At 35.7% G+C, this 72,089-nt stretch overlaps 4 protein-coding genes across 4 annotated transcripts; 3 read left to right on the top strand and 1 right to left on the bottom strand.

Moving 5' to 3' along the window:
- Positions 1-14,758: 14,758 nt before the first annotated feature.
- Positions 14,759-22,475, top strand: LOC143532261 (uncharacterized). The gene is made up of 2 exons (XM_077027356.1): positions 14,759-15,251; positions 22,295-22,475. Exons 1-2 carry the CDS (start codon positions 14,958-14,960, stop codon positions 22,388-22,390), a joined length of 390 nt encoding a protein of 129 aa, XP_076883471.1. The 5' UTR covers positions 14,759-14,957; the 3' UTR covers positions 22,391-22,475.
- Positions 22,476-36,291: 13,816 nt separating this feature from the next.
- On the bottom strand, positions 36,292-43,878 carry LOC143532275 (lipoyl synthase, mitochondrial-like). The gene is made up of 4 exons (XM_077027365.1): positions 43,432-43,878; positions 41,471-41,682; positions 39,950-40,329; positions 36,292-36,549 (listed from the first exon to the last, which is right to left on the bottom strand). Exons 1-4 carry the CDS (start codon positions 43,845-43,847, stop codon positions 36,445-36,447), a joined length of 1,113 nt encoding a protein of 370 aa, XP_076883480.1. The 5' UTR covers positions 43,848-43,878; the 3' UTR covers positions 36,292-36,444.
- Positions 43,879-44,204: 326 nt separating this feature from the next.
- LOC143532243 (secretory carrier-associated membrane protein 1-like) lies at positions 44,205-52,395 on the top strand. Its single transcript, XM_077027347.1, has 11 exons — positions 44,205-44,267; positions 45,327-45,389; positions 50,501-50,534; positions 50,650-50,764; positions 51,212-51,282; positions 51,360-51,453; positions 51,573-51,620; positions 51,691-51,756; positions 51,866-51,914; positions 52,025-52,090; positions 52,195-52,395. Exons 1-11 carry the CDS (start codon positions 44,205-44,207, stop codon positions 52,288-52,290), a joined length of 765 nt encoding a protein of 254 aa, XP_076883462.1. The 3' UTR covers positions 52,291-52,395.
- A 6,098-nt stretch (positions 52,396-58,493) lies between these two features.
- Positions 58,494-63,235, top strand: LOC143532242 (uncharacterized). The gene is made up of 5 exons (XM_077027345.1): positions 58,494-58,515; positions 59,665-59,897; positions 59,983-60,330; positions 62,203-62,434; positions 62,503-63,235. Exons 1-5 carry the CDS (start codon positions 58,494-58,496, stop codon positions 63,153-63,155), a joined length of 1,488 nt encoding a protein of 495 aa, XP_076883460.1. The 3' UTR covers positions 63,156-63,235.
- Positions 63,236-72,089: the final 8,854 nt, after the last annotated feature.

Below are 72,089 nucleotides of genomic sequence, written 5' to 3'. Positions count from 1 at the left end.
CATATATTTAACAATTTTTTTATTGTTATGCCTTACTTATCTACTAAAAAAATGATAAGATTTGAATCGATGACTTAAGCCCTTGCGGTATTCCCCCATGATCGCATTGTAGATAAAAGTCAGAGTCAATACCAGCAAGTGGGAAACTTCTCTTATGAGTAGAAAACTATGTTGTCCCTATGGGCGAGAGCAAAGGGTGCCCTGCTAGCAGAAATTGCGGGAAAGATTACATGAAGGAGATAGGAGAGACTTGCATGATTGTGCCAAATATAACAAGTTTCGGGTGTGTTAACCAACCACCTACTTGAACATAAAATCTTCATTTTGGACTCTTTTCCCTGGGACAGCTAATAAAAACTAATACGGCCTATCGATTCAATTTTGGCAATAAATGGAGCTGAATGAGGAATTGAATTCAAGCACTTTAATTTATCAAAATTTTTGGTTTACACGAACTGGCCTAATGTAAAATGTTGACTAAATAAATGATCTCAAGTGATGATATAAATTTGTGGTGCTATTTCAGAGACAAAGGTTTAGCATTCTATATACTAACTATATCTATAAGTAAAGACAAATGCAAATGGGAGTGAAATATTATTATTACCTGGGTGAAACATATAGATTAGAGGGTGAACAAATTGGGGAGAATGTAGGCGAGGAAACAGAGGAATATGAGGAGGAAAGCGTAATCTACCAACACGAAGAATCGATTTTGCAGACTGACTTTCTGCTGCTTGGTTGATTGGATCTGTGCCATTTCAACGTGTATTCCAATCCAAATCAAGGGTTCCTCTAATGCACACTCACACACCACGCGCTTTGGGTTAATCACTTGTGTTTCCCTATGATATTTAATAAATTTAACTATTTTTTTTAAACGTCTACCGTACTCTTCAAGTTTAGAGATACTCGATGCCCTATTCTGGCCAGACTATGTTGTATTAACCGCTCCCACGCTGACTCGAGAATTTGGCTTGAGCATTCCCCCGGAAAACAATACCGTCGACTGCCACTTGACAGACAGTTATTGTGTCATCACAAGAGTAAAACTCTCTAATTAGATTGTCCATTTCAAACAAAGATTATTATAAATCTTATTTTTCCTACTTTCAGTTTTCTTTTATTAAAAAACTTTACACAATTCTTTTTTTTTTTTCAAAATCTTTCCACTTCTGAAGTGAATCGATACAACTAATAATCAATCACAATATCTATAAAGTAATCGGTTCATATCATTGAATCTTAAGAACAAGATACAAGAAAGGGATGAGAAAACAAAATCCTATAACAGAGAGAATGGAGATGGGAAATCAGACGGGTTAACACATTCAAGTTCATTCTTGCCTACATCGTCTTCTACCCGTGCTTATAACATGCTTCTATCAATTTTCCTTGTTGGGCTTTTACTAACATTTGAATTGGGCCCGCTTGGTTGGTTTGTTGTGGTCTCATAGATGGTAACCGGGCTTGGACCGACAACGTTCATAATATTACTCCCCCCTTTCAAATACACCTTGTCCTCAAGATGTAGGTTAGAAATTTGGTGTATGCAACGGGTTTTGGTTAGCGGCTTATGTCCATATAGGGCCTCGAATGATGTTATTTCCGGTTCCATAAAGGAATCACTTTTCGGGCTCAGGTAAGTAAATAAGGTACGTGCATTACCACCTGGTGAACTTTGATGAAGTAGTAGAAACTTGTTTCTGTATGGGTACAAATGCAAGAAAGTTGTGACTGCCTCTCCAAACCAAGAAAACATGTTTACATAAAGAGTTCCGTTAAGCCCTTTTCCAATCACTTTTGCCTTAACTACCTGTTCGCTTTCAATTAACTCCACCAAGTAACGACAACGACTAGTTGACCCTCCATGTACATCCTTTTCACGCATATGCACCATTACTATAAGGTAGAACCGCTTGCTTTGGTCATTTAAAGCTTTTGAAAAATCTTCATTAAGGGTTGGCGCGTGTGACACGCCATCATCGCCTTTTGTGTCTAAATCTTTTAAAACTGTAGCTGTGTTAGTTTGATTATGTTGCTTCACTTGTGTATTCACCCATCTTCTCTGGCCAAAAGGATTGGTGAATTTGGAGATCGCGTTTCCGAACTCACGCCCATAATTGAATAGTCCATATATCTTTGTTAAACTTGCCTGCCTCTGACGGAGCTTAGCCAACGGAGATAACTCAACAGGGTAGCCAAACACAATAGTCAGTTCCACTAGTGTTGGTACTACCACCCTCTCAAAAAACTCATTGCACACGCGTCCGAATGAAGAACATCCTTTAATTAGATGCCGTTCTCGATAATCGAGACCCAAATTAAACTTGTTAAAAGTTGCTTTTTTAAAAGCCTTATGATCATTTACCAATCCACTAAAGTCAATCTATGTAGTTTTGTTGACTAGATTGTGCATTGTTTCCATCTTCCAAAGTCTTTCTAGATTAATTTCCACTACTTTTCTTGCATCGGACATACAATCAGTCAATGCATTGGAAAGCAACAAGCCATGCTCGTCCATGTTCTGCACTCCATGAACCCAATTTCCTTTCGTAAAAACTCGATTATGCGCCTGGTCAGAATGCTTTAGAACTGAAAAATATGTCATCTTTAGCGTAATAACTCTTGCCTATAGTGTCTAAACGAACTAGAGTGCATTCGATACGATGTTTGCTGGTATCCTAGAAAATTCATGGTTGATTTGATAAAGCTATTACTGATAAGATTAAATAAGTTTGACAATATAACCTTCACTTCAAACACTAAAATTCTTGGATTTGTTCAGCACCACATCCCCCAAAACCCAGCATTTTGTACATTAATTAATAATAAACTATATTGGTTGATTCCATATCTGATATCTACACCAAATAATGGTAGAATTCTACATATAATATAACATACAAATAATCATACACAAAATACAAGCCAGTAACTTGGTATATCTTAAATGCATAACTTATTGTTTCTTTGATGGAGCGTTTGGGTCTACTTCTGAGCTTGTATCTGAAATCCGTGCTTCTGCTTTCTCATTCGAGTACCTACAAAAACAAATAATTTAAGGTTCTGTTTGCATCACCTGTTTGTACCGACAAGTATACGAACTAATAAAAATCAAAGATTCTTGTACTTACATGGAGAGTATAGTTACCCATACGAGCTCCACACAATCCACCCAAAGAAGCCTTTGCTCAACCGGAATCAAACCGTAGGTTACCAAGTGTGCAAATGGCCATAGTTTCCATCCAGCCTATCAAACACCATATTAATCATAAAATATTTATAAAATATACGCGTGTATCACAAAAAAATTTAAAAAAGTATTTATGTAATTAAGCGGTTTCTTACCGTCAACAAAGGCACGAATGTTGTTTTGAGTTCATCAAATATATTTGCAGGGGACTCAAACCGCATTAACCCCAAGACCACGAAATAGATGCTGTTCCACACTGCTGACCACACGGTTTGGTCAAATGCGATCTTTGCAGGAACGACCCACCAATCTTTAAACGGAATAAGAGCCTAAACAAACATGAAAAACAAAAAAGTGATAAATACACATCTTCCATAATTTACCAAATTTAATAAAACGTGTAACTGAATGCGCGTTTACTTACCTCACATAATTGGTAATAAAAATGGGAAAGGGATCCATGGAGAGCGAACCCAACGAGTCCCGACCGAAACAGGCGGGTCCGATCAAACTCAAACAGTGGCTTCCCTTCGTAGCACTACATATTTATTAAAAAACCATTCATAAGGAACTGAAACAGGGAAAAACATGTTGAAAACACAAGGTTTCCAGGAATTGAAGAACTTGCTTGTGCAATCCAATCGCCCAACGAATAAACGATCCCACTGATCATCATCTTAGCCAAAACAGGATTTTCTTTAAGAGCTTCTTCATATGCAATCCAATTGTGCTCTGGAGCATATCTAAGTATTTCATAAAGAGTCCATCCCTATACGACAAGTGCAAACAAGATGATTAGTTAATTACACTTGGTCAACCATCTAATAACCTTTGGCCCAGATCTTGATAAAGACGGGACATTTGAACACGACTAGTTCCACTCTTTTCACTATTATTATTAAGAACAAAAACCACACAAATAATAAAATAATCTCTATATTTTATCTCTAACTCGTTATCTCCTAAATAACCAAATAATTTATACTCTTAAGTTTTATGTTCAAAAATCTTTATTCGATTCATCCCTTGTACTTCTTGGTGTTTCATGCTAAACCCTTGTTCATATGTGAAATCAAGATTATATCCTTCAATAATCTGGTCTTTTTTACCCTATATGAATACATTACTGTATTGTTATCATTTGTCCTCCATACTTGTGACAGGTTTGAAGTCAAGAAATTATGAAAGTTGACTCTTGAAGTCAAATGTGAACACGAACACTTAAACAAACGGATTTGGTTGTTCGTGCTTGTTAGCTAAGAAAATCAGCCTTTTTGTGTTCGTTAGTTAGTATGTTAATAAAAAACAGCTCACAAGCATAAACTAACATAAATCAATACAACCATAGATGAACTAAAAGTACACGTGAATATCTAAACTAAATTTGCTGCTAATGGGCTAGATTGATTAAGAGTTAAGAGTTCTTAAAATTGAGCTTGTCGCACATGGGCTAAAGTGCTAAACAATGGGTTTTAATTAGAAAATAAAATTAATTTTAAATGAAGATTAGTAATATATAAATCTGAATGAATATTTATACAAATGTAACTGAACGAATATAAGCGAAAATAAATGAGCATAAACGAAAAGACATAAACAAATGTAAATGAACGAACGAGACTTGTGTTCGTTTAATTAATTGCACAAAATAATTGTTGCATTAATCGCTAATTACCTAACCGTGCCACCTAATTTTAAGTTGCAATTAACCCCAAATTGAAATCATGTGTGATCAAATTGCACAAGAAACAGGGCAATTTCACATAATAAATAAACCCAAAATTAGAAGGTGAATTGAAAGTGACTCACATGCCAATCCTCATGATCAATGGTGAGCAACCTGGTGACAGCAAGCGTACCAAACCCAAGAACAATGGAAGCATTAATGGCTTTACCCGCAAACATCTCTATTCCGACAACATATTCCTTCGATTCACTTCCATCTTCTTCTTCATCTGGTTTGATATCGGAGACGCTAATCTTCTCAGTCACCGCCTCTTTGTCCTTTGCGATTGGTTTTCGATTGAGAAAATAATAATTTAGTTGAAAGGATTGAATATGTGATGGGTTTTGTGGGTGGAGAAGAAGACATGATGATGATTGCTCAGGGTAGCCATGGATGATGAGTGTGTACGATCATAGGACGTTTTTGCTCTACAAGAGTGTTAGTTATGTTATTGGTTAACTGCAAAACAATAATAAATAGTACTGGATTGGATTGTGTTTGGGGATCACAACATCGCAACGTGGGATTTAAGTTTATCTTTACATTTTCATTTCATTCGTACGCAAACCTAAACATTTGACTTTTTAGATGAATTAGTTATGTAGATAGAATACAAATTTGATTTGTTTTCTTCTTTCTTTTCACATGATAAATTTAAGATGGTCGGTTGAGTTTTTTGCTATATTTTTGATCATAAAACAAGTATGTTAAAAGGGGATGTTGGAAGAGTGAATAACCTGACTTAAATGAGGTCGTTAGTGTATATATTATGAATTCTACTTCGATATGATTGCTGATTACTAGATATAACTCCATGCACTTTGACACTTGGACGAAGTCATGGGTAGACCTAGCATAGTCTGAATCCTCCCTAGTGCGTTAAATCCAACCTGGGTGAGTCGAGTTAGTACCATAACTCTTCAATATCTACTGACTTTCTTAAATTATAGTCGGTATATAATAGTTGAAGCAAATATAAAATAAAAACGTAAGGTAACTATATAGTTGACATGTTTTGAGTCAAACAATCATTTTGCAAAGAAATTTGATGGTTTCCGAGGCGAGTTCTTTGCATGGATATCTTTATTTAGAAATTAAAAACAACTTGATCCCTTGTTTTTTTTTGATAAAATGTTATTGGTTTATATAGTTATCCAATAAAGAGTTCATAGTTAGATGATGATAGAGGATTCACTCTTCAAGTTAAATTTTTAATACTAGATCAGAAATATTCAAAATAAACATTTAACATGTATTTGGCGACCCTTTAAAAAAATAAAAACACACACACGCACATGTTTTAGTGACAATGCCCTTTGACATGGTGAATGGTGATATACACCAACCCGATGAAATACAGAGAAATTTTTCTTTCTCAACATGTAACTATGAAAATGAAATAAAAGAAACAATCTAAATATTTTGCTAAATGAATCAAATCCGTCGCTATATATAATTAGCAATGGACATAGCCGCAAAATCATAGTATCCAACTGTCCATATGTATATTTATCTTTTGTGTAATACCATAAAAAAGGTCGTTATCTACCTTTTTAACCTCTAGCTTTTCGGAAGTTATATTATATGAATAACTTTTATAACTAATCATGTAAATATATAGTTAACAAGATAAATATACATGCTAAAGTGAAAGTACGTGCAAAATTTTGTGTGCAATAAAAGTAAATTTGAAGTATGGGCTTTTAAATTAAAAAATTCGGGTAGACTTTATATGATGGTGTATAACATAGGGATGAATATAAAATTGTTGAAAATAAAAAGTGTATTAAGTGAATACAATGCAACCCAACCCAACCCATATCAAAGTATCAGTTCACTACCGAACTACAACTTTCATGGACGATGTCAATTGTCATGGTTGGTTTATCTGTATTTTGTACGGGTTTTAGCTTGCACACAATGTTTTTGTGAGTGGTAGACTAGTAGATCTATGAGTGTTTGTTTGATTTTACTGTTGTAGATCATTCCTAGCAAGCTGTTGAAGTGTGTAACACGATATAAAATAATCAGACCATATCTTTTAGTGTTAAGATGTTTAATACACACAAATTTAATCATAGCATTGCCATTCTATTGGTAAGAAAGTACATGAACATGGAATGTCTAAAAAACACACCTATCAAGCCTTCCCAATACTGTTCATGTTATAAATGAAATCACACTATACAACTAAAAACCAATAGGAGTATAGGACATGTAATTCACATTTAAGAGAGGCTCTTATTTATAGTTTGAAGAGCATGCATGTGTTGGTCCATCTTAACTTTCCATGTTACCAGTCATATGACATGTTTTTAACAATTACGCATTTCAAGCATATTTTGGTCTGGTGAATTTAGTCCTTGATGTTCAAAGTGGTCCATCGGTCATATACCAAAAGGTATATGTTGAAGCATCAGGTGGCTTACCGGTTAAACCACAAAGGAGACTAAAGGAATTGATCTTGAATGATTATTTTCATTAACTAGATAAATAATATATACAGAAGGATAGCAACTATTGTGGAGTAAATTTCTCCTTTACAAAAATAAGTTACAACAACCAAAGACTAGTCAATTGAGTTTGAATTTTGAATTAATCATGATCGGCTATTACCCCCCCTTCAAGCGAACAGGTAGGGGTCCAACGCGAAGCTTCGTGCGGAAACGTGCGAACAGAGGTCGAGGTAGACTCTTTGTGAAGATATCAACTACCTGGAGCGTGGTAGGAACAAATTTTGTTTGTAGACGACCTGCAGCAACTAGTTCCCGAATAAAATGATAATCGATATCAATATGTTTTGCTCGTTTGTGTGCCACGAGATTTTGACTTTAAAATAATGCACTTTTGTTATCACACAATAAGGTAGGGCGGTCTGGTGGAAGAGCATATAGTTCACGTAACAGGTAGGTTAGCCAAATGATCTCGGCGGCAGTGTTTGCCATAGCTCTATACTCAGACTCACAACTTGAACGAGATACAGTTGGTTGCTTCTTTGCGCTCCAAGAGACTAAGTTGCCACCAAGATAGATGGAGTAACCATATGTGGATCTTCTTGTTTCAATGCACCTTGCCCAATCAGCATCCGAGTATCCTACTAAGGAAGTTTTGATGGGTCGGTCGAAAGTTAAGCCAAAAGAGAGAGTGCCTTTAACGTACCGAAGGATTCGTTTAACGAGTTGAAAATGAGCGGTGGTTGGGTTTTGGAGATATTGACTGGCTTGATTAACGGCATAAGATAGGTCTGGTCTCGTTATAGTGAGGTATTGAAGAGCACCAACTAAGGAACGATAAAAAGTTGGATCGTGAAACGGGGAGCCGGTGGTGGTAAGTGGAGTTGCCACGGGTTTGGCATCAAGTAAACCAGCTCTAGAAAGAATATCAAATGCATATTTAGTTTGACTTAGAAAGAGACCGGATGAATTTTGAGTGACTTCAAGACCAAGAAAATAGTTTAATTTACCAAGGTCTTTGATTTTGAACTCCTTGTGTAAACGAACAGTGAAGTCATTGATAACTTGAGCATTATTACCGGTAATTACGATATCATCGACATAAACAAGGAAGTAAATTAGGACGTTATCGGTTTTATAAATGAAAAGTGATGGGTCAGCTCTACTACATTTAAAACCGAGAGACATAAGAAAGGTGCTCAAACGTTGAAACCAAGCGCGTGGGGCTTGTTTTAGGCCATATAAAGCACGTTTGTGTCGACATACATGATTAGGGAATTTTGGATCGATGAAACCCGGTGGTTGCTCCATGTAAACAGTTTCTGTTAAATGCCCGTTTAAGAACGCATTGTTTACATCTAGTTGACGAAGTTGCCAACCGTAGATGGTGGCAAGACTTAGCACGACACGAATGGTAGATGCCTTTACAACGGGACTGAATGTGTGAGAGAAATCAAGTCCGGGTACTTGAGTAAAACCTTGAGCAACCAAGCGGGCTTTGTAACGATCAAGAGAACCATCCACTTTATATTTGATACGATATATCCATTTTGAGCCAACGACATTAGAGTTGGCGGGACGGTTGACAAGTTCCCATGTATGATTATTTTTTAAGGCATCAAGTTCATCATGCATGGCACTCACCCAGTGTTGACTTTTGGAGGCTGTTTTGACTTCTTTTGGAATGTTGGTAGCAAATAGAGCATGATGAAGGTTATTTGTGGAAAAAATCGTAAGATCGGCAAAATATTTTGTCTTGGAGATTCCAGATTTGGAACGGGTGTTCATAGGGTGAATGGAGGTTGTTGGAGGGTCTATGGGTGGTGTATTTGTTGTTTATGTGGGAATTGAGAAAGGTTGAGTGGGTGGGGTAGGAATGGTGGTAGTAGACATAATGGAAGAGTTGAGTTGAGATGTAGGTGTAGTGTTTGATGGAGAAGATGAACTGATGGGGGCTGGAGTGATTTGGTCAATTATGATCTGGTCATCTTGGGTTGTGGATTGGGTGGGGTTTGGTGTTATGGTTGGAGTGGGATGATGTGGACAAATAGTGCACATGGGTTTTGTTTGAGTGGAAATATTGTTTTGAGTGTTATGAGACATGGGTTTGGTAATGTCAGTAATTGGTTGAGGTATGTTGTCATCAAAGTTTGATAATAAAAGCTTTTCTTCATCAACCATGGGAATAATCCCAGTAAATGGAAACGTGTCTTCATCAAACTTTGCATGTCGTGTTATATATACCCGCGAAGTGGATGGTTCAAGGCATCGATAGCCTTTATATTTAGGACTATAACCAATAAAGATGAACGGGGCACTTCGTGGAAGAAGCTTGTGCTTGGCGTAGTCTCTTAGATACGGATACACACGACAACCAAACACCCGAAAAGTAGCAAAAGAAGGTGGTTGTTTGAAAAGTACCTCAAATGGGGATTTGTTATCAAGAACAGGGGTCGGGAGACGGTTAATAATGTATGTGGCGGAAGAGAAAGCATCAAGCCAAAGTTTAGCTGGTGCATGAGAGTTGAACATCATGGCTAATCCTGTTTCGGTTATATGACGGTGTTTGCGTTCGGCTCGTCTGTTTTGTTGTGGTGAATGTGGACATGAAAGCCTATGATGAATACCGTGTTGGTGAAAAAGATTTTGAACCCTTTGATTTGTGAATTCGATACCACCGTCACTTTGAAAAACTTTGACACTGCATGCAAATTGGTTTTGCACAAAGTTTAGAAATGTGGTGAGAATATTATATAAATCAGAATTGTATTTTAGCGGATAAAGCCAAGTGAAACGAGAATAATCATCCACAAATATACATAATACAAGTAGCCATCCATGGATGAAATGGGTGCGGGACCCCAAAGATCACAATGAACTAAATCCAAAACATGCGATGATCGTTTGTTATTCTCAACAAAAGGTAAACGATGAGCCTTAGATAATTGGCAAGATGAACATAAACCCGGTTTGGGCAACAAAGAAGTGACAAAAACATGTCCAAGTTTACTTAAAACAGAAATAACCTCAAACGAAACATGGCCTAAATGGCTATGCCATTTATTGAAAGATGCTCGAAGATGAGGAGCAGCAAGAGCAGCAACAAACGACTTGTGATTTTGAGAGAGAACATAAAATCCGTTTTCACATGTGCCCCTGGCGAGGACCACCGTTGTTTTTCTGTCCTGAATGTGAAAAAAATTATTAGAAAAGAAAACATCAACAGGGGAATCATTTGTTAATCTACTAATAGAAAGTAGATTTTTTGTCAGATTTGGAACAACAAGTACGTTATGAAGAGGTATGTCATTTATTTTAGTGTTACCGATTTGGGTAACAGGTAAAGATTGCCCATTACCGAATGTGACAAGCGTATTACCCGAATCAGCATGGGATTGGACCATCAGTGGATCGAGTCATATGAGCGGTTGCTTCGGAGTCGACGGTCTAGTAAGGGGTGTTCTGAGCCATGTTGCATTGAGCATGGAAAGCTTGAGCAAGGTTTGCATCAAGTGGGATGGCTCGTTGTGCATAACTTGAGAGATTAGGGCATGCACTCGCATAATGGCCATCGGTTCTGCACAGTTGACAGTGTGGTGGTCACCTAGGATTAGTTGAACGACCACGGTGGGAAGAAGAGGATCCCCGAAACCAACCTCGGGATGCGGAATCACGAGATGATTTGGAGTGACACGGGAATTGTTGGGTTTGAGCAGAGAAAGCGGCTTATGGGGTGGAAGGACCAGCTAGGGTCTGGATAAAAAGCTCATGATTTTCAGCTTGAGCGAGTAGTTCACGAAACGATGGAGGGGGTTTGACGTTTCGTTGAGAGGTTGAAAATTTTTCAAATGAGGAGCCAAGACCACAAAGAAACCAATGTCGTTTATCTTCGTCGTCACTGGATAACCGATTGCGGCTAACTGGTCACATAGAGATTTGAATTTGCGACCAGACTCAGCAACAGGTGATGTCCCTTTTTGTAACTGACAAAGGGTATCACGTAGTTTGTGCATCCGTTCAACAGATTGATGATTGTAGGCGTGCTCAAGTGCCTGCCAAACATGGTAGGCAGAGGTATGGCCAATGGCCTCTGCCATGGCTTCTTCGGTTAAGGTGGAGTGAAGGAGGAGGAGAACTCGCTGGTCAGCCTCCTTCCAAGTGATAAAGGCGGGATTGGGGATGGTTATATTATCGGTGAGGGTTGCGGGAGGGGCAACGGAAGAGCCGTCAACATGATTGAGGAGGTTAAGGAAAGAGAGCACTGGTTCAACTTGATTTTTCCACAGAAGGAAGTTTGTGGAAGAGAGTTTGATGGTTATTAGGTGTAAAAGAGTATGCAACGGGGTGGTTGTTGGATCAGAGGAGGAGTTTGAGGAAGAGCCAGTCATGGTGAAGAAGAAAGAGGAAGGTAGGATGCTCGATGGTTGCTAGACAAGGTATACCTAGTATGATACCATGAAAGGAATTGATCTTGAATGATTATTTTCATTAACTAGATAAATAATATATACAGAAGGATAGCAACTATTGTGGAGTAAATTTCTCCTTTACAAAAATAAGTTACAACAACAAAAGACTAGTCAATTGAGTTTGAATTTTGAATTAATCATGATCTTAGAGACACATAATTAGCATAAATATAGAGCTTCAAAAAAGAAGTAAGCTCAACATTATGCAAGCATGAAACCAAGATTAACCAAAGGTTTGTAACTCATACCAACAATAGTATCAACAAAGACCCACAAAGCAATACCACGCACAACATATAAATGTTTTAACAAAACAATACAAGCTTAAAAGTTAGCACAAAGAATTCCGAATGAGGAGCAGTAATGGATCAAAATTAACTAAACAAAAAATCACAATGCATCATGTATGTGAGTATGTCACCTATTATCAACTATTAAATTAAAATGGTATAACATATTATTGTTGACTTTTTCAAGTTTCCATATTACTTTAAATGAATTATCTCATATAATAGTCATCAACTTTAAGAATTGTCAATCCTTTTTTCAAACACTACAACTTTTTATATGACATTAGTTTTTAAAAAACAAATTACATCATAAAATCAAACATTTAATTTGAGTACCTTATTATTATACTTTTCTTTTCTTAAAAAGATAATCATTTTTTTTAAATTTGCATGTACAATGTGTATAACGTGCGTGATTATGTACATGCGTAATAATAAAAATAATTTGCGTAGTTATCTTATAAGTTGCGTAATTATATATACATGTGTTTTTCATATAAGTTGCATGATTATTTAGATTTATGTGTGTAAGATGCAAACGAAGTTCCCTCTTACCCCAAGGACACGTGTTACCTCCTAATAACTTCATACGCTTTATACAATAAATCCTTTTATACATTAACCTACTCCTACATGTACATTGTATTGTATGAAAACATATATTGAAGATGCTCCTAGAGTCAACAGTCATGGGTGCACTGCTTAACCCCTTTTTTTACCATTATTTTGTATCTAGCTAGGAACAAAAATAATTTTACCCTTTCCATACTCACTCTCTTTCTTCTCTCATACAACACCTTCAAAACAACATTTCCTTCACCAAACCTCATCAAACAAAACACAAAACAACAATCTTAAAACCACTTCAGAATCTTGGTTCCATCATATTTCTCCATTTAAATCTCTTCTTTTGTGTTCAACCCATTGGTGATGAGAGAGAAACATAATGAGAACAACACCTCCAAGTGTAGCTCCACTAAGCAGCTCATGTAGTACCAACAGCATTACAAGTTGTACTCTTGCAAGCACTGGTGTTGGTAATGGTGGTGATGATGAACATTGGAGGAATTTTGATAACTCAGTCAGTGCGGTGTCGTTTGGACTAGTTGCAACTGCTATACTCATTTCCATGTTTCTTTTCATGGCTCTTTTTGAAAGGTTTCTCCGGCCACCGTCCTCCGCCGCACCCGCCGGAGATCTTGAGTCACAACATGGAAAGCTAGAACACCCATCTACCAAAGTACGTCATCTACTTTTTTCTCATTTTAATATTTTATTTTTAGTTTTTTATTCTTTGCTAAAATTACCAATTTATCCTTTTTATTGTTCTTATTTTAACATATAACTATAAGTTGCTACATAATATTTTGTAATAAAACATTCTATTAGGTGACCATTTTTGTAAGTTATTCCAATTAATAGTTGAAAATGTTTGTCTGCTTTCAACTTAAATATTTTTGGTCAAAGACGATAAAAAGTTATCTTATTCACAAAAGGGCAAAAGTGTCAACTTGAGTAATCTACACTTCTTCAGGGTATTGAAGGAATAAATGAAGGTAGCATGAAATATAGTTCTTGAATTATGGATCGTAGAATAGAGGGGTCATATAAATTATAGATAATATTTCTTTTCTGACCATTAATTTAGATGCTAAATAAATGGACCATTTTTAGTTTAAATTTCAAAGAATACTTTGACATGTTTGATTAGAAAATTCGTAAGATGGTAAATAGTTTTGTTTTAGTTCACTCACTTTGTTAAAGAGCTTTGATCGATTCAGTATTGAGTTAACTTTTAAGATAATTTGTAAAATGGTATTAACTTTCCTTATTAGTGGACTCAAACCTTTATTAATTTTCTTGTACTTATGAGTTATACTATATCAATAGTCGACTATACATATAATAAAATACTAGTTTCCTAATTGTGTTAGATATTTTAATGTATTTTTGCAATGGCAATAATTTCGAATTCCTATTATTTATCCTCTTTATTTGTTTATCATTACATTTTTTTCTCTTGTACTAATGAGTTATACAACATAGTTTAATGTAGTGAAGCAAAAGTACAGGAAGTTACCATGTCAAGTGCAATTTTCAACCACAACCTTCATAATCATTTACTACATTAAAATATTTGATTTTTTTCAAACACTACAACTTTTTATATGACATTAGTTTTTAAAAAACAAATTACATCATAAAATCAAACATTTAATTTGAGTACCTTATTATTATACTTTTCTTTTCTTAAAAAGATAATCATTTTTTTTAAATTTGCATGTACAATGTGTATAACGTGCGTGATTATGTACATACGTAATAATAAAAATAATTTGCGTAGTTATCTTATAAGTTGCGTAATTATATATACATGTGTTTTTCATATAAGTTGCATGATTATTTAGATTTATGTGTGTAAGATGCAAACGAAGTTCCCTCTTACCCCAAGGACAATAACTTCATACGCTTTATACAATAAATCCTTTTATACATTAACCTACTCCTACATGTACATTGTATTGTATGAAAACATATATTGAAGATGCTCCTAGAGTCAACAGTCATGGGTGCACTGCTTAACCCCTTTTTTTACCATTATTTTGTATCTAGCTAGGAACAAAAATAATTTTACCCTTTCCATACTCACTCTCTTTCTTCTCTCATACAACACCTTCAAAACAACATTTCCTTCACCAAACCTCATCAAACAAAACACAAAACAACAATCTTAAAACCACTTCAGAATCTTGGTTCCATCATATTTCTCCATTTAAATCTCTTCTTTTGTGTTCAACCCATTGGTGATGAGAGAGAAACATAATGAGAACAACACCTCCAAGTGTAGCTCCACTAAGCAGCTCATGTAGTACCAACAGCATTACAAGTTGTACTCTTGCAAGCACTGGTGTTGGTAATGGTGGTGATGATGAACATTGGAGGAATTTTGATAACTCAGTCAGTGCGGTGTCGTTTGGACTAGTTGCAACTGCTATACTCATTTCCATGTTTCTTTTCATGGCTCTTTTTGAAAGGTTTCTCCGGCCACCGTCCTCCGCCGCACCCGCCGGAGATCTTGAGTCACAACATGGAAAGCTAGAACACCCATCTACCAAAGTACGTCATCTACTTTTTTCTCATTTTAATATTTTATTTTTAGTTTTTTATTCTTTGCTAAAATTACCAATTTATCCTTTTTATTGTTCTTATTTTAACATATAACTATAAGTTGCTACATAATATTTTGTAATAAAACATTCTATTAGGTGACCATTTTTGTAAGTTATTCCAATTAATAGTTGAAAATGTTTGTCTGCTTTCAACTTAAATATTTTTGGTCAAAGACGATAAAAAGTTATCTTATTCACAAAAGGGCAAAAGTGTCAACTTGAGTAATCTACACTTCTTCAGGGTATTGAAGGAATAAATGAAGGTAGCATGAAATATAGTTCTTGAATTATGGATCGTAGAATAGAGGGGTCATATAAATTATAGATAATATTTCTTTTCTGACCATTAATTTAGATGCTAAATAAATGGACCATTTTTAGTTTAAATTTCAAAGAATACTTTGACATGTTTGATTAGAAAATTCGTAAGATGGTAAATAGTTTTGTTTTAGTTCACTCACTTTGTTAAAGAGCTTTGATCGATTCAGTATTGAGTTAACTTTTAAGATAATTTGTAAAATGGTATTAACTTTCCTTATTAGTGGACTCAAACCTTTATTAATTTTCTTGTACTTATGAGTTATACTATATCAATAGTCGACTATACATATAATAAAATACTAGTTTCCTAATTGTGTTAGATATTTTAATGTATTTTTGCAATGGCAATAATTTCGAATTCCTATTATTTATCCTCTTTATTTGTTTATCATTACATTTTTTTCTCTTGTACTAATGAGTTATACAACATAGTTTAATGTAGTGAAGCAAAAGTACAGGAAGTTACCATGTCAAGTGCAATTTTCAACCACAACCTTCATAATCATTTACTACATTAAAATATTTGATTTTTTTCGTTCTTTTATGACAATTATTTTGATCAATTATTTTAATTCTTTAATGCACCGTTGGAGAGACAATAACAAACCTATGAGACCAACGTGTGGCATGCCAACATTGTCAGACCAGACGACCACTTTGACACCACCAGTTGGGCTTTTGTACGATTTTAATTTACGATTTCCACATTGTGTTTTAGGTCATTCTTTCCTTGTTTCAATTTAGAGCATTTTGCCCGTACACTACAAGATCATTTCTTATGGTTTAAATTTATAATATGTATTTAACTACTAATATATAGCTTGTTGGCAAGAATTGTTTATTACAATTTTTTTTCAGTAAAACAGGAAATAAGACATTTATTATTAATGCGGGTGTTTTAAAGTGAATAATGACTTTATTTACCCTTTTCGTCAATTTTATTTGTTCAGTGGATCTGAAAGTAGATTTTCGGTATTTTCTCTATAATTTTGTCCAAAAAGGATATGAGATTAGACAAGAGATGACATTTCTTTAAAAGGAAAAAAAGTTAATTAAGTGATTAATATAACTAACGATTATTTTTATTTCTATTGCTAATTATATTCATTATTTGTCAGGTGAAAGCAAGTAATTAAAGGTGTTTGGATCTGTTTATTAACCTGATTTATCGGTTTAGGCCTTTATTGAAATTTTTAACAGTTTCTTATAATTACACAATCTGTTCAAAATAAGTTTTAATAGTTTTTTTAGACCATGTGTAGTCATAAAGCTCCACATCCAGGGGTTATGCGCCACGTGGCGCCCAGTCAGAGTTATGATTTTGTACAAAAACAGGCTGTAGTCATAACTCTCAACATCCAGGGGTTATGCGCCACGTGGCGCCCAGTCATTATAATTTTATTTGTTTTATTTAAATAATAATTCATTTAAATAAATTAACATAAAATTAAAAATTACATTAAACTTCCAAATAAAAAATACATTAAACTAAATTAAAAAAAATACATCAAATTAAAATAAAAAAAACATAAATAATACTAATAAAACTAAAACTCATTTATATTTTTCTAAAATTTTCGCTCGTCGATTGGCTTTTAGAGATTGGACTATCGGGTCGTCTTCGGATAGCTCGTTTGATAAAATCTCGATTTTGGTTGGCTTGACGGGCATATTGACCGAAACCGAGAATATTTTGGTTGTTGTTTGAAAACATGATGGTAGAAATATTAGTGTAAAAGATATAAATATTTGTGTAAATTGGTAGATTGGAAGGAATGTGTTAAAAAATATGAGTTTGGTTTGTTTATATAGTATAAATATAATTAATTTTTTTTTAAAAAAACCCCAACGGCTCCAAACCAACGGTAACTTTTTTTGATCTGCGTGTCATTCTCGCGTTTTAGATACAACGCGCAAAAAAAAATTCAACATAATGCAAGGGGGGCGGTGTACCCCCGCGTTATAGCCCATAACGTCTGGCACAACGTGCCACTACGGACGGTCTTATGTTTTTGTTTTCCAACAAGTCTGATAGGTAACTTAAAATTACCCCAGAAGAACAATAGCAATATTTAAAAATAATATTTGTTATATATGTGACTTTAGTTTATTAACAAAAGTACATCTATCTTTTATTCAAAAAGCTTTGATTATTTATAACAGATTTGATATTTTGTTACTTTATTTATCGTCAGGTTTCATTTTGAGAAACACCCTTTACAAAAAAGGCGTGGACTATCATCATATCCCTAATGCAATGCTTGTTTTTTTTAACGGCCAACTAAGTAACGCCGGGTATCCCGTACGCGGTCCCCATTGGCTAAAGGTAGCCCGAGCCGGCCACTAGTCCGGACGGATGGAGCCCCTAACGGTCCACCTGTTGAGGGATTCACCGGATAAAACCCGACCCCCACGCCCGCCAAACGGCACGACAGCGAGAAGCCGGTAAAATCGGGTGAGATCAGGACTCGAACCCTGGCAAGCCAGGGTCATCCCTCATATCTCCCATATAAGTTGGTGGTAGTGAGGTTAGACCCCCCTACCTTTCACTTATAAAGTGAGTGCTCTACCATTAAACCACAACCAACTTATCCCTAATGCAATGTTGACATGAACTTATGTTCGCTTAAAAACATCATTATTTTTATATATTATTTTTTCTAGTTTTACTACATTTTAAACTTTTTATCATTACTATATATATTTCTATTTATATTTTAGAATTATGATAAAAAAATAGCTTTGTTTTAATGGATTTATCCATGATTAATGGCTAAAAAGTGATTCATTTAACTGATTTAGTTATGAGATTTGTGAAATTGATGGTTAAAACATGACCACAAATAAACAACATAAACGGGTATAAAATACTAGAATAAAGAACCATTCACTACTTTTTATATGAAGGGAAAATTCCTTAAATGATCCTAAAGAAGAGAGAGGAAAAAAAAAATGATCCTATTTAAGTCAAGATTTTCAAAGCAATTCAAAAAATATGTACTGAGGCGACAACTTAGAAAAATAAACGACGAGATTTTTTAACCAATCAAAATCTGACACGTGTAAAGGTTCTGAAACACCAGACGAGATTTTTAAAAATCTCGTGTGGTCCGACCATATTTTTAACTTAATTAACTTTTTAAAAAACCGTCTCTCCAGACGGTTTTTTTATGTTTCTCGTCTGGTTCGTTCAAATTATTATTATCCCTACCTTCTTCCAAATCTTCTTCATCTTCATCTCCAAAATCTCCAATCTCACCACACCAAAATAGTCCAACATGAAACACAATTAGTGAAAGTTTGACTTAGTGAAAAAAGCCTTGATTTGCAGTAACAAACGGGTTAACTTTTAAGTAACTAACGACTTGGTTTTTGGATTATTTTGGTGAAAAAAGCCTTGGGATTATATAATAATAAGGCCTCATGTTGGACTATTTTGGTGTGGTGAGATTGGAGATTTTGGAGATGAAGATGAAGATGATGAAGATGTGGAAGAAGGGATAATAATTTGAACGGACCAAATGAGAAACATAAAAAAACCGTCTAGAGAGACGGTTTTTTAAAAAGTTAATTAAGCTAAAAATATGATCGGACCAGACGAGATTTTTAAAAATCTCGTCTGGTGTGTCAGAACCTTTACACGTGTCAGATTTTGATTGTTTAAAAAATCTCGTCGTTTATTTTTTCAAGTTTACGCCTCAGTACATATTTTTTGGATTGTTTTGGGAATCTTGACTTAAATAAGATCATTTTTTTTTCTCTCTTCTTTAGAATCATTTAGGGAATTTTCCCTTATATGAATCTTTAATATATACTTTATGAAATGGTTAGACACAAGCAAAGGTAGACATTAACATAATGGCGTGTTTGCTTTTGATGATTTGTTTGGACAAAGAAGTCACCTATTTTGGGTACAAACATGTGGTGATGTCCAAGTTTCAATTAGTAAATTTATCTACTTTTAATATTCTTGAATCTTGGTACCCTAAAACCATTATTATATATATTAAAAACAAGATTTACTCCTACTCACAATTACACTATTCAATTTACTATTTAATTTTTTAATATTTTATTAGTTTCAATCATTAAGTTACTAGCTTAGAAATTAAACTAAATGCTTTATTTTCTTTATTTTTTCAACTAATAATATTATTTATACAAACTATATATTTAAACATTAAACTTGGACAAGTGTTATTTTTATATATTTGTTTGTCGGTTAAACGTTTTTTTTAAACTTTATAATCGTATTTTTTATAGTTCGTCTTTACAATAACCGAAACATTTTTCATGATCTAAAAATATATCATTGTCGCATTGTTTTATATTCGCGTCTCAACGTTTGATATCACATATTTAAAATATTTTTTTGGCTTACTAATTTATGTTGGTACCGTTGATACTAACCAAATTTCCGTTGGTTCGTAGCAGTAATGTGCAGGTTTTTTTGGTTCTACATGTGATACTTTGTTGTATTTTAGCATTGACGGGTTATTTCTTTTGTTTAGTTCCGATATCATAACCTGATAAAGGCTGACTTCGTGTCGACTCACAGTGCATTCGTAGTTTAACATTTTCACGTATGTTTTTTTGTTCGATTTATTTGTTCCGCCGCAAGGGGCGGGGTCCTAAATTCTAGTTATTGTTTATTATCAACCCATGTGGCTTTTTTGGTAGAAATCAAAACAGCAAAAAATCCCTCATTATGTTACTTTGACTTGTGTCAATTTTTTATTTGAAACAGCAACTGTAATATAAATACTGTTTTTACATAAGCGATATGTAATTCTGTGAAAAGAAATTTATAATAATAATAATAATTATTATTATTATTATTATTATTTTGAAAAGTGAACTTTTAATATTTATTGTTTATGAGACTTGAACTCAAGACCTCCTATTTTCAAACCTAGGGGTTTAAAGATTTTGTCTTTGTCAATGTACCACCACCCCATTAGTTATAATGTTTAACTTGATATAGTTTAGAATAATAAGTTAAATGTTTGCAAAAGAAAAGGTGTCAACTTTCATGATCGGAACATTGGAAAAGAAACCTTTTGTGAATACGATAAAAGGGACGATGCCTAATTCAAAAGAAATTATTAAAGTTTTTGGATATTCACACACCTTTTGACATATTCAAACACCCACAATATGAGTTGTATGAAACCTTTACGCCTTGAATGGTGGATGTATGATAGTATGAAAAATGGGTGATGACACACACAAAAGTATACGAGTATAACATCCCTTTATTAAATTTGAAACTACCGGTATGGGAAAAAAATGAGAAAATTCCTAAAATAACCAATTTATATTTAGTGTTTCCAAGTTTATCCCTCATAATTCAAGTTTCCAATTTTATCCCTTTGTTATCTCGTCGCCGACGACATGATAGCGAACACCGACGATGCGTTACCGATGCGTTGTATAACATAGGGTTGACGATGCGTTATGTTGCTAACGTAAGGTAGCAGCGATGCGTTATCACTAACGTAGGGTCCTGGCGTCATGTTATATAACCTAACATGTCGTTTCAACGTTATCACTAACGTAGGGTCTCGGCGTCATGTTATCACTAACGTAGGGTCCCGACGTCATGTTATATAACATGTCGCGACGACCTATTCCGGCCTACTTGTGCCACGTGTCGTTATTTTATTTGTTTCGGTAACGCATCGTCGGTGTTCGCTATCATGTCGTCGGCGACGAGATACCAAAGGGATAAAATTAGAAATTTGAATTATGAGAGATAAACTTGGAAACACTATCTATAAATGGGCTATTTTAAGAATTTTTCAAAAAAAATATGAATGAAAGAGTAAAAACTGACATCTCAGTACACGTGTTACTGTGTTAGCATAATAATTCTCAATATCTTTGGTAAAAGAAACACGCCCCATGATTTACGGAAATGAGGTCAAATATGCATGCATGTCTTTTATTGGATATTTTATTATTTGAGTTATGATATTCATATTATCATCATCATAACTGTAATTGTCAATTTGTCATTGTCTTATTCATTAATCTATTATATTCTATTAATATAAGATAAGATATTAAAGTCAAATATTGCACCTTGCAATGATCTTGCTCAATGTCAGTCCAAACTAATCCATTAATTTCATGCTTAACCAATTAACTGTACTTTCATACATATATATTGCTAGAAATCAACACCAAGAACAAATTAAAACAGTCGAATGATTATTATTATTATTAACAATGATGAATTAAATACAAGTACAAGAGGAACTGAAAAACAAAAATAGTAACTAAACGGTTAAATCTCTACGCGTATGTATGCATGCAACGTATACGCATACCGTATAAAGCAACTATTTCTTTCAAATGCAACCCTTTAAAAATGTTGCAATTGAAAGAAACAGTTGCGTTATCTAATAAAATGTTGCACTAGATCTAATGTAACTTCACATAATGTAGTTTTTTTTTATGAAATAAAAGTTGTTTTAGGCCAATTTTTTTTTTTTAGTGTTAAGTCAACTCAACATTGTGTTTCTTGCTGGTCACTTCAACTCTAGATTCTGCTTTTTGCTGAATAACTCTAATTTTAACTTTTAAAGGTCTTTGCTGGTCAAAGTTATAGTCTTAAGTCGCTGAAAATCAAAGTTGATTCTAATCATATGATTCTTATGGATGCAGATAAATAATTATGCAAGAGAAGTTTCCGTATTAATGCCTGGAGATGAAACTCCTACTTTTATCGCGAATCCTGTTCCTTCGATTACTCCTTCGTAATTCATTTGTATGACAAGATTTATAATTAGATGCAAAGAAAATTGTGGTTTGGTTCATCTCTTCATACCAATTGATACTTTATAATAGGTTTATTTTTTTTAATCAAAGTGACTGTTTTCATACTACAAAATGCTAATATTAACACAAACATAATATACAGAGTAATTGGTTTATATAGCATTGAAGAAATTGATAGTAGAAATATCTTAAGGGACTGATATGAAAATATTGGTAGTTAAAACATTAGTCATTTAGTTGACATTCGTATGTTTAATAAAATGCCAAACTTTTGCAAATTTGTTTTTTTCTTCTGGAAATCTGAACTAATTTCAAGAGTCATATTGTCTGGTATCAGTTTTTATTAGAGCATTCACGTCAACAAAACTCTACAAACTGCCACATCAGTGTCACATCACATTCCAAACTTTTTTCAAAAACTTTAATTTTCTTCCACAACAACAAACATCCACAAATGACCACATCATCAAATTCCTACAATTAAGTTTATATTTAATCAAATAACTTTTATAACAAATTTAATATTTTATTTCGCATATATTTATAAGAATATGTATTTTAAATAAACAGAAAATTAAAAATAAAGCATGAAAAATTATTAAAATACATTAAAAATAAATACATTAATCTTTTTCATAAAAATTTAAGTACATTTGTTCGGTGACCTTATCAACAACATGTTCATTTTTTCACTTTGACTCTCACGCTTGTTATATGTTTTTTAATTTATAAAAGTATTATGAGCTATTTTTTCTTTTTTTACTAAACAACAAAAAATGCTTCTAACAAGCTCTTTCAAATTTATTTCAAAAAGAAACTTATTATTATTATTATTATTATTATTATTATTATTATTCTAAAAAGTGTTGTTGAAGTTGGGTATGGGCCCACTTTTTTGTCCCCAGTAAGTTTGCAGCCACAAACTCCACTTCAAAAACTTTGTTTCACATCAATGAAATTTTCCTTCACAAAGTCTGCTTGATGCCACGTCCCTTCGGACCTTGAGAAAAGGTAACCGATGTGGATGCTCTTAGTTCTTTCACATTCAGATTTCAGAGTCAGCACAGATTTCTGAAACAATATATATAGGAGCCTCTGCACTGATATAAGAATCCCATTAGAATCCAAATAATTTAAAAAAATGTCATATTATACGTATGTACAAATAAAATTCCATACTAATTGGTCTATACTCTGTATAATTGACTTCAGATTGCAAAACTTTGTTGCCTTATTTTGTTTCATACATTTATTGTTAATTGCAATATTATTTATTTCATCAAACCCTGACTAAATAGATCACACAATAATTTAATAGAAGACGTTTTATGTTTGATTTCAGTTTGTTGGTTAATTAGTAAAACATTATATGTCTACGATATGACGTGGTTTTCATTTGTTAATTTGCTTTAGTGATTTGAATGACCAAACTAACTGAAAGTTGTTCAACCCATGACCTGTTGTTGCCTGTTGGTATGGTGGCATGGTGTTCACCCTTATAAATATGCGGTGATGGGTTTAAATTTTTGCAAATGCAAGATTTAAGAGATTTTAGTTGGAAAAATTTGTTAAAAAAAACTGAAAGTTGTTCAAGTCAACGTAAGTATTACTACTAGGCACTTAATGTGCATTTGTATAAGTTGTCATGCACCCAACGGTAATTGAATGATTCAATAATGGCATGTAGCCCAATCATACAAATTACAATTTTACAAAGGTGTTGAAATAGTGCTTCTTCTAAGTGATGCAATGACGATGGTTCAAGACTTCAGGTCTAATTGTGAATAAATGATGTAGGTTTCAAAGTAGGTTTAAACGTATGCGACTTTGTCGTTAAAAAAAAAGATTTGATCACGTATCTATTTCATCTTGCCCAACCATGTTTTGCAATAAGTATGTTTATGAATTGTATATTTGTTGATGCTGATAATTGAGCATGATGTGTAATATCACCTATTATTTGGTGTTAGTAATAGGCCATTATTTCATATAAAATATATTTATATAACATGTTTGTATACTAATTATGTTTTCAAAATTTCATAACTGAGCACACATTTTCTTTTAGCATGCTCAAGAGTTTTCCAATTATTTACATGAAATCAACAAGAATAATATGTCGGTAGCTGACTAGATCAAGTTAAGTTAGCATAGAAAAGGTAATGTGTCGGGTATTGCTATTCTCAGTCCCAACCCGTTTATAAAAATGGGCCCCATAGTTGGCCCTATACTCGTTGGGTAATTACCCAACGGGTGTCGGGTATGGACGTCTGGTTAAAATAAACTCACTTTAAGTACGTTATTTTACCATTATTATTATATATTTTATATTAATGTATCATCTGTTACAAATTGTAATATGATATTACAAACGTTATAATATATAAATAAAATCATTATAAACTTAATTAATTTCCAGATATACTTTGTAACATATAAAATACAAATAATATCATTAAATACATATCTCAAAAGAAAGATAATGTTTCCATTTATTGAAACCTACTAAAATCAAGTGTATGAGACAAGGGTTAAGAACAAATAAAATAAAAAATTTTCACGTTAAAGATTCAAGTATATATATAGTTCGATTAAACAAGTATGTTGTTTCAGTTAATTGGGCCGCTTGTATCACCTAATCTCAGCCGATGCTAGGCCCAATATCCAATGGGCTTTGGGTATATCCGTCCACTAGGATGCTCCGATTTTGAGTATACACGTCGGGCTTTGGCTTTTTATCCTCTATATACAATATTCTTTCTCCCTTTTAGTTAAAAAAATTATTTATACTTTAGATTTTCCATCTATACCGAGATGTAATTAATAATACTTACAAAATCTATGCGTTTAAACATTTTAAAATATTACATACAATTAAAGGAAAACTAAGTTACATGTTAAACAAAAAAATTTGAAAAATTAACATTGAATTCACAAATCTAAAAAAAGTACGTTGTCATTTTGATAAATCCTTGTATAACGTAAATACACTATATCACAAAAAAAATAATAATAAATAAATACTTAAAGTAACGTAATAAAATACTAAAAAAACGTAATAAAATTACACTACTTGTAATATATGTAATGTAATTTATTATGCTACTTTACTTGGAGTAGTAACGAAATTTTAGAATCCTAGTTGTATTTTGTTATATGTTATAAGCACGTTATAAATATATTTACCAAAACGTCACCCGTCCCTGTTTTCTTCACTTCGTATTGTCCGCACAGAATTTTCATTAGCACGATTCATATGCAAATTTTAAATTAAGAAAACGAAATCATTTGAATACCAATTTTACTAAACTAAACACAATATTAACACAACCAAAAGCAAATACGAAAAATAAATACATTCTACCAAAAACAACAAACGACATCGTTTCTTCTTCAGCCACTTGTCACTAGAGAAAAATAAAACACTCCAACGAAACAAGAGGGTTTTCCAACGTCTCACTCGCCGCCGCCACTTCCACCTCCGTCTCCGGCACCGCCGCCACGTCACCAACACCACCACTCTTCTCCGCCGTACTCTTTTCCACCGGCAATCCTTCACCTGGTCTCTTCACCGGACTGTCCTCCCTCACTTTCCTACACTGACACGTGTCCCCACGCACCGCCGGCGACCTCGACCTCCTACCCGCCGGAGCTACATTCCGGCCACGCGGCGTGCTCGTCGTAGTCCTCGCCGGCGACTGACGCTTGCTCTCCGGTGAAGGTGCCACGTGGCGTCTAGCTTGAGGCCTGGCGCCTCGTTCTTTCCTCGCCGGAAACTCGCCGGAATTAGCCATCGGACGTTTTCTGACCAGTTTCTTCGCCGGCGGTGACTTGGGTTTGAGTTTCTGGGTAACCTCGTCCTCACCGTCGATCTCAATTTCGTCTCTTTTAGTATCCGCCGCCGTGGTCATCGTCGTCGCCGTCGTGGCGGTGGAGAAGCTCTCACTGTAACTATACATTTCCGATATCTCAGAGACGTTTTCCGTTACCGTTAAATTATCATTCTCATTAAACTCAACGACGTCGTTTGCATTCTTGGGGTGAATAATAATATTATTATTAACATTATTATTATTATTATGAAGTGGTGTTTGGGGTTTGGGGACAATTGGGGTTTCAGAGAGGACTTCTTTAACCACTGTTTCTTCTTCAAATGGTGGGGGTGGTGATTTGGAGGCGGCGGTGGGTCTGGGTGGCGGACGGTGGTTGACGGCGGCGGTGGTGCCGAGACAACAACCCATTGATGGATGAGAGGATTGTGTTTGGTGGTGGGGTATGGGTTTGTTTGTGTAACAGCTAATTTGGGGATGATAAATGCTTAATTGAGCCTTTTTAGGTGAAAAGCAAATGGGGTGTGTTTGGCCACAAGTAATCGGCTTTGAGTTTCTGACTTTCTGTTTTTTGGTTTTTAGCATAATTTTCTAACTTTGATTTTTATATATATTTTTTAGTTACAGTGTTTTTACCGACAATATAGTCAAAATCATCTTACTTTTACTAAAATAGTCAAAAATCATCTACTTTTACAATAATCCAAAATTTGGTAGTTATTGTTGGACCATCTTTTTGATATGATGAGGTGCAAGTCTTTTAGATGCGATATCTTTAATAGTTTGTTTTAGTTATACACTAGTTGTTCATGCTTAATTTTGTGTAATGTATGAGTTAGTGGGGATAGATGAACATCTTTTTGTTCAAGAAAAAAAGCCAATCCGAAATTTGCTCAAGGTACGAAATTATGTACGAATTTCTCAACACTAGAAAAATCGTCGGTGCGGCATTATGTTACCACTATAACAAGTTTTTTACACCTTGGTGTAATTAATTATAGTTAAAGTGCATTATTATGATGTTACAAACTCAGAGATTTTTTTTTTCTTTGTTTTAAATTTGGATTATATGTTTGTAACTTGTAAGAGGAAATGAAGTGTAAATGTGTAATGTATGTGTAAATTTTGAGGAGGGCAAGGTCATTTGAATGAAATGGTAAGTTTTGTACCATGAAGGCATGAACTATTATTGAACCTATTAAACAGCTTTATGTGTCATATGGAGTAAAAGGAAGTTCTTAGCAGTTATAAAAAGAAATGAAAGTCTCACACATGTGCATTGTTCAGAGAAACCACATAGTAAAAGGAGAAAGCTATAGATATTTTATTTACTACTATAGTACTACTTATGTTTTTATTCAATGCAATTTACAAATTTATAATAGGTGTCCAACTTATAATAGTTTTGTACTGCATATTTAGTTATATGTTTGGTTACAAAAGTTCATGCAAATTCAAAGAGGTGCATTTAGAATTTACTCTTTCAAAAAAGCATTACCATATATGCGTTTTCCTCTCTATGCAATAGAAGAAATTATGGCTTAAAAAGGTTGAGCCGGACTTAATTTATATATTCATACAAGTAACCTTAATTACTGCCGCATAGATGAAACGCACAATGACTAACTAAATTATCAAAATGTATGTAATGGTTTAACTAACTTGTTATCATTTCACAATAATTCTTATTTAAACATTTTTTTAATTAGACAATGAATAGGATAGTGTAATTGGTTGAAAAAAGTTTTGGCCTCGTCAAATTACCCCATGTCCCCGTTAGTACATCAAGTCCCGGATCGATAATCAACACACGAACTAAACGAATAACTCTCGTTTTATATTAATAAAAAAATATCACTCTAAAAACTGATTACAAACCCTCAAACCCTAACTCGGTTTGACTCTTGATGAACCCTAACTCGGTTACACCAACTTCACTCTAGATGAACCCTAACTTAGTTACATCTCGTGTGTATCTAAATGAACCCTAACTCGGTTGCATCTCACACCACACTTTTTATAATGTCTAACCATGACATGTTTATATAGGACTAGCCTAACTTGCTAGCCAAAACATTACCTATTATAATTACAATACAATTAGGAAACATAACCACTATGACCTACTTGTCAATATTGGTCCCTCAAGTTCACCGACTTGTGACTTGTAGTCCGAAATTACTTCCAACAATCACCCCCTAATTTCTGACTCAAAATAGGTGGCTCTTCAACTCCGAGCATGTCTCTTTTGCCCTGTTTGATTTGACTCATGAACTTGACCTTCTCGGTTTTCACAACCATCTTGGCCTTGATCTCCCCGGAACTTTTCATGATCCATAGATGTGTTCTTCGGCTCCCCGAACTAGACTACCTCTGTGACCATGTCCCCGACCATTCCCTCGGTCGCATGAACTCGCATATCCACTCCTTTGGCTGCAATCCTGGTCATCTAAACGAGCGAACAACAATCTTCCTTGATCTTCTTTTGTTCCCAAATCAAAACACGAGCATATCGTTCAAATCAAAATCTTTGGTTCGAATCTAACACGTTCAACCCGTTAAAAACAAAGTCTGAATTGAACCAACTTATTCAACCCAATAAAAAACACTCGATGGTGGTGGTCAAACCCTTCTTGTTCAAACAAAATTCAACTTTATCTTCTTAAATTTGGTGACGGACCAAACAAATATATTGCATACTTTTGGGTTTCGTGATTTTCAATTAAGCACCAAAGAAAACAAATACCCTTGGTTGACTTGTTTACCACACAACCAAACAAACTCCTTTTTGCCAACAGAATTCCGATTAACACCTTTGGTCTCCTTAGCGATCACGACTTTGATCGATAACACCAAGAGCGTAACCTAACCCCTTTGCTGCCGAAACCGAGTTATTCTCACATGTATAAATTCACCTGGACCCAGAACGGAAACCAACTTGTTTCCGAGTTGTCGACTCACAAACAATCTACTCACCGCCCGCCACTGGTAAACAATACCCACGCCGCTACTCCGACTAACAGTTCCGTCCACGTCGCCCCTGACGAGATTGAAAACACCGTCGGAAAACACAACCAACTTCGCCGTAGTTTCCAACTCCCGATCACCAGTTGCTTGATCCGCCTCACCGTCGATCACACTTAACTCAATTATCGATTTCTTGAACTTGGCTCTGATACCAATTCAAGTCCCGGATCAATAATCAACACACGAACTAAACGAATAACTCTCGTTTTATATTAATAAAAAAAATCACTCTAAAAACTGATTACAAACCCTCAAACCCTAACTCGGTTTGACTCTTGATGAACCCTAACTCGGTTACACCAACTTCACTCTAGATGAACCCTAACTCGGTTACATCACGTGTGTATCTAGATGAACCCTAACTCGGTTGCATCTCACACCACACTCTCTATAATGTCTAACCATGACATGTTTATATAGGACTAGCCTAACTTGCTAGTCAAGACATTACCTATTATAATTACAATACAATTAGGAAACATAACCACTATGACCTACTTGTCAATATTGGTCCCTCAAGTTCACTGACTTGTGACTTGTAGTCCGAAATTACTTCCAACAGTACATTGGCGCCTACACGCTAGAGGGCATTTTAAACTTTGGTGCTCTCCAAATCCCAATTCTTTTAACGTAATGGTGTTAGGCGTCTAGAAATAATGATGCGAGAGTTGCTTGACAACCAATACACATTATTTTAGGTGGTTACCCAAAATCTTTAAAAACATTCTAATTCTAACATTATTTACACACTAAATTGTTACATTTAAAATCACCATATAAATAATAATTGATAGTTTGAGCATTTTCAATGGGTTCTATATCTTCATCTTTAAAATTTAACTAAAATACATAATAACCTCATCCAACTCATTCTTTATTACTATCTCTATATTCTTTTGTCTTATTATCATTTTCAATATAAATTTATTTATAATATATATTTATAAAAAAGGGTAGTTGGAAATGGAGTATTGTGGCAACACTCTAAATTTAGAGGCTTCTTATATCATTTCACTTAAATTCAGAGATGGAGTTTGGAGATAGAGAATGAGTTGGAGTGATTATTTAGATGTCTTTTCTAAATTTTAGAAATGAAGATGAATATGGAGAACTCATTGGGAATGCTCTTAGTGTATGAATCAAATACAAATGACTTTTAGTATGAGAAGTGTGTAAATATTTAGTGTGATTATGTCAACGCTATAGTAATTATTATTACTCTATAATTTTGAACTAAAGTAATTTTAATTACACTATTTTATTTTTTTATAACATAATTACTTTAATTCAAAACTGTAATTACGTTAATTATTTGTGTATTTAATAGATTAATTTTATTTGTATCGAACTCCAGTCCATCCCATTTAAAGAAAAAAACGGCTCAATTCTTTTGTCATTTTCACAAAGGGCAGGCAAATGTGTACGTGTATATATTTTATACGAACATTTTTCTTATCCCAATTTATTTTGTTTTATAATGAAACTTTGGATTTAAAATATCCTATATCATCACGTCATATGCAATTTCATTGGTTCAAAGTTGTGACCGTTATATGAAAATTGATATTTATCGTTTAATACGACTTCCACAAACTTACAAAAATGGTAAATAAAATTATCACAATACTCTAGTTTTTTTAAAACAAAAGCAAGTGAAAAAGAAAAAGAAGAGCACCATATTCTTATTTTACCGTAGCTTAAAACAATTTTTTTATTATAAATAATCTTGATAGAAAAAACTATTGCTCTTAAGCAAATAAACTATGATATTCATATTTTAACATTCAGCCATGGTGGTTACTATACCTATCTTTGTCACGATGATACTTCTAAGATCAAATTCGGACTTCCAGGTGGTCACAAAGATTGATGATACTTCTAAGATCAACTTCCAGATGATCACAAACATGAGTGCCCAAGATTTCATACGTAAAACATATTGTTCAAATTGTTTTTATTATTGTGGTGAGAGAATAACACCTCGTCTACTTAGAACAACTCAAACCATTTATAATCAACGAATTATTTCTAATCTTTCTATACTCGATTTTCATTACAAAGATGCAGCATTCGTTGCTCAATTTGAATCTTGAGCATGTTGTAATATTATTACTATATAATTGTTGTTGTTGTTGTTGTTATTATTTTATTGTTATTATTTATTCTGTTATTGTCATATTATTATTATTATTATTATTATTATTATTATTATTATTATTATTGTTACAATTTTATTATTGTTGCTGTATTATTATCATGAGTTCATGGTATTTATAATGAATGGGATATTTTTAAGTTATAACTTTTGTAATTTATTTTTATTAGTTTCTATATCTAAAAAAATTTAACGTTAGTATTTATTTATTTGAATGTGTTAATTAAAAATTGTTTGAGGATAACAGGGATAAGGAAGATGAATATCATACTTTTAGGGATACGAGAGAAGTAATAGAGAAAATCTAATGTAATGTTAACGTGAAGCAGATGGAGCTTAGAGGTGAGAGGGATGAGAAATTTGGATACCCTATCTTACGGGAATGTGTGTAATATTAAAAGTCATGTAACGTAAAAGGAGATGCAATGAAGAATAAAATCAAGAATCAGAAGTCCGAAAGTCAAATGATACATACCAAAAGAAGGGTTTTAGATATGTGTATCTTAAGCGATGGCCACAAATTGGAAGTAACTCATGGAGCTTGTGAGTTGTGACTTGTCCAATTGATCATGAAATCATACAACGTCGTGATAATCTAATTTATACGTGTTAAACTTTGATTAGGGTACATTTTATTTCTTCTTTAATTTCCGACAACATATACTTTTAGCAATATTATTTTATCCATTTCTTCTGGCATATGACTAATTTAATAATAGTATTAAAAACGAAAATTTGGCTACTACCAATATCTCTATATTTATAGATTAATTAATTTTTTCGTAATTTATGCAATATTATTTTATTCATTTGTTCTCGTATGTTTTCTTTGATGTAGTGTGTTCAGACACCGACATCAACGTACTTGATTAGTCATCAATATGTAATATTTTAAAATTTCAATAATTAATATTTTATATATTATCTCTTATGGTGAATAAGTTTACTTAAAATGGTAAATAAAATAATAATAAAAGAAGGAAAGAGAAGTAGGCTAATTGAAGAGAAATAAATCATGGACTAAAAAGAAAAGATGGGCCTTAGGTCCATAGGCTTAAGGGAGTATAAATACCCCTTAAACCCTAAATCTTTCCATTTCCATCCAACTTATTCATCTTATTCTCTCTACACCTTAAAACACACACTTAAGCCATAAACACCTCCCATAGCCGCCGGCCACCTTCCAAACTTTAAACCAATCATAGCAACGTTGGAGCTTTGATCATACTAGCAAGATAAAAATATGGGCTGTATGCATCAGACACGGGATTCTCGGTGACCTGATCCTCCATTATGGGTTCTCGGTCAACGTGAGAATTCGGTCAACGAGGGTTCTCGGTTAACCCACGTTCTCGGCCAAACATGAGATTTCGGTTAACACGAGATCTCGGTCAAAGCCTGAGTTCTCGGTCAGGATGGGTTCTCAGTCATGAGCTGGGTTCTCGGCTGGCCAGTTCTCGGTTGGGTTTTGGGCCTGAATCCAGTTGGGCCCAGATGGATAGTTGGGCCCAGATAGTGAACAGTTGGGCACTGAATTAACTAAATCCATAAATGTTAAGCCCATCATCTTAGGCTTAGTAAATAAGCCTAACTTAGAAAATAAATTAAAATGTTAATGGAAAATGTGTTAAGACAGTTAATGAAAATAAAATTTTTTCAAGCTGACCTGGCACCAGCCAGGGGCTCTGCCCTTGGACCCCGCTAAGGGCTGCCGCCCCTAGAACCCCGCTACCAGGGGCGCTGCCCCCGGACCCCCGTTCGTTTTGGGTTATGTAAAGATAGAATTACGATGCGAGTAGTAATAGTTAATTGATACATGTAATATTATACACTTAGCCGTGCACAGCTCAAGAAGGGAATAACTATTAACGGTGAACGTAACCGCATTCAGATGAGTTTCTAGCCCCATTTATGTGTTATGTTTTCGGGGCTGCGTGCATACTCGATATGATTGTTAATACATTTATCCTAAGTGATAAGTGTATGCCTTATGTGATTATGTGAAAGGTAAGAATGATGGCTTGTCGGTACGTGAACGATCTTCAGATATTGTATGTGCTGTCAAGATATAATGTTATGTATAAGCTATGAATGATATGTATGCATGTTATGAATGAATGTAAGAGATAGAAAGGTAGAAAAGGGACTGGACCCTAATAATATCCAAGGCAGAAAGGGACTGGGCCCTTTAATAATCTCGAGGCAGAAAAAGGGACCGAACCTTGATAACTTCCGAGGCAGAAAAAGGGACTGGACCCTAATAATATCCAAGGCAGAAAAAGCGACTGGACCCTAATAATATCCAAGGCAGATAAAGGGACCGGACCTTAATAATATCCGAGGCAGAATAGAATAGAGTAAAGTAGAATTTGAATTATGAAAGTATGAATGAAAGTACGTATGTATGTATGTAAAGTATGGTATGTTATTAACTAGAACTCACTCAGCGTAGCTGACTTTTAGTATGCACGCAGGTGAGTAGAATGAGACAGCTCGCTTAAGGGGAACACGCGGCATTGAATAAGAGGCTGGCATCGGAAGACGTTTATGTTTAATATTATGTTATTTTGAAAGACAAGGTGTTTATTCTAAGACAAGTTATGGATTAATGTAATGTTTATGAAAGTTTTTATATTCCGCGAATGTTTTTATTAACTCTGATGACTAGAACTATGTGAATGAGTAAATCCAACGTCCATACGTGAGGCACCGGTAACGGGGCCTTACACAATATTCAATGGCATTATGCGTAGGTTAGAAGAACAACATGCATCTACACTTATCATTCGATAATGACATATATCCCGAGTACGCTACTTTTGTCAAATCCTTCACGTGCCCGCACTGTGAAAAAAGAAAACGTTTAAAATCAGCACAAGAAACTGATAAAAAGGACACTAAACTTAGGGTGCCCTCAAACAACAGTGTCACACAATGAAAAACACAGCACAAGCACGACGTGTCATGTACACGTGCATCATCCTACATGGCTGCATAACATGAACTTAAAGGATGAAGACCAAGCGATTCATAAGTACAATAAAGAGGTTTTAAAGCAGCAATGAGATTAGAACTTTAGAAGAAGTTAACAACGAACAAAGACATGCTAAGCGCCAATGAAAGGAAACATGCAACCTTGAAACACACGATAAATTTTGCAGGGACTAGGTGGAACATAATGCCACACTTCACACCAAAGATCAAGTCCTAGTTATTGTATTTTTTTTAGTTATGTTTTTTTTCTAACTATTGTTGTTGTTATTATTATGTATGTCTTTCAATTTGGCACCGACAGAAAACTTCATTTTAGTCAAGTTTTATCTACATTTCGATGTTTTATCTGCATTTCGATAAACTTTTTAATAGTTCTTTTTTTGCTAAGATTGTATAATACGAAACCTTTTATTATGAATGAAATTCTTTTAATTAATTTTTTTTCTTGTCAAAGACTTACATATCCGTCTACTTCATACTCATAAACATCACTAATAAATGATCTACACCGATATAATGCCAAAGCTGAAATAACTTTATATTTAAATTGAATTTTGTTATTAAATTTATAATGTTCAGAAAAATTGACGCTCGTTCAATTTCAAATACATACATACAAAATTTGTTACATGAGTAATAGTCCCAGAAGAAAATACAACATTTGATTACAAGATTACAGTGCCCACGATATGATGATGTTGACATGCCCATAATGACATGATATTGTGGTCTTTAGTTTAAAGTAGATTTATTATATTATATTTTTTGAAATAATAGTAAAAAAGAACAGGAAAAGGAAATTTAAATTTAGGAAATGAAAAGGTAATCAAATTCATTGATTTTCGTATAAAGCATCGTTCACCCCAAAGTCAGAATACAGTACCATTATGCTTTTCAGTTCCCTTCAAGTTAGCTTATTACGTTCCCAAGTGATACAGATATTTTATTTTCTAAATGCATTTTACATGGTTGTAGGCATAATAGAATCGATTCTATTATGCCTACAACCTTGTAAAATGCATTTAGAAAATAAAATATCTGTATCACTTGGGAACGTAATAAGCTAACTTCACATAGGATTTTTTGTCAAACCTTTTTTGATGAGGTGATAACACAAGTTGGAGGTCAATGGTTCAATCCTTGTATAGCGTAAAATAAATTCACATTGCATTTTTTTTTCTTTCCGGACATTTACCCACAGTTATCCTTATTTAAACTGGTTAGGATCATAGGATAATTGTCCTCCATACTGACAACTCTCACTCGAAAGATAACTTCATGGAAGGAAGCCTTCCCAAAACTCTTGCAACTATTGCTAAACTGGCTTTTGAAGATTGTTTGCTTATAAGCCTTGAATGAATGGTTATCAAATCATTTAGTTGAAAAAGCCTTGTACCAAGCTATTGTCGAATCGACTAAGCACTTGAATCTTGAAATACATCATGAACCAAGGATCATGATTAGACTCGGATGCTTAAGGATTTGAAGTTGAAATAAATTGGAAGTCTCAAACATAGAGTATACTAAATATACAAATTATAAATTTTATAAACAATTAAACTATTAGTATTAGTTTTTTTTTTCCAGTTTTTCATTCAAATCTTATAATTAAAATAGCCTAGTTTATAAAACTTTATGAAATTATAAGTATTTAGTAAAAAAAAAGTTTCATATAAAGTCAATATCAGTCTTCTTAAAACATAAAACTAAGATGATCAAAAAAGCATTATTATTATATTTTTCTAACAAATTTATATTACTTGGTTTATTTTATAACCTTAGTGGTCTGTGTATATAAAATTCACTAAATTTTTAACCCAGTTATCAATTTAACATCATTACTATGAACATAATTACAATGAATGAGGTAAGGAAAGTAGCAGCAGTACGAATTACCAATAACAATCGAAATGTTTGTGGATGAGAAGCAAGATCTTTTGGCCAGTTACATTTTCTTCTTCTCAACATTTTCACTTTTTATATAAATCACAAAAGAGATGATACATGCTATGATTAATAGAATAAAATTGTTATGCAGATACAGCGCGATCTTTTTCGATCATTGATTTGATGTAAAACTCGCCCGCTTTGTATGAAGACCTCACCATGGGGCCAGATGCTACGTATCGGAATCCCTGCCATAAACAAAAAACCACAAGATTCAAAATCATGTCTTCCCAAATTCTATAGCTTTATCATGAAATCGACCAAATTCGCACGATTTATTGGTTAAACAAATAGCTTCCTTTTATCAAGGACCTCGCGATTTTAATATAAATCAACTAATTCTTATCAGCTTTGCGTACTGTATGCAAGTCACAACAAAATTCTAGTGATTTATTACAAAAAACCATCAGATTACCACGCGTTGACACCAAATTATCACACTTTATATCTTTAAATATTATTATTATTATTATTATTATTATTATTTTCCGTATAAGTTGGGAATAATTGACCGAACAAAAATACCTGGTAAAATCACACTAATAGAATTTGGCATGACGAGAATCCTATTTAAATTATAGTCCTTTTGATTTTAATGAGGATCTAATTCAGATCGAGGTTTAGACCGAAGATAAACTACCCTAAAGAAATTACCCTGATTGCTCTAATAAAAACTTGGTTCCACTTGAACTGGAATTTACCGAAATTAGATTAGGTGGCCTTATAAAAAAACAAACTGCACACACTCTACATTCTACACCTAAATGAGTATAAAAAATTAAGTGGGCCAACATGAGAATTTTACCATGTTTGTAACACTTTAAACAGTTAAACCTTGTTATAATCATTTGAGAAGATGCTAATCTGTGTGATGGTTAGTAGATTGAGAGGTGGTCAATGATGCTTCTCCTAGACAGGTGGGGTAGTGTTTTATGACTTTCTTTTGCAGGTGATATGATGGATGTTTGGCTTTACTGAAGTAATTTGTTTGTTCCTGGTTTTCAGGTTTCATCAAATGAAGTTTCTAGGTTGTGGTACAAAACACACTATCATACATTTAACATCTAAATAGTAATAATAATGCAATAGTAATAATGTAAGTTTTTAACACAATAACTTTAGAGCTAATAATGATATTCTAGAAACTCCTTCGGAGTTTGACTAGAACACAAAAAATATTTTAACTTTTTTTTTCAAGTTTATAACAGTCTTTTAGTTTTATAAAGTAAATTTGAGAATTAAGATAACTTGAAAAATTCAAAAGAATTATAAACCAAAAATTTATTAATAAAAGGATAAACTATGAGTAAAATAAAATAAAATATTGATGTGTGATTGGACACAAAATTTCAAACGGGCCACATTATTTACCAAATTGATGGAAGAAATTGTTTGTGACTGGACACATTATTATAGTCCAAAAACCAAAGTATTCTCCTATTGATGATTTACTCTTGGGGTGTTAGGAAGTCACTCAGACATCATGGGAACTTTACCAAGGGAGTGTTTGGAATTCCTTATTTTGGCCTCCTTTATGACTTTTCATAAGTCATAAGTTACAACATAAGTTACAAAGTTGTAACTTATGGAACTTTTCCTCTGACATGCAATCCCAACCACCTTTTAACTTTTCTAAAAGTTAATAAATCATAATCCCAACCACCTTTTAGAGAAAAGTTAATAAATCATAAGTTGGTGAAAATAAGCAATCCCAAACACCTCCTGAATAAGTATTTTCCTATGGATCAGATAATATATACTATCTTCAATGCCAAGTGCGCTCTTAAGCGCCTTTAACTGCTACGTCATTTCCACATAATATCCTTACAAATCATTAAACACCTCAATTTCATCTCCAACCTACAAATATCCGTAATCTCTTTGATTTCCACCTCATCACCTACCCATTACACATAATATTTATATAAAATATTTTTGTTACTTTGGGCCCACTTTTTCGTAAGGGCACGTGGGGCACTTCTCCTACCCATGGAGAAGAAAGAGAGACAGAGACAAGTATAGATAAATCCGGTTAACCAAGGCAGCCCACATGAATGGCGATCAAAACAATCCGATACATGCTAAACATGCAGTCCATACACCAACCAATCCACGTTGCCTAAGAAGAGTTGTTGCATAAGAAGTTAGTTTAGACTTTAGATCATGGGTAGATATTAGGCTACTGCTTCAATTCCTTGTTATTTCCTTTCGTTTGTGTTTCCCTTAATGTAGACTATAGATAACAATGTATACTAAAAATGTTAGGTATTATTTTAGTATTGATGAAGTCTAATTCTCCCTGTTATCTTCTTCTCTTTATAATGAAGCCCCAAAATTGATGACAGGTGTTATCCGAGCTGGTTTCTATCTCAGCTATGGACCCTTGCGACTGCACCTTCCAAGCTATACCAGCCAAGATTCGAGTTCTTTGAGCCCTCTTTGTTCTGCCCCCTTCTACACTCATCACAACGGCTTACCAAAGCCACAACACACCACCTACCACTGCGATTGAACCACCATCAGCTCTTGCTGTTGTATCGACACCTGCCCCAAAACATGGATACATCCACCAAAACACCACCATCTTCTTCTCCTACATTTAACTAAACATAATTTAAAACCACCACGACCCGTACGTTTGCCGTCGAAAGAATCTAGAGTTAGATTAGATCATACATGGAGACCTACACCAAACTATCTAAATCGCCTAAGGGGAGCTGTTGCATGATATGTTAGATTAGATCATGAGTTTTAATTATTGGTAGATAGTGAGTTACTTCTTTAATTCCTTGTTATTTCCTTTTTGTTGTTTGTATTTCCCTTAGATGTAGGCTATATACAGCCACACAATAGTAGAAAGTATGAAATGAATATTGATTAATGTCCATGTTATCTTCTGTCCCAAAATTAGTACACAACACACGCATCCTCTCTTGCGTTGGTGATCGTCTAAATATACTTATGCTGACTATTTAAAGTTTTAACAGTTAATAAAGTTTTTACATTTTAAATGCATGCCAAACACCATCCTAGTTGTGATAAGAAAGCAGATAGTGGTGAGCCTTGAAATTAGGTTTTCATTCTAAGGGTGAAGTTTGTAATTGATATTTCATGTTCTGTAACTAATTGCATTTGACCAATAAATTTTAAATGTCTTTTACCTTTAGACCTATAACTCCAATATAAAACTACTTTAAAGATCATCTTTCAATGTATGAATACCATATAGGCTTGTGTAATTCTAACTCATAGATTAATTATGTTTTTATCTCTAATGGGTGATTTTGATTAATGTTTTATCTCTATTCTCTAATTGTTCAAATAAATAATTTAAAAAAAATAGGTCAAACTCGAGCAAAAGTCACCCCAAAGTACATTTTTAGACCTCCTAAATTGCTTCGTGCAAAAAACTAGATTAAAATTGTCACAATATAACTTTTTAATCATACTAACGTAGTAGGTGGTAACACGCTAATTTTTTAATAACGTTTCATTAAGAGTCAACAAAAACCATACCCCTGTATAAATATACCCATTTTGACCCATTACCCGAACCCGCCCAAATTGATAACAAGAGATAAAACATACCATTTCCATGCCTAGTAATCGGTATTTCTCAAATGCTTGCGGTGTTATGTACTCAGAAACAGCCATGTGGCGTTTAGAAGGTCGCATATACTGACCAAATGTCATGACATCAACACCTGCTGCCCTCACTTTCTCCATTGTACTTACTACTTGATCTGGTGTTTCACCGCAACCCAACATTATAGATGTTTTTGTAAGTGTGCCAGCTGGCGCGTACTCTTTTGCCTTCATTAAAACATCCAAAGATTGCTTAAAATTAGCACGGTGATCTCTGACTGAACTCTGAAGCTCTTCAACTGTTTCAATGTTATGAGCAAATACATCCAACCCCGACTTTGCAACCTTTTCTACACACGACGTGTCTCCTCGAAAATCAGGAACTGCATAATTAATTCACAATTAATTACAATAATAATAATTAGGCCTGCAAACAAACCGAATGTTTAGTGAACCATTCAGAGGAAAATTGGGTTATGTTCGTTAATTTAATAAACAATTGAAGACAAACAAAACCTTTTGTTCATTTAGTTAAATGTATGAACACATGTCTCATTCGTTCATTAATGTTCTTGAATGTTCGTATAATTAATAAATAAACAAAGATGAACAAAACGTTTTGTTCATTTAGTTATATGAACGATTATTTAATAAACGAACAAAGATGAACAAAACTTTTTTTTCATGTAGCTAAATGAACAAACATAAACACATGTCTGTTCGTTCATTTATGTTTGTTTATTACATTCGTTCGTTTAAGTTCATTTATGTTTGTTAGTTTACGTTTGTTAGCTTGTTTGTTTATATATTCATTTAATTTTTTAGGCTCATTACAATTTAGTCTAGTTTTATGAAATTCATATATTTTTTATGACAGTCTAGTCTAGTTTTGTTAATCTTTTAGGCCCCACAAATTGAGGTTCATGTTTACCTTTAATTGTTTTTTTGTTAGTTATGTTTGTTCATATATATTCACTTATGCTCGTTTATGTTTGTTTACATTAACTGTTCGTTTATACTATTAATGAACAAATATAAACGAACACGTACAAAAAACCCCCATTCGTTTAATTGTGCGTATTCGATCGTTTTTTCAGTTAAGTCAAACGAACAAACATAATAAACAAACACAAACACGTTCGTTTTCTTAACAAACAGCCACGAGCAAGAAACCCATGTTTGTTTAACCATTCTAGTTCGATTGGTTAATTGGTTAAAGTAATATGAACGAACATAAGTGAACACAAAAACACTGATTTTTCTTAACGAACAGACGATAACAAAAAATCCACGTACATTTCATTGCTCGTGTTCAATCATTTGTTCGATTAAAGTTAAACAAACAAACATGTTCATTTTCTTAACGAACGAACACAATCAAGAAACCCCTGTTCGTTTAATTGTCGTGTTCGACCGTTTGCGCGGTTAAAATAAACGAACACGAATGTGCCCAGTTTGTTAGGTTAGTTTCCAAGCCTAGCAATAGTAATAGTAATAGTAATAATAAAAGGAAGGCATTAATACCCAAGGCTTCAATGAGCATAGTGGGCTTCAGTATCTTCAATTTCTGAACGGTTTCAGCAAAATGACCGCTTCCTTGGTCAGACAAATCATCACGGTCAACACTAGTAATCACCACATAATCTAGACCCCAAGAAGCAATTGCTTCAGCAACATTTGAAGGTTCATTTGGGTCGGGAGGTGGTGGAGTGCGTGAAGTCTTCACATTGCAAAATCTGAAATAATAATAGTACAGAGTATAACTTATATGTAATTAGATTGAAAATAAATCAAGTGTAACCATATATGAAAAATGTTGACTAACACAAATACAAGATCAAATTTACTGAATGTGTATGTTGCTTCTTGTTGACATAAAAATTGGCTAGGACTAAGAGATAACTTGAAACCAAAATTGGTTAGGAGTGAATTTGGATAGTTTAAAAACAAAAAACTTTACTCTCTAATTGTTAGAAACGGCAAAAACTTAAGAACAATAATAGGTCCATCATGATTTAATTATCAGTACAAATTTAATATGGTTATATCTCACACAATAATCTACTTGTTAAGATAGTCACTACTTTTCTACCATCAATACGATAGGTTTAATACTTTATATCATATTTAGTACAGATAGTTTTAGGATAATCAACTATATTTATTGTTAGTATAAGTTACAGTTTTGTTCCTAATACAAATTTAATTGATAATATTATAGGCTAGGAAGCATGTGAGTGGTTCATTGGTTTTTCTTAAAGTATTATATGATCATTGTTGTACACATCTGTCGATACAATCATACAACCATGTTGAATATAGAAGAAAATAGAAAATGGGTCAAACTACTTGTAGATGTACTAAAATATTTCATCAGCAGTTCTCCATTTAGTACTAGGGGCTGGAGAATGACTATCACACATTTTTATTCTTAAAGTTAATATTATTGTGGATTTTTCAAGTGTCTTATCTGGTTTAATGGCACAATAACATGACATGTATTTCATAAACTCACCAAATGAAATCAAATTTAAAATTCAGTATTTAAATGTATTTAATATTTTGATGTGCTTTCTTACATACGGAATCATATAAAGATGTAATTAGTATTTCCGCTTTGACATTGTCTTAGTAAATTAGATGCAATGTACTTCATATATATATTATCAAAACCCAACTGACAAGAATTTGTTTTGCATAAATTATTAGTATGAATCTAGAAGAAGCCCTTCCTACTTTAGTTACATTTTTATAGCTTGCTCAAATCCCACCGTGTGTTCAAAAGTAATATCTGAGTTTTTAAGCATTCTGTTTTTCTAGTAGTATTTTTTTTGTTGGTTCAGTTTTAGTTTTCTCTAATAGCTGACCTCAATTTTCTGCTCAAGTTGGTTTCCTTTTTTATTTTTTTTTTCAAGTAAATTAACTTCTAGCTTTATCTTTGTTTCCTGTATGGCTCAATTAGTGAGTTCATTGATTTTACTATGATTAGTTTCTTGGTTGATATCAAGAAATTGGCTTTTGCGTTTCTGTTTGTTTGTTTTGTATGTTAAAGGAATCTTGAATCCATTAATTTTGCTATATAAATTTGGTGTCCTGTTTCACCCTTCAGTAAATTACTCTCAAACTCATTTAATTATAATCGTTTATTAATCCAATCAACGCTACTTGTTTTTTTCTTCACGATCAAACAGATTTGTATTGAAAACAAACTCAAAGAGGTAAACTTTTATTCTAAATTTGTATTAGAAACAAAATCATAGCTTCATAGCCTATTTACATTTCTGATTACTAGTTTCTAATGTTCCATTAGTTTGCTCAATCCACTAAATATATATATATATATATATATATATATATATATTTCTCAGTAACTAAACGTTCGAATACCGCAATTCTAACCTACCACGATAACAATTGAATTAACATATCCACAACTACAACAACTAATCAATTATTCAAATCAACACCAATACTGATTAACTCACCTGCAACCTCTGGTACAAGTATCACCAAGTATCATAATAGTAGCAGTGGCGGTGCCGGTTTCGCCACCGGACCAACACTCGCCCAAATTAGGGCACTTAGCCTCCTCACAAACCGTATGCAGCTTCAATTCCCTAAGCTTCTTCTTAATATGCGTGTACTTCTCACCGCCAGGAATCGACTCCTTCATCCATTTAGGCTTCGGCAACGGCTTCTTCTTCGTACCGACCTCAACAGAATACTCCTCATCGGATGACAAGCCGATGAAGTCGTTCAGAGTGGGCGATTCGGCGGCCAGACGGTTCCGGAGGTCCGCTAGGGTTTTCGGATGCTGGATTTGGGACGAGAAGGTTCGAGATGAGAGGAGGTTGGAGGTAATTAGGGCTCGTGAGAGTGATTTGAAGCGTGAATGCATCATCGTGTTTGTTTGTTGATGGTTTTCGAACGGGTTTCAGTTGAAGCTGTTTTGAAGATGGGGATTCATTTGCCACGGGGATTAGGTAGTCTGGTTATTTTGACCACAGAATATAATAAACTGAATAATATAGTTATCGAGCCTGAATAGCTTATTGACCGTTTGCCTGCTATCTCAGATGTAACAAAATTTCGGATGATTTATTCACTACTAGAAAATTGACTCTGACTCACAGTGTTTGTAGCATGTATCCTGAAAAGCAAGGAAGTGAAAAATATAATTATTTATCGGTGATTGGTGGCGCTTAAACGACGGATAACGTAACTAGAAAAAAAGTGACTGTTGATGGATTACTGACTGATGCGTGAATGTTTACATTTTGTTGTCGGTGGTGGGAATAAGTTTTTGATGAACTCTCACTCGGTAACTCACTAAATTGTCGACAGTTTTAAAGATAAGATTTTTGATAAGATTCTTGTTCAGTTGTTTAGGACGTTTTTACTTGATGCGGTAACTTGGATGAAAGAACTTTTCTATTAGTTGAAGCATCTGTCATGGATGGAGGATTTCCTTGATCTCTTCAAGAAACATGATCAGAAACAGGATCCAACATAACTCCATGAATAATCAAAATGGCCCAAATGGAGGGGCTCATTTTCTTCTCAAGAAAGATAAAGACTTGCAAATAAAAATTTGGTATGAGTCTTCTATGGACTCTACTTTCTGTAATAAAACTAACTGAAAGGTTATTAGCTTGACTGGAAACTAACTGAAAGGTTAACAACTAGGTCGTTTTGAAGACTAGAACGAAATTGAAAACATTGTTGAATTTCTCGCTAAAGACAACGGATTAAATACTTTTGTACGTTTTATGCTCATTATCGTTGGCCTTTTATATGATTTTATACTAGATTATTTCATCTTAATAACAAAAGTTTCATACTGTAGTCTAGCATGAGGTCGTTATTTAAAATCTTTTTTACTCTTGAAAATGTCGTCTAAAATAAATAGATTGAAAAAAGAATAAATTAACAATAAACCGAAAAAATATAATAATAACAATAATAATAATAATAATAATAATAATAATAATAATTAGTCCTAACCTATGATGTGGCAAGTTAAGTGCCGAGTCCATAGTTAACTGATCTTTGAAGATTTCATTCGTTAGAAACCAAAACGGCAGCTTGAGAAACACATGTACACTGGGTACAATAATAACCCAATTAACATACACTCAAATCCTTAAACGTCTTGAACAGTTACTGATCAAAAAGTTTGTAGTCAATCATCATTTTTCTGATTTCTTGGATCTCATGGGTAACGATTAGTCGATTATGATTCGAATCCCTTTGCTGAAGTGGTAATCTAATAACCGTTCTTGTTATGTAATCTAATATTGATCATAGATTTTGTATTTTATGCATGGTGATGATGATGGTTTTGTTATGTATTGTCGTTTGTATTTGATAATGATGCTAGGATTTGAGTGCCAAGGAGAAAGAGCTTGAAGCAAAGGAGGCTGATTTGAATCGGAGAGAAGAGGTATAAACTCGCAGCAAATGCGGTTTCGGGCTAGTGTGTAAGAGTAAATATTGAAGTACAATTCAAATGGTTAAGTTTTTAGAACAACTAAGATCAAACACTCTCTTATCATACTCCTTATTAATTTACACATTTTTGTTAGAACCCTCACCATTTGGGTGAGATGCCTTTTTTTCCGGCACTTTTATACCACTATGCCAAAGGGCCTTTGGTAAATGGTCAAGTGACTAGCCGATAGCAAAGCCATTAGCTTAGAATAAGAAGTCAATAAGGTCGTTAGCCTGTTAGAGAATGAGAAGGATCCAATAAGTCTAGATGGTCGTTAGTAGCTGGTTACAAAATATTAGTTAAGTATGTCGGATATTTCATATTTGCTTTGTTATGAATCACTCAGATCTCTAAATTTTGCATAAACATTTCACCTATTTGTATTCATAAGCTCCAACATTCTACCATTGTTAATGCAAACTAGGTGTTGAAGTTCTTACTTGATCAACAATGACTACCATGTTGCATTTGGAACCGCGCAACCGCTCATACATGTGTTTAAGGTAGGATATGTGCTTTGGAGTATGATTGTTCAAAACTTATTACGCTCTCAAGATCCGTGAGGGTATGTGGGAGCAGCCTTTATTGAATAGGATGATGATCAAGGGAGACTTAAAGAAAACAAGAAGGACGAAAATTGCTATGCCCATCATCCAACATGTTGCTCATGACACGATGTATTCTTGAAAACAATTACAAATTCAACAACAATACGAGTGTGGACCTTGCTGCAAACCAAGTACTTGGGAGATTCCAAAGTTATAAGTAGTAAAATAGTAGGGATTACGAAGGAATTTCGAAACATTACAAATGAAAGATGATGAATTAGCGTCCGACTTTCTATCCAAAGTCATGAGAATCGTTAACAAGAAAGGTGCACATGGTGAGTATGTTGCTGATCAAATGTGGAGCTAAAGATGCATGGACAAAGGTGAGGATGAAAGTTCGTTCGAGCCAAAAGGAGAAAATTTTGCTCCGTCACTTTTGATGAAGGTAACGGAAACCTACGTGGCTAAAGTGCAATATATTTGGCAATTTGAGGGCGGGACGCTGGAGTGACTCACAGGGGCATCCAACAACATGGAATGAAGAAGACGAAGAGGTTTTCAAGCTTTTAATGCCCTTTTCTCAACATAAAACTCCATATACTCCGTATAGACTAATCAAATTCAAATACATGTACGGATACTGTACCAAGCTCATCCCTACATGATGGTGGTCATAAGAGGGTTGACGTAGGTAAAGTAATGAGGTGGGAGTGTTATTTTATGAAGCTTAGTAGGAAAGATGTTGTGAAGATATGAGGTTGCGTGAAGAACTTCCACCAAAAGCGAATAGGGAAGCTAGACATGTGAAAGAAGAGCACACGTTACTTCTTTTAAGCGACGAATCATGCACTCATACTTTCCGTTTTGTTGAGTTGTTTGCGGGCAAGAAAACCGAATTGAATAAAAGTTTTAAAATTAGTGTTGTCAAATTCAACCCCCCCCCCCCCCCCCCACATCACATTGGAATAATTTAATTGGCAAGTGAAATTGTGTTGCAACGCATTGGTGAAAATAAGTAAACTTAATAATCGTCTTAGATTTATAAATTTTAATGTTTAGGTCCTTGTATATTGCGTGAAATCACCTGTTAAAACCATATGACATTTATAACCCGCATGGCTCAATATAAGGGGATGCCCACAAATCACAATGTAAAATAGTAAGAGGTACAAAGTAAGAGTTGTAGAATCTGAAAAAAAGGCAAACATGTATGTTTAGATAATTGACAAGAATGACAAACAAAATGTAGCTTTAATTTATTGCAAGAAATAAACTGCTTCGAATGAAGAAACTCCATGACGAGTTGACCTGGGTGCCTAATTCGGTTGTGCCAAAAAGGAGAATCTTTAGTTTAAGTGAAGCAAGCGATGGCAGAATCGTTGGAGGTGAGCGAGTAAAAATCACTCGTACTGTTGTGATGACTTAGGATCATGTCATCCTTGAAATCCTTAATTGAGAATCCAAAATAGTCTTCAATGGAAGTCTAATTATCAATATCGAATTTACGTACAAAAATAAGGTTTTTAATAAATTTGAGTTAAATAGAACCGGTATTAGGTGTAAGGGTTAGATGGCATGGGAATAGTGGAAGATTCCCAACCCAAAACTGGAATTTGATTACCATTACCTACGAATATCGACGCCATTGGTGAATACGAGGAAAAAGTATTAAGTTTATCTAGGTCATATGCGACATGAGAGGATGCATATGTATCGAGATGCCATTGATCATCATCAGAGTCCATGAAGAGAGCCTGAATAGGCCAGTTGGGTTGTTCAAGTGAGTTTGTTTTGATTAAATGGACCTGGACCGACTGATTCCCGGATTGGGTTGCATGGTTGTTATTGGGCCGAGAAGTGAGTTTGGGATTCCAAGGTTGAGCCTAAGCTTGGGTTGGAAATAGGTAGGGAGGGAGAGCCCAGGAGGAGCACATTCTCAATCAACATTCTCAATCAATCTCTCTCCCTAGGGAAAATGCTTATGATCAGTTTCAATTTGAGGCACGCCATATTGAAGCCCGAGAAACCATCTCACCCACTCCTTTGGCTTTCGCCGCTGTCACGTCTCAACCTTGAATTCGTCCGCCTGCGAGAACCAACCACTATCCAACATGGATCACTAAACCTGCTGCTCTAATGCCCCCAGTCAGGACTTAACAGAATTAACCGTTCCAATAGTCGTGGCCAAGGTCAGATCCAACAACGATCATACTCGGCCCAACCACCGGCTTATGCTCCTTATTGGGCTCCTCCCTGCCCATTTCTAACCAAGATTGGTCAACCTTGTCCAAACCCATTTCTCAGCCTAACAATATTACAACCCATTCTGTAAATGGATCGGCCCATGCCCATTTAACCGAAAAAGACGCACTTGAACCAACCCAACTAGCCCATGTTATTCAAGCTCGCCATGGACTTCGGTGATGATATGTAGCATCTCGATACATGTGCATCCTCTCATGTCACGTATGATCCAGGTAAAAACTCAATACTTTTTCCTTGTGTTCACCAAGGTTGTCAATATATGTAGGTAATGGAAATCGAATTTCGGTTCCTCCACTATTTCCGCACCATCTAAACCATTACTCCTAAAATTGGTTCTATTTTACCCCAACTTCATTAAAGCCTTATTTATGTGCATAAATTTGATATTGATACATTGAATTTAACATTTTTGGATGCTCTATAGGATTTTAAGGATGACATGATCCTAAGTCGTCATAACAGTACAAGTGATCTTTACTCGCTCACCTCCAACTCTTTTGCCACTGCTTGCTTTTCTTCAACTAAAGATTCTCCCTTTTGGCAGAACCAACTTGGGTATCATAGAGTTTCTTCGTTTGAAGCAATTTATTTCTTGCAATAAATAAAGTTACTTTTTGTTTTTCATTCTTGTCAATTGTCTATGATGCAGTTTTGGAAGCGATCAATGGCTCGAGAGACTCATGATTAATCAAAGGCGATAAATCGAACCAAAGGTTCAATAACAATGTTCTTTTATCAATAAACTTAAACAAAAACTACTAAACAAGAAACCCTAACAACCATATTTATAAATAAAATAAACAGCTGGGCCGGGCTGACTTAATGGGCCGGATACTCCTGCATCAGTCTAAACATAAGCGTTTGCTTTTTCTCAAAGTCTACAGCTCGCACTTTGTTACCTTTTGATATTTTACATTGTGATTTGTGGACGTTCCTGATTTTGAGCCACGCGGGTTATAAATATTATATGGTTTTAACGGATGATTTCATGCAATATACATGGGTCTATCCATTGAAGTTTAAATCTGAGACATTTACTAAGTTTACTTATTTTCACTAATACGTTGTAAACAATTTCACCTGCCAATTAATTTATTCTAATGTCAGGGGAGTGAATTTTACAACCCTAAATTTAAAAATTTTGCAACTGCACATGATATTCAATTTCGGTTTTCTTGCCTACACACATCTTAACAAAATGGGAAATCCGAGCACATGATTCGCCTTACATGAAATCATGGTTGCTCTCCTTTCCCATGCCTCACTTCCCTCTTCATTTTGGGTGTATGCTTTTCACGAGCCTCATATCTTCATAACATCCTTCCAACTAGGCTTTATTAGAAATCACCCCCATCTCAATACCTTACCTGCCTCAACTAGGGTTGTGCAACGGATCACTGCTAGAACTAGGCTGGAACCGAAACCAACAAATGACTGAAAAATAAACCCAGAACCGGGTCTGTTATAGAAAACCGGTTTGGTTCCAAAATAGTTAAAATCGGTTCTCACTAACCGGTTATGTGGCAGAAGCAATTATATCGGTTATGTTATCTATTGGTTACAATTCAATAGAGTATCCAAATTCTTATATTTGTAACAACACAATTACACAAACATAGTAATTTCTTATTGCCATCAAGATTTAATTGTTAATGAACTTAATTCCTTATTCTTCAAGGCACTATCAAAAAATGAAAACTAAATTAATATAACATAGTTCATTATCAAGGAACACCTATTACACATGTGGATCGAATAGTTACAATTGAAGCAAACAAGCAAGAAATGAACACTTGTGTACCATTTAAAATTTCAATAACTGAAGACTTGCGACCAAACAATTGCAAGAGAAGGTTAGATTAGGGTTTTAATTAAGAGGCCATCGGTTTTTGTTAACAGACCACCTGTCTCTTCGTTTTAGCTTGTGAATGTGGAAAGCCCATTCCAAAAACTGGGATTAAAAATATGGTTCAGTTTGGTTCGTTTTAAAATTCAGCTTTTCGGTTTTGTTTTTGATAATAAAAGTAATTACTAATAGTTTGGCCTAGTAACCATTAAATTCGGACCGCGAACATGTTGTTGCTAACTACTAAATTGACTCATTCTCATTTAGTGCTAACGGCTAAATTGACTTCTTCGTATTAATCATTCGAATTGCACTTTAACATGTAGACGCTAAAGATTTCGTCCTTGTGCTTCTTTCACTCGTATATACATAATTATTGATTACAATAGTTGTTATTTATATAGGAATTAAAAAGAAAGGAAGAGGCTGCCAAACGAGGTAATTTCATTTTCTTTTATTCAACTTGCTTTGGATTTTAGTTCGATAACATGGTAAAAGTATATTGTGGGGGCACTAAATATGAACTTGTATATCTACACCATCTATTTTGCAGCTGGGATTGTTGCAGAAAAAAAGAACTGGCCACCTTTTTCCCCTCTAATTCATCATAACATTCCAAATGAGATCCCGCTTCATCTACAAAGAACACAATATGTTGCATTCACAACATTGCTTGGTACGTAAATTCGGCATTGCTAAACTGATATGTGCGTCACTTCATTGTGATAATCGATTTTTAGCCTATTTTAGGAGTGTTGTTTTCATGACAATATGTTGAAACAATGACAATGGGGAAAAGGGTGATATAATGATGCATGGATGAATCGAAAACCGTCACATACCACGCATAGCTAGGGCAGCAAAAACGGCTAGATAGCAAACTTAAACGCTTGTATGAAATATTAATGGAAAAATGTTGTGAGTGCCCTTTTTAAAATGCACATCCAGTTATCTAAACACCACTGAAAGACTTAAGACATTAAAGTTAAAAGGCTTTGTAGAATTTCAAATATATGCGTTTTAGATATGAATCTATAGACAAAAGGGTGACCTTTTACCATTATTAAAGCGAAGGAGTTGAGCCTAAGTAATAAGAATTTGGTGTATTGTGATATTTTTTCGGGTATAGTTGTATGCCTCATATGGAATCTTGTAGCGGTCACCATGGCTTGGTTTAAAGGCTCAGGTTTAAAATTTTAACAACGAAACCGTACTTATTTCTATATTACATCTTAAGCACGATTATTGTTTCTCAATTCCCAGCCTTGGAAGTTTGGCTTCTTGCGGTTATCTACCTCATAACAGGAATTCCTGGGGCTTATATCTTGTGGTATCGCCCGTTGTATCGCGCTATGAGGTATAATCCTTATGCTTTTATGTTGCTAGATATATGATCTAATTTTTAAACTAGAAAACAAAACCTTAGCTGTTGTTAATTACTTAATTATATATTCATTTGTTGTTTTCTCTCAACAGGAACAATGGTACTTTGATATTTGGATTCTTTTTCTTTACATACAGTATAAGCTTTCTAACTTTGCTTTCCCAGTATGTTTCTTATTTGTTTTTCACATATGATTTTGTGCTTGCAGTGTCACCTTTTCTTTTGTGTATATGCTTCGATTGCCCCTCCTGTGATCTTCAACGGGAAATCTCTCACGTAAGTGATCCTTGATTGACTGTTTATGATCTTCACGGATTTTGATATTTGGATCTACAATATTAACAGCAATGACACATGACGATTGAGTTGTGTTTAAATGTTACAGTGGGATCTTCTCGGCGCTAGATATTTTACCCGTTAATGGTGTGGTTGGAGTAAGTTTTTTTAACCTTTTTGTTCTCTTTCAAATATTCATATTCCACATAAAACGTTACAAACCAATACACAAGACAAAGAGGGTCACTGTTTGTGTTGGCATTTGTAGTGTATGTACATGATTGGATCTGCGCTCTTTGCTCTTGAATCATTGATAAGCATATGGGTGATTCAGGTTCTTATATATATACAACTCACATAGCGTGTTCTTGTTCTTTTGCCGTCCATGTATTGTGTGCTATAAGTCTGTTAATATATATGTTCATTATGTATGTGCAGGATGTTTTTAGGTATTTCCGTAGCAGCGGAAAAGCTGAAGAGGCCAAGAATGATGCTAAAAGAACGACTATGATGGTAGCATTAGGACACGCTTAACCATGGCCGGCCAAAAGGAGCAAAAGTTTAAGTTTGTTTTAGATGATTTTAGATGTGCAAACTAGTTGTTATTAGAGTCAACGAGGAGACCCAACATATATATGATTGACCTTTTGTCAACTTGATAGATAGATCCTTTTAACTGTTTTTCTTTTCTTTTGCTTATTGAGTTATGACATTTTAAAGCTATGATGAAGACACTAATATGAATCTGCGAAAGCAGAAGCCAGAAACTGAAACGTCGAAAAGAAAGAAAAGAAAATCGTTTAATTGCAAACACAATATCCGCTCTTAATAACATTCAATTTTTTTTAAAGTGCTAATATGTTGTTTCCTTTAATTACAAACAACTTCTGAAAGGGCACTTGATGCACCCGATATTCAAGACGATTACTACTTGAATCTGTTAGGTTGGGGAAGCGCCAATGTTCTTGCCATTGCCCTGGGACATACGGCGTATTCATGGGATGTTGCAGATGGTAACACATCAGAACTTGTTAGTGAAGATGACGAAGGGAGCCCGGTGATGAGTGTTCAATGGGCCCCCGACTGATGCAGGAGCATCCGGCCCATTAAGTCGCCCGACCCAAATTTTATGTTTATTGTTATTTACAAATATGGTTGCGACTTGCTAGGTCTCTTGACCATTAAAACAATGGATATTCATCACGATTAGATGATAACTACTTGTAATTCCTGGGAAAGATTCTAAAAAAATTGTGTTACCAGGGTTAAAAGATTTAAATTGAACTCAACATTAAACTAGTATAAGCAATTTGAGATTGATCACATAGGTTAGGCATCATCATATAAGCAATTTTGTGAAGTAGTTGTATTAAGTTTTTACTTGCTACCGAATCCTTTCTGCTTTCTCAATTCTCTAGCCATAATCTAAAAAATATCACTAGCTTTATAACAATCAAATTGGAAGCATCAATTTAAAAGCATCAAATTGAAAGCCATTGCTAGGAGCGTTTGTTGTCCGAGTTAAATTACTCACCGAGCCTCATGATATGTTATGATTTAACTAATGATGATATATTTGTCACATTTGAAATTAAAAAAAAAATCCTAAACATTGTTAGAAGCATTTGTTGTCTTTGTTAAAATCAAGAAAAAGTTGAGATTTAAAGATAACTCTAGATCAACATAATCACTTAAAAAAGTGTCCATTGAAAAGAAAGATATCTACAACCTTTACACATTCTTTCAAAAGTTATATAGTAACAAGCCATAACAAAATTGGTTCTCTTTTTGGTAGATCCTTTAAGTTGCTAATCCGTAACATTATATTTTAATATATCTCAGTCGAACATCTTTTTAATCATGGTTTATCACAATTATACTTTTTGTCCCAATTAATTTCAATTCAATTTAAAGAACTCTAGTTTCACAACACAATTTGAAGCATAAACAACATATATCTCAAATTCCAGGTCACGAGTATAAAACAACAAACAACATTGTCTAGAATAACCACAAAAATTAATATTCACGCCTCAAAAGATAACCAACTACATAAATATTTACAGCTGACAGAATATTAATATAACCAAAACCATACAACTTATTAAACAACTGCATTACTATGAACCATATATATATATGCTTGTCTAATCCTAATAATATCCAATGTACCCATTTCCCGACTTGCAGAATCATCTAGAAACAGATCCTGAGCCATCCGTAGCAGTGTCACTGAAATAGCCGAAGTGCCATCGATGTGGAGGTTATTGCAAAGTGCATGCAAGCTATCATAGAATCACCAAGTTATGACACAACTGACATTATGAACTGTGGTGGATGTTTCTTTGGGCCAAGGTGGGCCGCGGCCACATCACGTTTTCGCTCGGTAGCGTATTTTTTCCGGAAAAATCAAAAAATATATAAATGCATTGAGTTCGGCCCAACCAAGTTATTTGAATCTGGCCCAACCATACCATTTGAGTCCGGGCCAGCCTTGAATTTTTAAATAAAGAAAGTTTGTTTAAAGTCAAAAAGCGAGAAATCGTTTACGAAATAAACATACATATAAATAAAGGCTAAGAAATAAAACTACGCAAGCCCAAGCCCAAGCCCAAATAAATTTTAAACAAACAAACAAAAACATTAAACCCAAAATCCAACCCTACCATCCGGTCGATGTTCGAACACAACAACAAATGTAATTTTCATTGTGCGCTGGTTGCAGTGTGACTTACTGACTTGTGAGGTTCGACACAAAAGTCATAACATAAGCTCAGGTGAATTGGTGAAATCCTTTGGGTGTGAAATCGATTGTTTGGGCACTGTTGCTGTCTGTTGAGGCCTGAGGTTCGGAACTGGATCGTGTTGGAGTGAAATCGATTAATCTAAATAGTCAACATAAGCAAGAAAGACCAGGTTCGGCAATTCGCATTTCACCATTTTGTATTTCTTTCAATTTGGTAGGTTAGGGCTTGGAATTATTGTTTGACCCGACCCGAACCGGATTGCCGACCTAAAACTTAGACGCACAAAAAAAATTTGGGTCTTGTAACTTTCGGCCCATGCATACTAGATGCTCAAGATCCGCCACTAATTATGAGGTCTTGAAAGCCTGATGAAGAGATATAATGGATGCATTGGCAGGAAGTGAGTCTCACAACATGCACAAATGCCTCCTAAAACCAAAATAAGAAAATAAAACATGTTTAGGAAAAAAAAACAAAAAACAAGAGAAATAAGAGGCTGTAACATAATTTACAAATGAGAGTCTATTTGACTTGTATTTTACCTCGATCGAGTTGATAGAAAAAAAACAACCCGGACCAGTAAGTATACTGTGAGCTTTGGCTAAGAACAATCAACATGTTATAATTATAACATTGATGAAAAACACACGACTCAAACATCAAAAATCATCAAACCACGTTCCAAACACAAAATCCTCAAAGAGTGAATAATTCTTGTCAAATGCGATGCTTTAGCCCACGGCTAAGTATTGAATTAAGTAGGTAAATATTTTTAATTTTGCCGGCTAAAAGAAAGAAAAGAAAACGGCTAAGTGAAGCTTTAGCCCACGAGCAGAGTTGGAGCCGACTAAGAGGGAATGTAAGGGACCAACTAAGTGAATAAACACATATCTTGAAGCCTACTAAGTATAGAATTTGATATCAATCTTTTCTGTATTGTAATTCAAAGGAGATACATCAAGAGTTTTAAATAACTACATAGGGTCCTAACTAAAAGCTACATACAAGGAAAGAGATATATGGCCAAAATAATGAGATATGACCAATAAATTTAGTTAACCAATCATAAGCAAATGGACGGTAATTTACACTCCCCCTCAAATTGGAGCGTGTAGGTCACGAACGGCTAACTTGCCAAGAAGAAAGTGCAGTTGTTGTGAACCCAAAGCCTTGGTAAAGAGGTCGGCGATTTGGGCTTTACTATCGATCTCCTCTGGTTGTATTTCCTTCGATTCCACCCGTTCACGAACAAAGAAACAATCCATCTCTACGTGCTTAGTTAGTTCATGATAAACGGGATTGTTGGCAATGTATCTAGCGGCTTGGTTGTCACAAAACAATGGAGTCGGTTGGTCTTGAGTTAGTCCGAGTTCACTCAATAGCCAACGAATCCATAACATTTCACTAACTGTGGTTGCCATTGCTTGATATTCTGCTTCAACCGAGGAACGAGAGACCACAGATTGTTTCTTAGATTTCCATGATATTGGAGATCTCCCTAATTGTAACAAATAACCGGTTCTTGACCTTCTTGAGTAAGGACATCCAAGCCAATCCGAGTCAGAGTACGCTACAAGATCTGTGCCACCTTATTTTGATAATAACATTCCTTGTCCGGGAGTCATTTTTAGGTATCTCAAAACCCTTGTGGCTGCCTCCATGTGACTTTGTCGCGGGTCGGATACGAATTGGCTTAGCACATTTACGGAGTAAACTATGTCAGGTCGAGTGGCTTGCAAATAAAGCAGCCTTCCTATGAGCCGTCTATATTGACTAGCATCCACTCGCGGCTCTTCATCACCTTTTCCCAACTTCAAGTTTTGCTCCATAGGAAATGCACTCGGTCGAGAGCCTAGTACCCCACAATCTCTTAGTATGTCAAGTGTGTATTTACGTTGACTGAGAACTAAGCCTTCCTTTATTCGTGCCACTTCAATCCCTATTTCAGATTTCCTAGGTCTTTGATGCTAAATCTCTTGTCGAGGTAGTCTTTCATGTCGTTGATCTTTGATAATGTGTTTCCCACAACAATAACATCATCGACATATATAAGGACTGCTACAAAAATGGTTCCCCTTTTGTAAATGAAAAGAGAATGGTCAGCCTTGGATTGATTGAAACCGAGCACTAATAGGGCTGGAGTAAATTTTTGGTACCAGTTTCAAGAAGCTTGTTTGAGACCGTAGAGTGATTTTCTCAATCTGCACACTTGGTTTTCTTTTCCTTTATCGAAACCCTGAGGAATCTTCATATATACCTCTTCATTGAGATCTCCGTGTAGAAAGGCGTTGTTCACATCTAGCTGATGGATAAGCCAATCCTTCTTGACTGCCACTGCTAGGAAGGTGCGAACTGTAACGAGTTTAGCGACAGGAGCAAAAGTGTCGTGAAAGTCTACTCCTTTCAATTGCGTAAACCCTTTAGCTACTAGTCTCGCCTTATATCTTTCTACTTCTCCATTTGGCTTAAACTTCACTTTATAGACCCATTTAGAGTCTATGGCCCGCTTTCCTTCTGGTAAAGTTTCAAGAGTCCATGTTTCATTTTTTTCTAAGGCTCGTATTTCTTTCTCCATAGCATTTCTCCAGTTTTCATCCTGTACAGCTTGTTTAAAAAACTTTGGCTCGTTGATCGAGCCGATGGCCGCCAAGAAGTCTTTATGAGTGTCAGAAAAATGTTTATAAGAAATAAAGTTTGCTATGGAATGTACCGTTGAAGATTCTTGATTGGTAGTGGGTAAAGCATTATTGATGGATGGTGGGAGATGATCATCTAGACGCTTTGGTCGGGTTCTATTTCTCTGTTGTCTGCTTGGTTCGGACTCCTCATGGACCGTGTCATCCATATTTTCTGTTTGAAGTTTTTGTTGTGTATTAGATCCATAGTCAACCGTAGACTCATGGGACCCATTTTCATTTCCATTTTCAGTTTGGTGGCTTTGTTGTGTGGGTTTGTCATTGGAAACAGTAGACCCATTTTCATTTTGATCAGGCCCTTGTGCATTTTCATGTTGGGACGTGTTACTTGAATTCAATATTTCTTGTCCACTTTCATGTGATTCACTTACATTTGGGTCTCCAGCTTGGCTTGATCTTATATCACTTGTTTAGTCTACTGTTGTATAATACCAAGGCGGAAAACTAAAAAGTTTGTTATTTTCTTCTTTGTCAATAGGCTTAGAGTTGCTAAACGGAAAGGTACTTTCAGCAAAGCTTACATCCCTTGACACGACTATTTTATTATGAACCATGTCATATATTTTGTACCCTTTCGTTCCCGGTGGGTAACCTAAAAATACTCCGGGTCTCCCCCTTAATTCGAATTTATCTCCATTAGTGTCGATGTTTAAGAAATAGGCGAGACAACCAAAAACCTTCATGTGCTCATAATCAGGCTTTCGTTCGTTTAGGATCTCAAATGGGGTCTTGTTGTCAATGGTCTTCGAAGGAAGGCGATTAATTATATAAGCCGCGGTCATGACACACTCGCCCCAAAAACTTTTTGGCAAATTCGCCTCAAATCTAAGGGCTCGTGCGGTCTCGAGTAGGTGTCTGTGCTTGCGTTCCACGACACCATTTTGTTGTGGCGTGTGGGGGCAAGTCCTTTCCTGGATCGTTCCTTCCTCGGCATAAAAATTGTTCATTCGGTTTGAAATAAATTCTCCCCGTTGTCACAACAAATCCTTTTAATTAACTTTCCAAATTGGGTCTTAACCATTTTGTGAAATCTAATTATGCAGTCACCAGCTTCAAACTTGTGTTTCAAAAGAAAAACCCAAACGGATCGACTATAGTTATCAACGATTGTTAAAAAATAGTTTGCCCCTGTGAGTGACGGATGTCTATACCTCCCCCATATATCGCAATGAATCAATTCAAAACATTCTCTGCTTTTAATAGAGCTTACTTGAAAGGGTGATCGGGTATGTTTAGCCTTAGCACACGAGTCACAATCCACGGTTTTAAAGGAAGTGTTCTTAACAAAATCAAAATGAGAGAGTTTGTTACTAGAGGTATGACCTAGTCTTTTGTGCCATATGTCTATTGTGGACATCATTGCCTTCCTTTTATTCTCTATCATCTCGATGTGATACAAACCGTGTTTGCATTTACCTACTCCGATCAATTCTCTAGAACACAAGTCCTGCATGTAACAAAACTCGGGGAAAAAGGTTATGGAGCATCGTTGCTCTCTTGACAAACGGCTTACGGACAAAAGATTACATTTAAACTTTGGTAAATATAAGACCCCTTTGATAGTTGTTCCATTTGGCAAACGACAGTTTCCCCTTCCCTCGACATGTATGGAATCACCATTTGGTATCATAACAGGAGACTCATGAATGGATATTGTCTTACCTTCTAGCAGTTCGGCTTGGTGCGTTATATGTTCGGTGCAACCCGAATCAATTATCCAATCGACACTTTGTTTAACCTTGTTTGCCATGTTGGCTTCTGGTTGCGACCGCAAAAAACACAGTGTCCTCTTCGATCAGTTTAACTTTTGATCATATCTCTTTGATTCGGTCTACTGGCTTCGGAAGCGTGAAAATAGAAAGGAGATTTGGTGTCGGCATGTGTTTCTTCTTTTTTCTTTCCATCAGCCATGGCTGCAAATCAAAGCAGGGCGATATATATATATATATATATATATATATATATATATATATTAGGTTTGTTTCCGAGCGATTTAGGATCTTCGCTCTGATACCATATAGAATTTGATATCAATCTTTTCTGTATTGTAATTCGAAGGAGATACATCAAGAGTTTTAAATAACCACATAGGGTCCTAACTAAAAGCTGCATACAAGGAAAGAGATATATGGCCAAAATAATGAGATATGACCAATAAATTTAGTTAACCAATCATAAGCAAATGGACGGTAATTTACACTAACAGTCAAGGATGCCGGCTAAAAAGCTAGAGATATAGTCTAAGTTTAACCGTGTTTGACACGTGTTGAATTTGTATTGGTTGAAATTCGGTCCCGTTTACTTATCACAAAATCTCGTGCCTATAAAGTGGCTTGCCACTTGTTTGTTGAATAAAAACTCAATAATTGAATGGATATGAGTTAAAATAGACCGACTTATGTTTAAAATTTAGGTCAAACATGATAATTTTCTCTTTTATATAAACTGTTTCTCTTTTAAAATAGACGACTACTACTTGAATCTCTTAGATTGGGGAAGCACCAACGTTCTTGCCATTGCCCTGGGACATACAGTCTATCTATGGGATGCTGCTGATGGTAACACATCAGAACTCGTTACTGTCGATGATGATGCCGGCCCGGTGACGAGTGTCAAGTGGGCTCCGGACGGCCGCCACATTTCAGTCGGTCTTAACAGTTCTGATGTCCAACTCTGGGATTCTACCTCTAATAAACTGGTATGCTACTTTAATAAAACTTTTATGATTAAAAATATTTTTTGTGATTGTTTTCGAAATTTAATTACTTTTTTTAAACAAACAGTTGAGAACTTTGAGGGGATGCCATCAGTCTCGGGTCGGATCGATGGACTGGAACAGCCACATACTCACAACAGGAGGAATGGACGGTCAGATCGTAAACAACGACGTCAGAATAAGATCACACATAGTGGAAACATACTCCGGTCACCACCAAGAGGTTTGCGGGTTAAAATGGTCAGCTTCGGGTCAACAGCTAGCCAGCGGGGGCAATGACAACCTCCTGCACATTTGGGACCGATCAGCAGCTTCAGTTAACTCACCCACTCAATGGCTTCACCGGCTGGAGGACCACACTGCAGCGGTTAAAGCTTTAAATCTTGACCCGAAACCCAACCCGAATCTCTCACGGGTTTTTCGGGTTCGGATTTTTTTGGGTTGGGTTAATCAGGTTTCGAGTATCCATGAAAACAAAACAAAAAACAAAAAAATATTAAAAAACTACAATGCTAAATTTAAAGCACATATTATTCTTTGCGTGTAAGCAAATAATCAAACAATAAACCAACATAATTTGATAAAACAATCCAAAAGAAAAGTAAAACTAACTCGAACCATAATTGTCTTCAATTGGTTGTGATTTGGTTTTTCGATTACGATTGCTATTAGTAATAAACGGAAAACATCAATTAACAATAAACAATCGATCTTTAATAGTTGTAATGACAACAATCGATTAGGACCATATTTTGATAACGTTAGTGGCTAAAACTAAGTCCATTATACCTAAAAGTATATTTAATTTCAATACTAAAACTTTATTCGGGTTGACCCGAAACTTATAAATCAAACCCGAGAACCAACCCAAATTACTTCGGTTTGGGTTCGGATTAGTCTTTATTCGGGTTCGGGTTTTTCAGGTCGGGTTAGTTCGGGTTCGGGTACGTGTTTTTTCGAGTCGGGTTTAGGGTTTCGGGTAAAAGTGACAGCCCTAAATCCAACCAAACTTTCTACACTCATTAGCAGCTAAACTTTAATTGTTTTTTATTAAATAAATATAATTTATAATTATTATTCTTTTTTATTAAAAATGATTGTAACCCTTTACCACTTTATTCCGGAGTCGGGGGAGAGTGGTATTTTTTTTTTTACATTTTATTTTACAAAAGGGCATGCTGAATCATATATCTATTCATATATCGGGATAGATAGATTGACCATCACACCCGAGATCTTTGATAGTGACGGTATCCACTCATATGTCCATGTTCTATTCGGAGGAATAAAATAAAATTATAAAAAATAAGTTCTTTATATAAATATAAACAATATATATTTGATTTAAAAGTAGTTAAAAAATATAAAAATCATTAATGATTAATATTTATCTTATATTAAATATATATATATATATATATATATATATATATACTCAATTTTTAATAAAATTTATACTAGTATGTTAAAAAAAAGAACTTTAGATTTAAAAAAAATAATTTTTAAAGTTATTAAAAAAAATCAAGTTAAAACTAATTAATGTGAAAGAAAAAGAAAAAATAACAAAAAGAAAACCATAGATATCTTGACATGTGATATTGAATTAGTTTGCAAAGTGGTTTGGTCTATTTGTTTAAATTTTGAGTTTTATTTTTTATCATATAGTGAAACAAATCACTAATGGTTTACTAATGGGAAATTGGGAATAGTTAAAGAGATTGTGTGCTGTAATAAGCGAGCCAAACGTAAACTGCTGAGGAGTTAACATGTGTGGTTAAATTATTAGTTTTGAGTAAAAATTTATGTTCAGATTATTGTGTGATCTTCTTTTATGGTTTTTCTTATTTTACTTTTAACATTAATACTTTTTTTAGTCGACCGTGTAATATTTTACTACGCAAATCCTTTTAAGCTGTCTCTTTTACAATCGACAGGACCACTGCAGATGAATTAGCTCAACGTCTCACTTATCAGTCAGTCACTCTTCATTTTTGAGTGCTGGTTGAATGAATATCATCGCCGATTGAAATTATGAACTCACTCGAGAACCCTAATTTGCAAAAGCTACGGAATTTGGGTTCTTCGATTCATGAAGAACTCGCATCAGATGCTGAATTGATCGAACAAAACGGCGTTCGCCATTATCTAACGCAAGAGCCGATTTCATCTTCATCTTTGTCTGAAGTTGTGAAGAACCCTAATTTGGATCTCTCTTGAAATTAAGAAGCATATTGAAGCTGGGGTTTTTTCCTTTGAAACATTACTCAATTTAAATTCTTCATTTCAGGTTGCTCATGTGAAACAAGAGCCAGTTAAAAGTTTCAATGAAAATCAAGTGAAAAATTATACCAAAAAACCCGATATTGTTCCCGATAAACCCCGAAAACGAAAACACCGAAAGAAACAAGCTACAGCATCGGCTCCCGAAGTAACCGTACGCAAATGTGAGAAGTGGACAACAGAGGAAGAAGTAGTGTTAGCTCGGGCTTGGGTTAATGAACCCGAGGAACCAAAGATTGGTAACGATTTTCGCTTTTTATTCGTTGTTTTATCTTTTAGTATTTAGTAGTGTTTGTTTATTTAATAGATCATTGGAAACGCGTTCGTGAGAAGTTTCATAATACAATGGGTCGAGGAGAATACCGTAACCCTGACATGATATCGTCCAAATGGAGGGAAACCCGTCTAAAGGTTGAAAAGTTTGAGGGGATCTATAAAAAGAATTTTGACAACCGAGAAAGTGGTACGAGTGACCTCAATATTTTTCAAGATTCGTGTGACGAGTATAAAGCCGAGATGGGTTCGGCGTTTATTCATAATAAAGTTTGGGAGGTTGTGAGAACTTGTACAAAGTGGGCGAACCTCTCGTTGATAGGGCAATCGTCAAAACGGACAAAAACATCACCCCACGATGAATGTACTTGCCTAGCTAGTTCGGATGACCATTGTCGAAATGATTTCAATGACAAGGATGACGAGCTTGAAACCCAAGAGGAACCGATTCACCCGCCAGGGAGTAACAACAAAGGGAAACGGGCTGCATCTTCTAATGAGCCCGACTACAAGCAAAGCTTGGATAATATATTGTCGAAGATGTCAACGTTCCTTGAGTTGATGAGAGAAAAGCAAGAGTACTCTGATTTCAAAATACTTGCGGCTAATATCGATCACTTAACGGGGCAAGACCGTGAATTGGCCGAGAAGTTGAAACAAAAAGTTAGGGACAAATACAAGATGTAATAATATTAGGAATTTGAAAGGTGTGTTTATTATGTTATTTTTGTTGTGGTCTTATAAAGTTTAATGTTTTGTTTGTGTTTTATTTTTGTTACGAAATTTGGGTTTTTCGGTTCATGAAGGGACGGGTAAGGATTGTTTTGCATCGGGTTCTGGGGTGATTGATGGTTCAAGAAGCGATGAAAACGACACTAGGCATTTTATGGACGGGTAGGGATTGACTAGCTGTACAGAGATTATGGGGAAGTAATTGCGGAACGAGTGGAACCCGTTAAACAAGGGATGAATTTTATGGATCACATAGAGCCGATCACATTAGGTGTCATTGATGAAATATTTGGGCCCTTTAAGGCTTTAAGAATCCTAATTATATTATTCGATAACTCAGAAATCGAAGTCCCTACTGGGATCAAACAAGGCTGCTAGTGCTTGATCTACTTTGTTAATGAATTTGCAGAAGTGGTAACTCCAAAAATCATCACCAGCCTTTGACCGACTCGCAAGTCAATAGCCTTCTTTGTAAAGGAACGGCATTTATGCGTCACTCAATCTTGGTTTGCTGAGTTTAGGCCCGTTTAACCCATAATTGAATGTGGGTCAGATGTTTCCTTGTAGTTTTATTGAAGGTGTTAGGTGTTCATCCCAATTTGGGTGCATTGGCATTTTGGCAATCAATGTGCTTCTTGTCGAAATCCTAATCATGCTAATCGATTTCCAAATCATGGACGAAGAAAGCCCTTTCGAAGGGATGGTGGTCGTCTTAGAGGCGAACTACGATTATAAAAGGAGCATTTCTGTAAATTTATTTAAGAGTTTTATTTTTGGTGTGGGTCACCAATTTCAAGTTTCCAACTGCCATGGGTATTAAGTAGTGCATTGTTGCACTTTCTTTCTATCTTGTATGTTATTTTAACACTAGACCTGGGTCAGTGCCATGGCCAGGGACCACTTTGAACATGAACTTAACCGCTAGGGTGTAAACGAGTCAAGTCGTTAGTGAGCTACTTCAGAGTTCAGATCGGGTTGATTAAAGGGAGCAATTTTAAGAAAATATGAGGTATGAGATGTTTTCTATGGGTTGTTTTGTTAAGTATTGTTGGGATGGGATGGGATGGGATGGGATGGGATGGGCTGTTTAGTTTAGCTGGACGCCCACTAACCTAGTACCAAGTCAAAGTAAGAAAATCCGAAAATAGAATTAAGTATTTAAGTATACAATTACACCATTTGTGGTTTTAAAAATTTAATTTTATGACTTGAGTTGCTCATCCGTACCATCACCTATGCAAACTATTATCGCCAGCATGCAGCCGGCCTACCCCAGTCCACCGAGTTGGTATAACCTCGTGTAATTGGCAAAACACATAAGCTCTTTAGCTGATCAAGTCTTAAGTATTTAGAGGTACCTATCATGTATTTCTGATTTGAGTGATCCAAAATAATACAGATATTAATTTAAACGATTACACAAATAGGTTCACTTATCCCAGGTGACATCTTTACTACTACCACTCTACAACACACTATTTAATGGTTGCACACCCGAATGATTTGAAATCTTAATAGTTTTTCATTATTTTCTTTTCAGATTTGTTTTGTCACTGGTTCCTTGCATTATTCTATAAAATTGTATATGAATCACCTCCTAAAACAAGGAGTTAACATTTTCAAATATAAATAATGGAAGTTGGATGTTAGTGTAGGACCATTTGTTTTATATACTCAAAGATGTTCGTGAGTTAAATCACAGGAATTAGAATCCAATGAGTTAATATTTTAAGTAGTGATGCCAGCTAGTTTGACACATAACTTGAAATTAGAATCATTGTTAGGCTGAGGGGTGTGGGGGGCTCTAATGGGGGCACGAGTGGGGGCTCCAGCCAATAATATTGTGACGTGTGGCAGAGAGAGAAACTGTATAAGGGGGGTGTTGGAGCCCCCGTTGGAGCCCCTGGCCCTGGTGTGGAGGGGCTCTAGCAGGGGCTCCAGCGGATTTTTTTTTTTATTTTTTTATAAATATATTCAAAAAACGTATTATTAAAAAAACTCATAAATTATTAAAAAAAACATACATTAAAAAAAAATACATTAATATCTAAAAATAAAATAAAAATAAAAGTACTAAAAAAAACATTATTCTTATTCTTCGGCTTGGTCTTCTTCGATCAACCTCTTTCGGATACGTTCCTTTTGCTTTTCCATTAGCATTTGATCGACCGGATTTAGGTTACTGAAGTCTCTAGTAAGGAAGTCCAAATCTCTCATTCGACTTTTTTCCTTTTTGTCATTAGAGACCACCTCCATGGTTTTGTTGAATTTATTGAGGGATTCAACAAGATTGGCGATGTTTACGGCTTCCCCCTCAGCCGGTTTTTTCCCCTTGGCGTCCCGTCCCAATGGCCGCCTCCTCGGCGGTGAAGACGTTTCCTCCCCCGCAATGTTTAGGTCGAATCCAACGCGGCAATCCGACCCGGCGGAAGTGCTATACGCTCCAGACGAAGTAGTTTTAGTCCGTTTCGGCCCTACTTCCGCATCAAGGTCCGGCGCCACCAGCTCAACCCACTTGGAACACCTTTTCAACCTCTCCCACAACTTTACATCGTTCCACGTCTTCACCGTCCCATACCTCCGCAAACACTCCTGCTTCCACTCTTCGACAGTGAAATTGTAAACCGCCAAATCATCACTGCCACTTGGTCTCATACGACCGCTGTTCCTGTTGAAAAAATTAGTAAACAAGCCAACAAATTTTCTGATTTCGGACCACCGACCCGAAATCATATCGGCATTCCGCTCTGTACTCCCAACGAGCGTATAGAACGTCTCCCTAACCTTTGTCCAAAAAATCTTGCTCTTTTGGTAGTCGGCTGCAAAATGAATAAATAAATTTGTAAGTCATTTAACTTTTTTATTAAAAATCATTTTTAAAAACGTTAAAACATTTACCGCAACGCCGATCCTCAGAAATGACTATCCAAGCCCGACACAAGGCTTCCTTCTCATCCGATGACCACAGAGTGGTTTTCCGTTTCGTCCTCGGAGTCGAAGCCGGTCCCGACCCGTCCGTTGCAACTTGTTTTTTCCGGTGGACGCGTCTTCTTTGTCCCGTAGCTTCACCGTGTGATTCTTGTGTCTCCGGAACAACAAAGTTAGGAGACGGTTGTATGATGTGACAATCGTCAATTTCAGGTTAACCTCGTTAACTCAACTCCGTAAATTCGAACTTTAAGATCGTTGAATCTATAACGCACACTTCATTACATTTAAACTAGGGTTTAAATGACGCTTAACACTTACTACATGTGTAGTCTTTCGGGATTTGCACCGAAACGCAAACGAGTTGACGCAAGCGATTGATAAATAAACGACAAACGTCAAAACACTAATTATGTGATTATTATGTGTTAGGTATATGTGTGTTACTTGATTGTTATGTGGAATGTTAAACAAGAAACAAGAACTAATTAGTTTAGGCTAGAGATGTAACACTTGAAAGATTAGGGACTAGAATGTAACTTGATTATCTATAAATATAACCTTAACACTAAACCCTAACTTATTATTATAAACCTACAACTCTAATCGGCCCTCCCCTTGCTCTTCTTGGCTGCCGTCCACTTTCACACACATATACACCATCAATTCAAGCCTTTGATTGAAGAACTAAGTGCTAGGAAGGTATATTTGATCATCCTTTACCTTCTTGTTGTTTGATTTTGATGTTTAATGGGTTAATTAAAAACCCTAGGCAGCCGATTTTCATGAGTATGTATGAGTTAACATGATGGTTGTTAAATTCATGATGATTGATAACTAGTATTGATGTTGTTGCTTGATTGATTGTTGTCCTTGATTTGAATTAGAACACAAACCCTAATCTTGTATGTATGGTGTGATTGATATGCATGGATAGTAGTTATAGTGTCTAGAGGGTTATATGGATGCATGATAGTTCATAGATTGTTATTATGTTGAGTTTTGATGTGAACAGATTCTGGACAGAATATATATACGATGTTTAACTGACTGTAACGAAGTGTAAACGTGAAAATTGATTGAGATTGTGGGTACTGCAGTAAACTAGGTTGAGTCTAGTTTCTATAAAGTATAAATTCGTAATTTTTGGATAAGTGGAAGTATACTTTTATGATTTTACAAAAATGTGATGCAAAGCTGAGCTGTTAGACCTGCTGTTAGGTTATGTTGTAAATATTATATCTCATGAACTACGAGACCAATTGGGTTGGTTCCACTTCTGGAAGTTGACTCACTGAGTTAGGAACCAAACCCAAGTGGTCTTGCATTTATTGGATTTTTCGTTTAACGGGAATTTCAAATAACATTCTGTTGCGCATGAATCTGACTGATATGAGTTTACTGTAGTGTTTTGATCATTATGAGCAATCTATATGGAATAAAAATAAGATAAAATATGTTCTGGAAACCTAAGATATGTATGCTTCTGTGGTAATTTTTGGTGAATTAATTGAGACGTTATAATCGGTGAACTAGTGCAATCTTTCAAGTAGAAATTCTGTCATAACGAAACTAGCTGCTGAGTTGTATAGGAATGCATGAAATATGATAGTTTTTATATAATTGTTGTATTTTGACCAAAATACCCTTGCGGGGAATAGTTGCTAGTTGATTGCCATGAATTGACCAAATTGCCCTTATGGGGAATAATTGCTAATAAGTATGTTATTAATACATGATACGAAAGTAATTGCTCACCCACGTATCGTATCACAATTGTACTTGTTTAAGTCACACACGATTCACAAACGAAACACGAAATCTGTTACGTGCATAGGTATTATGTGCCGAGTCTAGAGACTCGTTAAACGTTCCGATACTTAGAAAATCTCTTTGTTATTTTAGAACGCTAGAGAGTTTTCTACGACGCGCATCACTTGGTGATCTAGATCGGATATTCTTCGCAAACAGTGAGTTCACTTACCCCACTCTTAAACTGTTTTCAAACGTTTTTCACTTGGGGGAGATAACATACTCCGATAAACATATTTTCTGAGATAAACGCATATGAAAGATTTTGTTATAAATTATATATCACTTGTAAAGGCTAAGCGGCATACGTAACATTTGAAGTCCCACACATCGGACCGGTTAATATTTGGAATAGCGAGTCACTTTTGGGTAGTACTACTGGGTTTGACAAACCCCACCCGACGCTAAGCTCAACTGGAGGTTGAGTGGGTGTAAATTTTGGCTAACACTTACCATGGTCTGGAGGACCTGGTGACGGGCACTTGATAAACAGTCAGCTTCGGTCGCGAACCACTTAGCGATACTTGTTGTATAGATTAGCTACCTATCGATATATAATTTGACATAACACTATCTGGTAATGCAAAACACTTAAACGCTGTAACGAGGTTACACACTCAAACGTCGTAACGGGGTTACGCAACACTTAAACGCTGTAACGTGGTTACACACTCAAACGTCGTAACGGGGTTACGCAACACTTAAACGCTGTAACGTGGTTACACACTCAAACGTCGTAACGGGGTTACGCAACACTTAAACGTTGTAACGTGGTTACACACTCAAACGTCGTAACGGGGTTACGCAACATTTAAACGTCGTAACGAGGTTACGCAAAACGCTAAACGATTTATCTTATTTTACTTGTGAACTCACCAACCTTGTGTTGACACTTTTAGTATGTTATTCTCAGGTAGCCGAGGCGGGCGCGCGGTTTAGGAGCATGCATTAATTGAAAACATCTTTACTCTGCAAACTTAATTTTAACATTTACATTTGGTTTTAAGTCGTCCTGCGTGACGCAACTTTTGAATTAAGGTTTTACGCTTCCGCACTTACTTTCATTTAAACGTTTTTCTTTGGTTTGGTTATAACTAATGATTCCGATCCTGCCAGTTCACACCCTCTGACGGTAAAACTCCGTTAGTGGATTTTGAGGGTGTGACAGATTGGTATCAGAGCCATTGGTTATAGCGAACTAGAAACTGCATGCATACTAGACTATAACCGCGACGACCCATTAGTTATAATGATACACACTGCATAGGTTTGTGTAGTCTTGAAATCTTATTTCCTTATCTCCTTCACTCATACGCGCGCATATACACGGCTTACCTGTAGAAATGTCGACGCCACCCTCATCATCATCCGATTCGATGACGCATGCTCACGGGAAGGAACCGCAGTTACCTACTGCCTCGCCACCCCGTGTAGTCCCGGAACTCGAAGCTCCTACACCGAAGAGGTACCGCCTATCCGGAGGCTAGTATGACAACGACGTTAGCTGGGAGTGGTACCCCAACATGATCAGACGTATGGTCTACCGTGAACAAGTTCCCCCATTGCCTCACCCGAACCACCCTGCTTACCCTAACACCCTACCACTTATAACCGAACCTGTAGAGCGAGTTCTCGCAGCTATCGTTTCTTGTTTGGAGCGTGATGTGGGTTACATGCGCTACACGAGAGAAAATGATTCCAGACTGTTTAAAGACGGAACCGAGACTCAGGAGGAGATTGCCCGCATGGCAGCGGCAATGAAAGATATGCAAGGGGCTAGTGATCAACAAATGAAGGTTATGATGAAGAAGATCCCGAAGAGGAGCCTGAGGAGAAACCTGAGGAAGATCCCGAGGAGGAACCCGAAGAGGAACCGGAGGAAGAACCGGCTGAGCCAGAGGCACACTCGGATGTGTCCTCAGGCGACGACATCTCGGGATGATAATACCTAGATGGCTGGAAGAAACGCTGGACACGGACGTGGTAACATCAGCATGACTGCAGTTGAACTCCAAACTCTGCTGAATGACCATGTGGCGGCCGCTTTAGCCGCACACGTTCAGAATCAAACTGGGGGTCCAAATGGAACATGTACCTTCAAGAACTACTTAGACTGCAAGCCCAGTACGTTTAAGGGCACTGAGGGAGCTATAGGCTTCCTGCGTTGGGCTGAGAAGGCCGAGTCGGCTTTTGAGATGTGTAACTGTCCCCCTGCCAGTAGGGTCAAATTCGCTGCTGGGACACTTGAGGATTCCGCCCTCACTTGGTGGAATTCGAACGTCCAGATCCTTGGATTGGAACTGGCTAACGCGATGAACTGGGAGGAGTTCAAAAACATGATGCGAGAGGAGTACTGTCCGAGGGAAGAAATTTCGAAGTTAGAGTCGGAGTTTTGGTCGTTGAAAATGGTGGGTTCAGAGATTGAAGCCTACACTACTCGTTCGCACGAGTTGGCAGTGATGTGTCCGCGGATGGTGGATCCGCCGAGCAAGAGAATAGAGATGTACATTGATGGGTTAGCACCACAGATTCAGGGTATGGTGACGTCTTCCAGACCAGCCACGATCCAACAAGCGATCCGTTTGGCTCACAAACTGACGGATCAGGCTGTGACCCAGGGTGCGTTACCACCGAGGGGTTCGACTGTTAAAGCCCGTGACAACCCGAGTAATGACCACGTCAGCAACAGTAACAACAACAGCAACCCGAACAGCGGGAAGAGAAAGTTTGACAACACCAGATCTTCATCCTCAAACCTCCCACCGCAACACCACTACCGTAAGCCCGAATTTACTCGGAGTTTCAACACTCAGAATCACAACAACAACAACAACAACGGTAGCGGGCAGGTTTCGAGCGGATATGCTGGGAAATATCCAAAGTGCAACAGGTGCAACTTTCATCATGTTGGTCAGTGTGACCGTGTCAAGTGTCAAAGATGCGGAAAGATAGGTCACCAAGCGAAGGAATGTAGAGAAGACCTTGCGGCGAAGGGTGCTCCTAAGCCACCGATGACGACTAAGGGATGTTTTGAATGTGGACAGGAAGGCCATTTCCGGAAGGATTGCCCCAAGCTGAAACATAATGACAACAATGGGGGCAATGGAAGTGGCAGTAACGGTGGAGGAAATGGCAAAGGAAGAGCGTTTGTGATTGGATCGGGTCAAGCCCGCAGAGATCCGCATGTGGTGTCTGGTAAGTTCCCCGTAAACGATTGTTTTGCTTCTGTTTTGTTTGACACTGGAGCTGATAGGAGTTTTGTGTCAAAGGCCTTTAGCCAACTTTTAAACCTTACTCCAACCCCGTTAGACGCTAAGTTTCCTGTTGAATTAGCTAACGGTAAAACTATAATAACAACTCATATATTTGCGGGATGTAAGTTGAAACTGTCAGGTCATGTCTTTGACATCGACCTTATTCCTTTTACGCTTAGTAGTTTCGATGTCGTTGTCGGCATGGACTGGTTATCCGAGAACCGAGCGGAGATTATATGCCATGATAAGATAGTCCATATTACCACCCCTTCCGGCGAGATCATTTCGGTCCGAGGCGAGAGAAGCGGCATGACCACCAGCGTCATTACCCTTATGAAGGCACAGAAGTATTTACGAAAGGGTCATCCGGCAATTTTGGCGCAGATTGTTGAGAAACCCGCGGAGGAGAAACGAATTGAAGACATACCGGTTGTGCGAGACTTCCCGGAAGTTTTCCCGGAGGATTTGCCTGGACTCCCTCCTATTCGTCAAGTCGAATTCCAAATCGAGTTGACACCCGTTGCAGCACCCATAGCACGAGCCCCGTATCGGCTCGCACCGGCGGAACTTCAGGAGTTGTCCACCCAGTTGCAAGATTTGTTGGATAAAGGTTTTATCCGACCTAGCTCATCGCCATGGGGAGCCCCTGTCTTGTTTGTCCGAAAGAAAGACGGGACCTTCCGAATGTGCATCGACTACCGGGAGTTGAACAAAGTGACGGTCAAGAACCGTTATCCTTTACCCCGAATTGATGATTTGTTTGACCAGCTTCAGGGATCGAGTTACTACTCGAAGATCGATCTACGATCCGGTTATCACCAGCTGAGAGTGCGCGAAGAAGATATTTCAAAGACGGCTTTCAGAACACGGTATGGTCACTACGAGTTTTCGGTTA

This window comes from Bidens hawaiensis, unplaced genomic scaffold, assembly GCF_021521415.1.
Source record: "Bidens hawaiensis isolate Kalapana, Puna unplaced genomic scaffold, B.hawaiensis_p1.1 tig00009425_1, whole genome shotgun sequence".
Classification (NCBI taxonomy): domain Eukaryota; kingdom Viridiplantae; phylum Streptophyta; class Magnoliopsida; order Asterales; family Asteraceae; genus Bidens; species Bidens hawaiensis.
This window is presented reverse-complemented; position numbering and strand designations above follow the sequence as displayed.

Bases quoted from the DNA above. Each gene is read 5' to 3' on its own strand.
- LOC143532261 (XM_077027356.1), top strand. From the start codon at position 14,958: ATGAGAACAACACCTCCAAGTGTAGCTCCACTAAGCAGCTCATGTAGT. The intron at 15,252-22,294 runs GTACGTCATCTA...TTATGGATGCAG, and splicing joins TAGAACACCCATCTACCAAA to ATAAATAATTATGCAAGAGA.
- LOC143532275 (XM_077027365.1), bottom strand. From the start codon at position 43,847: ATGATGCATTCACGCTTCAAATCACTCTCACGAGCCCTAATTACCTCC. The intron at 41,683-43,431 runs GTGAGTTAATCA...TTATTATTTCAG, and splicing joins ACTTGTACCAGAGGTTGCAG to ATTTTGCAATGTGAAGACTT. The intron at 36,550-39,949 runs GTATGTTTTATC...TGTTTATGGCAG, and splicing joins GATTACTAGGCATGGAAATG to GGATTCCGATACGTAGCATC.
- LOC143532243 (XM_077027347.1), top strand. From the start codon at position 44,205: ATGCGTGAATGTTTACATTTTGTTGTCGGTGGTGGGAATAAGTTTTTG. The intron at 51,283-51,359 runs GTTTAAAATTTT...CTCAATTCCCAG, and splicing joins GGCTTGGTTTAAAGGCTCAG to CCTTGGAAGTTTGGCTTCTT. The intron at 52,091-52,194 runs GTTCTTATATAT...ATGTATGTGCAG, and splicing joins TAAGCATATGGGTGATTCAG to GATGTTTTTAGGTATTTCCG.
- LOC143532242 (XM_077027345.1), top strand. From the start codon at position 58,494: ATGAGAGAGTTTGTTACTAGAG. The intron at 59,898-59,982 runs GTATGCTACTTT...TTAAACAAACAG, and splicing joins ATTCTACCTCTAATAAACTG to TTGAGAACTTTGAGGGGATG. The intron at 62,435-62,502 runs GTAACGATTTTC...TTTATTTAATAG, and splicing joins ACCCGAGGAACCAAAGATTG to ATCATTGGAAACGCGTTCGT.